At 38.8% G+C, this 71,887-nt stretch overlaps 5 protein-coding genes across 10 annotated transcripts in view; 3 read left to right on the top strand and 2 right to left on the bottom strand.

Moving 5' to 3' along the window:
- stx1b (syntaxin 1B) overlaps positions 1-1,732 on the top strand; it is a 71,944-nt gene extending 70,212 nt beyond the window's left edge. Inside the window, exon 10 of the mRNA XM_052136602.1 lies at positions 1-1,732. This exon is cut by the window's left edge and continues 4,281 nt beyond it. The gene's annotated coding sequence lies outside the window, so the exon portion shown is untranslated.
- Positions 1,733-15,535: 13,803 nt separating this feature from the next.
- si:dkey-89b17.4 (zinc finger protein 646) lies at positions 15,536-31,467 on the bottom strand. Of its 3 annotated transcripts, none has more exons than XM_052136560.1 (5): positions 31,049-31,386; positions 22,432-25,160; positions 20,908-22,050; positions 17,380-18,287; positions 15,536-16,498 (listed from the first exon to the last, which is right to left on the bottom strand). In XM_052136560.1, exons 2-5 carry the CDS (start codon positions 24,945-24,947, stop codon positions 16,488-16,490), a joined length of 4,578 nt encoding a protein of 1,525 aa, XP_051992520.1. In that variant the 5' UTR covers positions 24,948-25,160; positions 31,049-31,386; the 3' UTR covers positions 15,536-16,487. The 3 variants fall into 3 exon arrangements, with proteins under 3 accessions (XP_051992520.1, XP_051992519.1, XP_051992521.1); XM_052136561.1 differs by lacking the exon at positions 15,536-16,498 and adding an exon at positions 20,740-20,832 and having other exon boundaries at positions 18,150-18,289; positions 31,049-31,467; XM_052136559.1 differs by having other exon boundaries at positions 15,536-18,287; positions 31,049-31,377.
- A 1,033-nt stretch (positions 31,468-32,500) lies between these two features.
- gnb3b (guanine nucleotide binding protein (G protein), beta polypeptide 3b) lies at positions 32,501-49,077 on the top strand. 4 transcript variants are annotated; one of them, XM_052136590.1, is made up of 10 exons: positions 32,501-32,584; positions 37,979-38,158; positions 39,905-39,995; positions 40,249-40,394; positions 41,140-41,203; positions 41,660-41,816; positions 44,463-44,529; positions 46,065-46,266; positions 46,644-46,860; positions 48,312-49,077. In XM_052136590.1, exons 3-10 carry the CDS (start codon positions 39,939-39,941, stop codon positions 48,416-48,418), a joined length of 1,017 nt encoding a protein of 338 aa, XP_051992550.1. In that variant the 5' UTR covers positions 32,501-32,584; positions 37,979-38,158; positions 39,905-39,938; the 3' UTR covers positions 48,419-49,077. The 4 variants fall into 4 exon arrangements, with proteins under 4 accessions (XP_051992550.1, XP_051992549.1, XP_051992551.1 ...); XM_052136589.1 differs by lacking the exon at positions 32,501-32,584 and having other exon boundaries at positions 37,943-38,158; positions 39,902-39,995; XM_052136591.1 differs by lacking the exons at positions 32,501-32,584; positions 37,979-38,158 and adding an exon at positions 38,976-39,043 and having other exon boundaries at positions 39,902-39,995.
- A 2,923-nt stretch (positions 49,078-52,000) lies between these two features.
- LOC127650945 (triosephosphate isomerase A-like) lies at positions 52,001-54,335 on the top strand. Its single transcript, XM_052136610.1, has 3 exons — positions 52,001-52,176; positions 52,277-52,361; positions 52,518-54,335. The coding sequence occupies exons 1-3, from the start codon at positions 52,046-52,048 to the stop codon at positions 52,683-52,685; spliced, it is 384 nt and encodes a 127-aa protein (XP_051992570.1). The 5' UTR covers positions 52,001-52,045; the 3' UTR covers positions 52,686-54,335.
- Positions 54,336-54,778: 443 nt separating this feature from the next.
- LOC127650925 (gamma-enolase) lies at positions 54,779-69,887 on the bottom strand. The gene is made up of 12 exons (XM_052136581.1): positions 69,720-69,887; positions 67,419-67,504; positions 67,149-67,244; positions 66,929-66,987; positions 63,320-63,389; positions 62,330-62,463; positions 61,963-62,185; positions 61,615-61,812; positions 59,364-59,565; positions 57,861-57,969; positions 57,322-57,380; positions 54,779-56,759 (listed from the first exon to the last, which is right to left on the bottom strand). Exons 2-12 carry the CDS (start codon positions 67,501-67,503, stop codon positions 56,690-56,692), a joined length of 1,305 nt encoding a protein of 434 aa, XP_051992541.1. The 5' UTR covers position 67,504; positions 69,720-69,887; the 3' UTR covers positions 54,779-56,689.
- Between the last annotated feature and the right edge of the window lie 2,000 nt (positions 69,888-71,887).

The raw sequence follows: 71,887 nt of genomic DNA, 5'->3' as shown, positions 1-71,887 counted from the left end.
TTAGTGTTAGATTTAGGATGAGGAAATGGTTTGTAGAGATGGTGCTCAAACTGTGATGTCAGCAAAATGATCATCATCTGCATGGCCAATACAAAGGACGACCTACGATGATGTGATGAATATATTATTATAATTAGCTGGGGAAGACGCCGTAAACATTGGCTGACAGGATGAGGATGACATAATTGAATTATACCATTATCAAATGTGATGAATTATATGACTACGATGATTTAAAGAATCCCGAGAAGTTGTGTTATATTAGTAGTAATATTGAATGCTCGCGATTTTGTCAATCTGAACTGAATCTTTGTCTTGTAATTATTGTAAATATTTCAAAGAGAGAAAAAATGACTTGCATGTCCATGTATAAAACTACTAAAATAGTTCCTGTCAAAGTTGTGAGGTTGATTGATTTGTTTTCTCTTTGCCCTGGTCAGCTCTTTACTATTGACTGCTCGCTCATCTTAAAGCAACATCTTTCATTTTTGATGTCAATGGTGCTCTATTACGGAGAAAAGTGGAACAACTCTTTATCGTCAGATTCAATACAATATTGTGTTAACTCAGACAGCCGTTAGCGGTTCAACTCTGAGCAAAAGTGCTTCCCTCCATGTACGCCATCTATAGGTCTACAGGTCAAATGTACACTTCACCATCCGTAGCTTCCAGGCACTTTGAAAGTTTGACCACTTTTTCTTGCCTTTAACGCCGTTGCAGAGGACAGCCACATTGGGAATGTCAAATTTATATCAATTTATGTACAGGGAGCCTTATTTGTCGCTTAGAAAACTATTCGTATGTAAACTGTCCCATTGAATTGAATGCAAGAATGCAGAAATTAGCTGAATGAGGCCCATTGCGTGGTGTATGCTAGGACACCTTTGCAATTGGTGTCGGTTAGTGTTGTAGATACATTTTAGAGAGTGCATCGATTGTAGCATGATAATCTCGAAAGCTCTGATGTAGTTGCGTGTATTATCCTGGTCAGGGGATGATTCAATAAACTCTGGTCGTATACTAAGAATATCGCTCTGTCTTGAACGACTTGGTACATGAAGGTAGAATGAGACAACAATGAAAAATGCTCTATAAAGCAAGCAGAACAACACTCATCTGTGCAATACAAAGAAAAGGGCTTTCTCACACATGCATACAAAAGCAGTTGATGGATGCTGACTTGTGGGAAACTGCAGCCACTCACCCTGGTTCCAACCGTTGCTTTATGTGTCGCCAAATGTCTTCTTGCCCACTAGGATCTAAGTTGAAAGTGCAATCAGGGCAGAATCCACAATGCGATGGGCACCGAGGATGGGAAGGAAGAAATTAAATCGATTTCTGCAACTTTGACTGGAATTGCAACTTCTGTCTTTTATTTTCTGTGTGTGTATGTGTGTACTGTATTGTAAAAAAGGAAAAAGATACAAAGAAACAACCCAATTGTCCCTCTCTCCCCTCTCTCTTGTAATACTGTTTGCTGTTCTGTTTGATTAGTGTGGCGTACCAGTACCCCTCTCCTCTCCTAAACCCTTTGCTATCTTCCTCCCTTCTCTCACGATCTCTCTACCCTCTTTCTCCATGGATCTTTAAGATGAGAACTCTATGCAGATGCTGTCTTTTATAAGTGTGTCAAAATTTTAAGTTGAAATGAAAATGAAAAAAGAAAAATCCCAACAAACAGATATTATGAACTGAAACAAAAAATAAAGAAAAACGATTGTCCAGTGTACAATTGCTGTTGTCGTCTTCCCTACTTTTTCTCCTTTCTCATTTCAATTTATTGAAATGCTCAAATCAAGGGCAGAGATTTATGAGGGGTGGGGAATGTAAAGAAAAGTAAAGAAAACTAATGCATTTCATAATACTGTATGCACCTCAGCCAAATACATTTAAACTCAGTTTTTCACAATTCCTGACATTTAATCATAGAAAACATTTGGCTGTCTTGGGTCAGTTAGGATCACTATAGTTTATTTTAAGAATAATGTCAGAATAATAGTAGATAGAATGATTTATTTCCGCTTTTATTTCTTTCATCACATTCCCAGTGGGTCAGAAGTTTACATACACTGTTAGTATTTGGTAGCATTGTCTTTAAATTGTTTAAGTTGGGTCAAATGTTTTCGGTAGCCTTCCACAAGCTTCTCATGATAAGTTGCTGGAATTCTGTCCCATTCCTCCAGACTGAACTGGTGTAACTGAGTCAGGTTTGTGTCTCCTTGCTCACACACACTTTTTCAGTTCTGCCCACAAATGTTCTATCATGTTGAGGTCAGGGTTTTGTGATGGCCGCTGCAATACATTGTCTTTGTTGTCCATTAGCCATTTTACCACAACTTTGGAGGTATGCTTGGGGTCATCGTCCATTTGGAAGACCCATTTGCGACCAAGCTTTAACTTTCTGGCTGATGTCTTGAGATGTTTCTTCAATATTTCCACATAATTTTCCTTCCTCGTGATGCCATCTATTTTTAAGTGCACCAGTTCCTCCTGCAGCAAAGCACCCCCACAACATGATGCTGCCACCCTCATGCTTCACGGTTGGGATGGTGTTCTTCGGCTTGTTTTTCCTCCAAACATAATAATGGTTCTTATGGTCAAACATTTACATTTTTGTTTCATTAGACCAGAGGACATTTCTCCAAAAAGTAAGATCTTTGATCCCATGTGCACTTGCAAACTGTAGTTCCTTGCTGAGCAGCATTTCAGATTATGTTGATATATAACTAGTTTTACTGTGGATATAGATATTTGTCCAGCTGTTTCCTCCAGCATCTTCACAAGGTCCTTTGCTGTTGTTCTGGGATTGATTTGCACTTTTCACACCAAACTACGTTTATCTCTAGGAGACAGAATGAGTCGCCTTCCTGAGCGTTATGATGGCAGCACGGCCCCATGGTGTTTACACTTGCGTAATATTGTTTGTAGAGATGAACAAGGTATCTTGGAAGGATGAACCAGAGTTGTGGAGGTCCACAATTTGTTTTTTCTGAGGTCTTGGCTGATTATTTATGATTTTCCCATGATGTCAAGCAAAGAGGCTCTGAGTCTGAAGGTAGGCCTTAAAATGCATCCACAGGTACATCTCCAATTCAGTACACCTCATATCAGATGCTACTTGTCTAAAGGTTTGACATAATTTTCTGGAATTTTCCAAGCAATATTATTGTATATACATTATGTTATAATGATATAGTTAATGCCATATAGACATCTTTTATTATTCAGTTGGTTTCATGATGCACGTGTCCAGAGCATGACTTTCCATATCGCCCACATCCACACACAAAACTCCCACCTTAGCAAGAACTGCAAAGATCTGAACCCTGTTCGAATCAGGTCATATGTTAATATTTGTAACTCAAATGCTGTTTAGGAAAACTAATCCTGTCCAAATAGTACTAAAGATGTTTCTTCCACTATAATGCTCTGGACACACTTCCAATTAACTATTATCAGCCACATTCGTCCAGAGACCCCTGTGTGCCGAGCAGATAAAGTTATTCAGAAAGATAATGAGGTTTTGGTCCATTACATTTATTGATCGCTCCAGTAGATGCTTTGGGAGTTGTGCTTATCATTACTCTAAATTAATTATTTAATTTAGTCTTTCCAGTTGGCAAACTTGGCAGGTATGAAGGGCTGGTTTTCCAGTTGCTAAGCAACAGGATGTAAATTGTCATTTGAAATAATTCAGCCCCTGTGATAGGCTACAGTATACTGTATGCATATCGTTTATGCTGAGTTTTAAATATTCTTCTTTAACATGCATTTTGTTTTATCAAATAGACCAAACTATAGGTATGTAGTTTTTATAGGTGTAAAAAAAAAATCACCCTGAATGATGAAGGTATTTGCAATATATTTAAGTATTATTGTATTATTCCTACATTTTATTTATTGCTGTAACTGCCAGGAGTGAGCTTGCAACCTAAGAGTTAGAAGCCTAGATCCTAAACCATGTCACTTAAAGGGATAATCATCTGAATCACCTGAAACATGGACTTCACAGCTTCAAACCAGGTTCAAATTGAAAATAAAATGATATTCATGGGGACACAGAAATGCCTCGCCTGAATTTGCATTGGGAAGATGAAATTCTGCATTCTCTTGCTCTCAAACAAGTGCTGTGTTGCTTTGAAATCAAATAAATGAAAGATGTCTTTACTTGTAAATAGATCATTAGTGGATTCAGAGCATTGCCCAAATGGATAAGGTAAATACTTACCAAAAGTATCTCTCACCCTCTAGTGGACACTACAAGACCTCTTATGAACCTTTCGCTCATTCAGGGTTTCATACCCACTACTGAAAATCTGAGTAATTTCAATGCACACATCATGAACTCACATATAAATATTTCTTAGTAGCCAAAAAGATTTTAATGAATTGGATGAGTGATAAATGTAATAAAAATTTGAGAGAGAGAGAGAGAGTATATTTTAATAGAAATCTGTAGTAGCTGGTGAATTGTTTATCACACAACAACACACTGAACCACAAATCTAACAAAACATACTGAACAATTTGAAGACATTTAAGCGGTGTTGTATAAAGTATCCATTTGTCATACTATTAAGTATTAAAGTAACTGATATTAAATTAACTTAAGTATCAAAAGTAAATTGCATAAATTATGGAACAGTTCATTAAACCCATGGCAACTTATTTGATTGGTGGTCTCATCATTTACTCACCCTCATGCCGTCCCAGATGTGTATGACTTTCTTTCATCAGCAGAACGCAAACACAAGATTTTTAGAAGAGTATTTCAGCTCTATTGGTCAATTCAATGCAAGTGAATGGTGGCCAGAACTTTCAAGCAACAAAAAGCACATTAAGGGACACATTAAGAACATTATCCATTCTACGGCAGTGGTTAAATCCATGTCCTCTAAAGCGATTCAGTTGGTTTTGGGTGAGAACAAACCCAATTGTAACTCATTTTCACTATATGTCTAGTGCTTGACGTATGTCCAGAGCCCTAGATGGCACTATAGGAAGTGGAATCGAGCTTGAAATCCTGATTGCCAAGGAGATTGCTAATGTCAGGGTTCATAGTCGAAAAAGGAATTATAGTTTGGTCTATTCTCACCCAAAACAATTGGATCCGTTCAAAAGACATTGGTGAAACCACCGGAGTTTTATGTATTACTCTTATGCTGCAATTATGTGCTTTTTGGAGCTTCAAAAGTCTTGCCACTATTCACTTACATTGAATTGACCAACATAACATCGATATTCTTGTGAAAATCTGTCTTTTATTGTGTTCTGCAGAAAAAAAAATTCATATCATCTGGATCAAATGAGGGTGAGAAAATTATGAGAGAATTTTCATTTTTAAATGAACTATCCCTTTAATGGAATTCAATGGATGACATTCAGTGACATTCAAGTCACATCAGAATGATCATATTTATGGGATGAGTGTACATGAACACCTACAGCCAGGCACGGATTTAGGAAGCAGAGGCCCCTGGGCACAAAATCTTGGAGGCCCCTCCTCCTCCTCTCCTCTTTTTCTTTTTCCTTTCCTCCTTTTTCTTTAGTTAAAAACAAAAACACCAACTCCATTTCTTGTGATGTTAACTGTGACAGCAAAAGAGATCTATAAATATCTATAAAACAAAAGACAAAATGGAAACTATCACAGAACAAAATCAACAGAATTTATTGGAATAAAAGCAGATTAAAATCTATGAAAATACAGGCTAATAACATAACTAAGAATAACTATAGTCATGTCTGTACAGTCTGTTTTTTTTTACGGAGAAACAGATGATCAACGATATACTAGGTTGTAACGTGACAGAGGCTGGTAGCAGAGCAATCAATTCAGTGAATTACACTGCGCAAATCAAAAGTAATAGTACCCACCGGCACCGGACGAAGAAGGATTGACAGTCTCCACAGAATAAAATATTCATTTTATTTTATTTTTCGTGTTCGCATTTATGAGGAAAAAAAATGTTACGGACGTGACCGCTCTGAAAGCGGCACTAAAAGTAAAGAATGCTTTAAAACGTTTTCACAGAGACCTCAAACAGAAAGCACAAAGCCTTTCTTTAAAGTGAATTTCGTTTTGTATTCATTTAAATCCTAATTTTAATCAATGTTTCATCAACCAATTCCCTAGATCCGGGCATCTAATAATCAGGGTTTTTAATAAGGGGAAAAGGTAATAGATATGCCTACATTTTGAGGCGGTCAAACTGGTAATGCACGTCACCGCCGGGTCTCTGCCGCCTTCAGCACCTGCTTCGGTTTCGGTCTCAAGCGGAGTCGGAGACTGTGGTGGGGAGGCATTTGAATAGGTGTCTGTCACTCCAGGCGGGCTGGGGTTCTCTGTCTTGTCGTGCTGGTGCTGGTGCTGATGCTCAGGTTCATCTAAAATAGCAAAGCTGAATATTGTGCTAAACTCAGCATCACCGCCGGTGCCGCCAGGCTCTTTATTTTCGTCGAGCCGACTTTTGAAAAAAGTAGAGATGGCTGGAATATTACTCCTAATTAAAACCTCTCAGCTATCCTTCTCCTTTTTAGCTTTACGTTTTGTGGCTCCGCTGCTCCACCGTTTTTTATCCATTTTGTTTGTTTTTTTCGATGTCCTCAACTCTCTGTTTTTCACACTATCTTCTACCGCCTGTTTTGCCGCTATCAACAGTTTCCGCGGTAACCTGACTCGTCATCATCCGACACAGCCGAAAAACTGATCATGATACTTTTTGCGTGTAAATAAATTATTGTTAACACACATACGCACAATTACACACGCATTCATGAATTTTAATTTAATTTATTACTAATAAAAAAATTACAAAAAGGATGAGGCCACACAGTTAGTGGGGTCTTGGAGGCCCCCTAGAGGTCGGAGGCCCCCGGGCACCGGCCCAATCGGCCCGGTGGTAAATCCGGCCTTGCCTACAGCCCATAAAAATTGGAACAGTGAAGGAGGGAGTAGAGTCATATTAGTGACCAGAACAGAGACTTGTGGGGGTGGGCTCTTTTCATTTGGGCCAATAAGCAACCACCCAGTCAACACCCTGTCAACTGCAGAGCAATGTGCTGAAACACAGTTAAAACAACTTAACAACAGCATAGCAACGACATGACAACCACCTAGAATACCCTGTGAACTGCAGAGCAATGTGCTGAAACACAGTTAAAACAACTTAACAACAGCATAGCAACGACATGACAACCACCTAGAATACCCTGTGAACTGCAGAGCAATGTGCTGAAACACAGTTTAAACAACTTAACAACAGCATAGCAACTACATGACAACCACCTAGAATACCCTGTGAACTGCAGAGCAATGTGCTGAAACACAGTTTAAACAACTTAACAACAGCATAGCAACGACCTGACAACCACCTAGAACACCCTGTCAACTGCAGAGCAATGTGCTGAAACACAGTTTAAACAACTTAACAACAGCATAGCAACGACATGACAACCACCTAGAATACCCTGTGAACTGCAGAGCAATGTGCTGAAACACAGTTTAAACAACTTAACAACAGCATAGCAACTACATGACAACCACCTAGAATACCCTGTGAACTGCAGAGCAATGTGCTGAAACACAGTTTAAACAACTTAACAACAGCATAGCAACAACCTGACAACCACCTAGAACACCATGTCAACTGCAGAGCAATGTGCTGAAACACAGAAAACACCTTAGCAACAGCATAGTAACAACCTGTCAACCACATACTGTAGCAATGTGCCAAAACAAACAGCAGAGATCACCTTGACAACTGCATAGCATGCCCTAGCAACCATCCAGAAAACCCTAGTTACCTCACACTGTAGCATAAATGTGTTACAAAGCAAATGTAACACTTAAGCAACTGCCAGAAAACTAGTTTTGCTTAGGCAAAGACCATTCATCCATTTTCATAAAATATAAAAATAAATAATGTTGGACATTTTCATGAGCTCTGGTAATTATTCATACACATCATAACTTGTTTAAATGTAAAATGTAAATGCATGTGATTAACTTTTATATGAAGAGGTATCCTGGAAAAGCAGGGGACTGATCGCGCATAACTTTCATTATTTAAAAGCTTTCACTATGTTTAAGCCTAAATTTAATATTAATAAGTAAAAAAATTATTTAAACTTACATAAGCAGTTTTTTTTTGTCTTCCCCAGAGGAGATAGATGAACGAAACGCGCTTCGCTTGTGATTCTGATTCGTGATTCGCAAAATGAATCATTCAGACCGCTTTTTGGATCTTTTTGTTCAGTTCAAAGTAATCAAATTGAAAATATTTGACTCAAAATTTTCTTTCAACAAATCACACAACACTATCGTTGATCTGCCTGTATTTTTGCAGGTAGAGCTGTTATTTATTTTGCGGTGTTCTGTCACAAAAGTAACGAGGTTTTCTCATAGCCGCTGTCAAATTATTTAATGCGTACACTACTAGTGGCCACTGTCGCTGAATTACTGATTAGTAATGTTCATATTTTCACCTGATGATCTACTTAATGAGTTACCGATTAAACGTTCTGTTATGCCTCGCTTGTGTGCTCAGCTGAGATATGTTTTCCCCCATTTATTTTAATGCTTCATGTTTCAGTTATATGTTTCTTCTACCATTGATAGGGGACCTGGGTGGGCCTGGCCCATCCAATCATGAACTTGGACCACCTTGAGAACTACAACTACACCCACCCCTCCAACTGTTCGGCCCACCCAGAGGGTCCTATGGCCCACCTTACATCTTACAACTGGAGCCAGGCCTGATTGATAGTACAATATAAGTTAGCTAAATCGACAGTATTTGTGGCATACTTTTGACTCGTCCTATAAAGAAATACATAAAACTACAAGCACTTACAATGGAAGTGAATTGGGACAGTTTTTGGAGGGTTTACTGTCAGTCAGAAACATGAAGCTAACAACTTACATAAATGATTCTGTTCAAATTTGTGTGTTATTTAAAATGAAAAGTTAGTTATAATGTCGTTTTTACAGTCGTTTTAGGGTTTACAGTGTTGACATGGCAGCGATGTTGCAAAATGTAATATACTTTACACAGAAAATGTTAGTAAGCGATGTTATCACACTAAAATCATGTTAAACACACATATTGTTTATGTCTTGTGGCTATAATTTTAAAACTGAATATTTTAACGTTTAGCCTACGTATGGACCCCATTCACTTCCATGGTCCCACTGCCAGTGCTGTAGCCAAGGGTGGGCCGGGATGGGCCTGGGTCCACCCAAATTAGATCCAGCCCACCCAATATTATTATTATTATTAATAATATTAATTTTATAAATGTATAAATTCTGATTTCTGAAAGTGTGAAAGAACTGTTTGAATGTGCCACCTTTCTATTGTTAAGGAAACTTTGGTAACAAAAATAAATAAATAAAATGGGGCAAAATTTTGTCCCATCCATTTTTATTGATGTCCACCCAAAAGTAATTTCCTGGCTACGCTCTTGCTCACAGCAACCCAGATTTTTGCTTTAAAAAAGAGAAAGAAAGAAATGTGTCAAAATTATTTTTGAGGTTATCAACATTTTTGTCATTTTGTTATCAACGGAGGAGGCGAGAACCGGCTTGATAATATAAATAATAGTTTAATATAAAACTGAAGCAAAAGACAAACACACACATGACAGACATGTCAGTAAATCTCTCTCTCGTCGCACCACCGTCTGCCATCGGCCTTAATCCCTCTCGGAGGCTTGATTAGCCTGATAAGGGACCGGGTGTGTATAATCACAACCCGGCCCTACCCTCCGCCCTGCCACATTCCTCCCTCATTCTCTCAGGCTGGGGAGCCCCCGGCCTGAAGTACACCCCCCTTCCCTGGGGGAGGGAGTGCTTTAAGCCCGGTCTGCCGGCAGGTCATCCCAATCTACCTGGACGAGGGAGGGGACAAGGGGAGGGAAACAGAAATAATTCAAACGGGGGTAGTACCACTGTAAAAAACACTGTAAAATTGAAACGAGAGGGAAAAGGCCAACGCAGACTGGCAGTGAGAGAGAGAGAGAGAGAGAGAGAGAGATGAAAAAAACCTCGGCGACTCGTGGGGACACTCCTCCGCCCCTGGCAGCGGCCCTCCCGCTCCAGGCGGTCGGGGAGACACTTCCCTCCTCCCCGCATGGACGGCGGTCTTCCTTCGACCCCTCCGCGTTTCCGATGTCATTTCTGATGTGAATCTTAACAGTTCTTTTCCATTCATCAACAGCCATGGCCAAAAGTATTGGCAGTGACATAAATGTTGTGTTTTGCAAAGTTTGCTGCTTCAGTATTTGTAGATAATTTTTTCACATGTTTCTTTGGTATACTGGAAAACAATGTTAAGTATTTCATGAGTTTAAGGCTTTTATTGGCAAAAACATCCAATTGATGCAAAGAGTCAATATTTACAGTGTTGACCCTTGTTCTTCATAACCTCTGCAATTCGCTCTGGCATGCTGGATATCAGCTTCTGGGCCAAATCCTGACTGATGGCGATCCATTCTTGCCTTATTAGTGCTCGGAGTTGATCACAATTTGTGGGCTTCTGCTTGTCCACTCGCCATTATGAGGATTGCCACATGTTCTCTATGGGATTAAGATCTGGGGAGTTGCCTGGCCATTGATCCAGAATTTAAATGTAATGATCTCCGAGCCACTTCATTATCAATCTTGCCTTGTGACATTGTGCTCCATCATGCTGGAAAATGCACGGATCATCACCAAATTGCTCCTGGGTCGTTGGGAGAAGTTGCTCTTGCAGGACGTTTTGATACAATTCTTTATTCATGGCAGAGTTTTTGGGCAGAATTGTGAGAGTGCCCACTCCTTTGGATGAAAAGCAACCACACATGGATGGTCTCTGTTGGCATGACACAGGACTCATGGTAGTGTTCACCTTTTCTTCTCCAGACTATCAATTTTCCAGATGTCCCAAACAGTCAGAAGGGGGCTTCATCAGAGAAAATATCTTTGCACCAGTCTTATGCTGTCCAATCCTTGTACTTCCTGCAGAATTTCAGTCGGTCCTTGATGTTTTTCTTGGAGAGAAGTGGCTTCTTTGCTGCCCTTCTTGACACCAGGCCATTGTCCAAAAGTCTTCGCCTCACTGTGCGTGCAGATGCACTCACACCAACCTGCTGCCAATATTGAGGAAGCTCTGCACTGGTGGTGACACGATTCCTTTGCTGACTCCTCAGGAGGAGACGGTCCTGGCACTTGCTGGACACTCTGGGATGTCCTGAAGCCTTCTTCACAGCAATTGAACCTCTCTCCTTGTAGTTCTTGATGATCTGGTAAATGGTTCTTCCAGGTGCAATATTCTTTGCAGCAATTTCCTTGCATGTGAGGCCATTTTGATGCAAAGCGATGATGGCTGTATGTCTTTCTTTAGAGGTAACCATTGCTAACAAGAACACAATGATAGGAAAGGATTGAAATCCCTCCTTTTATAGCAGTCTGCTCTTATAATCCAATCAGAATGATAGAGTGATTTCACCTGACAAGCATCGTTCACATTTTCCCCGGTGCTGCTGATATTATTAGTGAAATGATGTTGGCTGGTCAACAGTGAAATTTGTGTTTTTGTGATAAAGTTCATTTTTTTGGCCAATGAAGCTTTTTGCAATTATTAAAAATGCATCTGATCACTCTCCACAATAATCTAGAAACAATGTGAATCAACACCACAACAATTGAAGCAGAACATTTTTGTGAAACATGAAAATGTATGTCACATATGTGATTATTCTTATGCTATGTGAATGTTAAGTGGCAGGACCTTCAAGAGCTAAACATGAAATGTTATAACTGTATAAAATATCAGTGAGGAATTTCCATTAATATCTCTTGCAATACTAAGAGTTCCAAGAATTAACATTGGTAGGGCACAATAAACATCCCATACATACCCCAGCTGTCAGATATGTTTTACAGTCAAGACATTCTGAGCTGGTAAAAGCATTAGGCATGTCCTACAATTCATAAAGACACCAGAATAAACAAAGACTCTGCCACTGAATCCAGCAGGTGGTTGTTGCCATTTTCAGAATATCAACCATGATCAGTGTTGGGGAGTAACGGAATACATGTAATGGAATTACGTATTTAAAATCCAAGTAACTGTATTCCACTACAGTTACAATTTGAATCATTGGTAATTAGAATACAGTTACATTCAAAAAGTATTTTGATTACTGAAGAGATTACTTTGCATTTTATTGTCATTTGTTTCATTTAAAATTTAGTCCTTTCAGATGGAAAACATTTATACATATAAATGATGCGATCCAAAGTGCATTTGAACAGCGGTGAAACACTTTTTTAAGATGCGTCACATTCATACAAGCAGACAGAGAAGTATGTTTGAAGTAAGTTTGGAGCAGAAGAAATAGAAATAAACCTTGTGTAAATTGTCAGCTTTACGCTAAACTAAAATGCTATTTCTAACCATTTTACATGCACATGTTACCAGACACGATCATCTTTATTATCAAGAAAATTCACGTTGGATCATAATTTAATTTGTTATTGTAAGACCTTTGATATTAGGGCAAAAATCATATTCTTGATAATAATGTTTGATTTGTTTTCCTGTAAAAATATCTAAAAATCCTTAAAACAAGTTCAATTTGATTGATCTTGTTTTAGAAACAACACTGCATGAGATATTTACTGCGAACTGCGATGCACCTCACTGATCTCTGCCTGCATCACCTCGCCAACAAAACCCTTCATCAGCCAACTAACAAGAAAAATTGCATCTATGTGAACTTCTATGAAGCACTCCGACGCTTCTGTGTGTGAATCACTCTGCTTGTGTTCGTGCCGTTCTAAACTAAAGTGTAAGGGCAGAGTAGATGTGTTAAGAGCTACTGTTTGTCATTATGTTAGCCAGCAAGTGGTGGCAAAAGATAATTTTTATGTGTAACATGAGCCAGTTAGGTGACGTGAAGTGAATCCGCATCAGCCAGTGTTTACATACAGCACTTGTGATCGCTTGTATTACTACTACACTACTAAAGCTATGAAATGGCTTTAAACGGCTTTAAACAAACAACTTCAGCATTACAGCTCATCACAGCTGAGAGACACAATATACTGATTAATTACACAAACTGAAGGTGCTTACCTCTTATCGAACTTAAACACTGTTTAAAAGGGAGGACGTTGAAGTTTCTATAGTGAAAGACTCTTGCTAACCTGCTACCACAAAATTGAGAGAAATACCCACTTGGACATTATTTTTCCACTGTGAAAGCTGATGTTCAAAAAGCTGACAGCATCTCTGATTGGGTGTGGCAACTGGTGATCACACACATCCATCCATCCATCCATCCTTATCCAATACCTTGTTAGAAACAGCACAAGCCATGATACTATTATTGGTGACATTTTTGAATTACTAATGAATGTTTGGACGCATCATTTGTATTGAACCAGCAACGGCAGATTCTGATCCGCCGCACAATAAAGTAGTTCCATGCACAAATGTATTTTTCCAAATGTAAAAAAATGTACTTGTTCACTGAACTGTTGTATATAAGCAATATCACACACACAATCATGCTATATGGCCCTAAATCAGCACTGCTGTGATTCGGCTTCAGGCACGAGGCCGCAGGAAATCACAGCAGTGCTGATTTAGGGCCATATAGCATGATTGTGTGTGACATTGCTTAAATTATATTATACATGTTGGCATGTGTATATCTAGTATATACATACATATATAAATATATTTTTTTATTATTATTATTTAAAGGGATAGTTCACCCAAACATTTTAATTCTCATTCTCATTTACTCACCCTCATCCCAATCAAGAAACATGGCCTTCTTTCTTTTGCAGAATACAAATGAATATTTTTAGAATATCTCAGCTCTGTAGGTCCATAAAATGCAAGTGAATGTTGGCCAGATCTTTGAAGTTCCAAAAAGCACTTAAAGGGAGCATAGGAGTAATCCATAAGACTCCAGTGGTTTAATCTATGTCATCAGAAGCCAAATGATAGATGTGGGTGAGAAAATAACTATATTTAAGCCCCTTTTCAGATGTGAAAGTGAAACTACACAGGCATCAAACGTGACTTACAGATGTGAAAGTGGAGATTTAGAGTATAAAAAGGATTAAAATATTGATCCATTTCTCACGTTGTTGATATTAATGGGGGCGCCACATCGAATCTCGCCTACGCCACCAACTAAGCCAGAACTGCCAGTCTGTGATTCTTTGCTCACTCCCTTTTAGTGTTTCAAAAATGGCTTTTTCTTTGCATTTCTTCCCATAAGGCACCCCTGAGTCTTCTCTTTACTGTTGTACATGAAACTGGTGTTGAGCGGGTAGAATTCAATGAAGCTGTCAGCGGAGGACATGTGAGGCGTCTATTTCTCAAACTAGAGACTCTGATGAACTTGAATTCAACTCTTGTTTAGTTGCACATCTGGTCTTCCACGTCTCTTTCTGTCCTTGTTAGAGCAGTTGTGCTTTGCCTTTGAAGTCTGTAGTTACATCTTTGTGTGAAATCTTTATTTTGGCAATTTCAAGCACTGTATATCCTTCATTCCTCAAAACAATGATTGACTGATGAGTTTATAGAGAAAGCAGTTTCTTTTTTGCCATTTTTGACCTAATATTGCCAGTCAATTGCATACTGTGACAACTCAAAAACAAACACAAAGACAATGTTAAGCTTCATTTAATGAACCAAATAGCCTTCAGCTGTGTTTGATACAAAGGCATGTGACTTTCTAGTACCAAATTAGCCCTTTATCATGATTACTCAAGGATAAAGTTTTGTTGTGATGGCTGCTGGAAATGGGGTCTGTCTAGATTTGATCAAAAATTACTTTTTTCAAAGAGTGATGGTGCTGTTTTTTACATCAGTAATGTCCTGACTATACTTTGTGATCAGTTGAATGACATCTTTGGTGAATTAAAGTACCAATTTCCTTCCAATCAGCCAGGTTCCCCTCGTGCCGCCTAAACAGCGCCAACCCACATCCCAGAATAGTATTCTGAGATGCCATTCTTCTCACCACAATTGTACAGGTGTGTTATCTGAGTTACCGTAGACTTTGTCAATTCCAACCGGTCTGGCCATTCTCTGTTGACCTCTCTCATCAACAAGGCATTTCCATACATAGAACAGCTGCTCACTGGATGTTTTTTGTTTTTGGCACCATTCGGAGTAAATTCTAGAGACTGTTGTGTGTGAAAATCCCAGGAGATCAGCAGTTACAGAAATACTCAAACCAGCCCGCCTCGCACCAACAATCATGCCACTGTTGAAATCACTGAGATCGCATTTTTCCAATGGTTGATGTGAACATTAACTGAAGCTCCTGACCTGTATCTGCATGATTTTATACACTGCTGTCACACGATTGGCTGATTAGATAATCGCATGGATGGTTGTTGGTGCCAGATGGGCTGGTTTGTATTTCTGCTGATCTCCTGGGATTTTTCACACAACCGTTTCAAGAATTTACTCCGAATGGTGCCAAAAACAAAAAACACCCAGTGAGGGGCAGTTCTGTGGACAGAAATGCCTTGTTGATGAGAGAGGTCAACTGCGAATGGCCAGACTGATTCGAACATGCTCTGATCATAATTGCATACAACTTAATTATCACTCAAATTACATTGACTTCCTAGCACCAGTGCTACCAGTTTATATTGGTACAAAACAAGCTAAAAATAGTAAAATGCACTTAAATAAAAAAAGATTAAAACAAAAACACTAATACATGGGTTACCATAAAGGTGTAACTGAGACGTTAGATTGCCTTGCTAACTGCTAAGATCATAAAATAATTTCTTAACGTGTAAGCTTACAGAGTGAAACAGGCATATCCAATTCTGAAATGAGCGTGGGGGGACTGTCACGACATCACGTGAGAAAGGCAATAATAAGACAGAGATATGTTTACACTCATTGTACTGCAATTAAAACACACATTATAACAGTTCCCTGTTTATTGCACAAGGGACAGAAATGTTCGTTTAAAAGCATAACAAATAATGGCAATGAAAAAGGATATACACTATAACAAGTGTTCTTTAGGAGTCCTGCCATTCCTGACTCCGTGTCCGATAGCCTCTGAAGAATGGAAGTGTCGAAACAAAAAGGGTTTGGAACAAGAGACATTAAAACTAGCATTTTCAGTTACAAGTGTTAATATAAATAAAATGCATACTACAGTCATCTTTTATAAAAGTTTTCCTGTAAATAATACAGTCAGAGGTACAATACAATACAAGTTAAAACCGAATGCCATTACAAGCCTATCAATATACATTGTGTCCCCCCGTTTGCTTTTTTCCCCATTTTTTTTATAGCACAACCTATCATTTCTATACACTAGCTAGTTGCAGTTTTAAAATATGGGTTTTGAGCAACATTGCAAAATGAAAAAGGGAACAAACAAATGATGCCACTAAGAATCGAACCCAATAAGCGCAATGCTGTCATCTGCTGAATAATAAGGTTTGAAGCTCACCTCCGTGCTGCAAGAAACACACAAGTTAGAAAAGTTAGAACGTCAAAAGAACGGGGGTAATACAAAATAAAAGAACGTTGACAGTTCTACACAACACAACGTGTTGCCTCCAATAACTGAAGACTTTTCAGATACGCTCTATACACTGTTAAACATAGTTACTTCTACTTGTTAAACATACAAGTTGCTTGACAATTGTCTCAGAAATCATTGGACAATCAACACATTTTCTTTGTATAGTCTAGGATTGGAAATTGTGAATGCCTTCAAGGCTGTTCCAAGGGGTAGCTGGACATGAAATGAATATATGACCTCAATACGGATGATTTTTCAGATGCTTTTGTTTTTTTTGTATTAATCTGGAAGCAGTCACTATACACTTGACCATTGCTAATATAACCAGCCCATTGTGAAATCCCCAAAACCATACCGATCTAACATGAATCCGGTGAAAATTGGCAGTTATTTCCCATATAAATGGAAATGCCTTATCTGAAAGTTAAGAATTAAAGCAGGACTCTAGCTATTGTGACACTCCTTTGTGCACTTCTTTAAAAGGCTGGTATCAGAAAATGAAGTAAGGTCACACGTGGTGTTTAGGATGAGGGGTAAGGGAGGGAAAAATGTGTTATGACCTAAACCTAACACTCATTAAATGATGTCAATTCCATTGTATAATCCAAAGTTTACATGCAGGGACAGTTCTCATAACCTAAGCAACAACAGGCAAAAAAAAAAGCCTCACAGCCACACCTCGAACACTAAAGTGAATAAAGATGAACATGGGTGGGGGAGGGGGGATTTGGCACCTCCAAAAACCTTGGCATGAACCAACATGACAAACCATTAGTTCTGCTTCCACTTATAGAAAAGGCCCAGAGGGCATACCCAAGAAGTTGGTGGTGTCCATGTTCAGACCACTAGGTGTCGAACTGTTCCAGTGGACCTTTTGATGGTGTCTTAAGTTGGACTTGCTGGAGAAGCGCTTGTCACACTGTTGACATGAGAAAGGCTTCTCTTTGGTGTGGATGCGTCGGTGGCAGATGAGCTGGGTGGAAACACGGAAAGCTTTGCAGCAGTCCGGGCACTGGTAACGTTTGGGTTCTGTGTGGATGCGTCTGTGGTTTTTGAGTGCCATAAGGTTTGAGAATTCCTTCTGACAGGAGTTGCAGAAATAGGTGCCCGTCTTGTGGCTGTTCTTGTGATTCAGAAGCGAGCTGGCGTGCCGGTAACCCCGTCCGCATTGATCGCAGACATGTGACTTGCACCCCGCCTCATTGCGACTATGCTGTAAATGCTGTTGTTGGTGCCCAGATGAGCTGCTGCCACTGGGACCGTGGTGCAATGTGCTATGCTTTGGGAGCCCATTAGGATCCATTCCTTGGGTCTGTACCAGCGTAAGGTCAAGCCCAGAGCTCCAACTCAAATCAGAGCGACTGGACGAAACCCCAGGCTGCGGTGAAATTTTCGGGGCACGGCCATGTTGCATTTCCAAGTGGAGACGGAAGCTAGCCTGGGTGGGTAAGCTCCGCTGGCACAGAGTGCAGGCAAACTCACGCTCCTTTTGGTGCACACGGCGGTGATTTTGTAGCTGGGAAGAGACACGGAAAGCCTTGCCGCACTCAGGGCAGTGGTGCCGCCGAGTCTCAGAATGAATGCGACGGTGGTTCTTGAGTGCGAGCAGGTTGGAGTAAGTCTTGAGGCACACAGCGCAGTGGTAGATGCCAACTGTGTGGGTGTTTTTGTGGTTAAGAAGTGAGCTGGCATGCCTATAGGAACGGCCACACTGGTCACATCTGTGAAGACAGAGACAGAGAGGGGAAAATGTCAATCTCACCTGCTCATTGTCCTTTTATCCCCTTATTAGTTAGTAGCCTAGATTAGTCTGAAAGAAACCTGACAATATGTAGTTAGCTTGGATCATAACATTGGAGCATTGACGGATACACAATTACAGGTATATGATCTTGAATCCAGCTGCCAAAACTCAAAATTATGTCCCAACTTGGACAACATAACTTGCATAACCTGCCACTTAAGGCAGTGTATAAACTGAATATGAATTGTTACTTAAGTGTCAAACAATTTTGTTTAGTCTTTAAATAAAGGCAGTGGCATTTTATTTTTTATAATGGTACTATATGATCTGCAGATGTACAAACTTGTAGTAGTCAACAAAACAAACCTGGTCATGAGAATTTCATGTGCAATTTCCTGTATATTACTGTTTATTTTCAAACTTATTTAACAGTTCAATGAAGCTGGGTGGGCGATATATTTTGGAATTCCATTTTGGAATGCCGCCTCTTTCGCGTTTGCACAAAATCGCCACCACATGGCAAGAAATGTGCACAGCATTCTATTCATGTTACACACAGTACGTATTCTGTCGGAGAAAAGGAGTAAAGCAGAGCATCTGCTGGTTCCTCAAACCCCAGTGAACAAGAAGATAAAGGGGAGATTGTGAAGGAAAAATGTGCGTCCTCCGAGAAGTAGAATTGGTTTGGCTTTCTAAAAAGCTCTACCAAGCAGAAAAGAGCGATTTGCAGGGTTTGCATATTGCGTATGTTGCTTTGTATAATGCTATAGTGTATATTGCAATATGTAAATATCCATGTGTGCGGCATGTGTGTATCTATCAGTGGTCATGGCTTCACGTGAGACTGAAAGAATTGAAGGCCACCTAAGCAAATTCATTGGCATATATCTCGTATCCTAAATGTGCTTTTCATCTGACAAGCGCGGATGTGTTTCATGTGATTGTCACGCACGCTATCTGTGAGTCTAGCAGGCTTCACATTATTTGTGCTCTGGAGACAGCAGAGTGGGATCACCCCAGCTACTCAATCCGGTTTCTCTCAGTCATGCGTGTTTTTAATCTACACATCATCACCCTTACTAAAATTCTGTTCGGATGATATTAGATACAAGGAAACAAATCGGCCCTGTTTGCCTTCAGATATTCTCTATAGAGATAACTTAAATCATAAATTACCTTATAAAGTGTTTTTTGGATACAGTATTTTTACTCGTGTATTATTTCGTATTTTGCATTGCTTTGAGGAGTTTCTTGAGGAAAGTTTATAATAATAACAATATTACCAGAGGCGGCGAAAGCGTCAAAAGAAATTCTGGTTGCCCTGCCAACAACGCTATCGAACACTGGTTGCCATAGAAAATGAATGACTTCCAGTCGATTTGACGCTCTCGACGCCTCTGGTCTGAATGCACCATTATACTACTACTACTACTAATAAAACAATATTATATTATACTGTATAATACTATAATACTGTATTACTATATACTATTATAATAATATTATACAACAGTAGACAGAAATGTGGCGTATTGTGAAATTTAGCATTATGTTAAGGTTGTTTTAAGACCAACTTGAGTGTTTTTTAACTTTGACTATGTTTTTCAAGTTCCGAATAAAGAAACAAATTTGTAGTTTTTATTCATAAAGTACTTAATTCACTGGCTGGAATATATAAAAATAGAGAATTACAATATGATTATTTAATATGTAAACCCATTTGTATTTATTTTTCGGATAAACTTTACTTTATCGTGATTTATATTGTTATTGTGATATAAATTTGTCATATCGCCCACGCCTAAATTAACCCTATAAAGATGCTAACATAACTGTACAGCACATGTTTTGGGATTTGAGCAAAATCCTGTAAAACAGCATCATAAAACATGTGTGGAAGGAACATTTCTTTCAGAATAGGTTAACTTTTCCCTTTATAAATATTTGGGGTGGTTATGAATTAAATGTGTTAGTATTGCAGTTTTGTGTTAGTATGTTTGTACATTAAAATGCTTATTCCTTGGTGTTACGGTCATGAGATATTTTTAGGCTGTACCATAATAACAAAAATATTTAATAAGCATGCATTTAATAAATGGATCAAAGTCCCATGACATGGTTTGCTCAGTGCTGTTGTGTCCAAACCAGTATTTATTCCTGGAGCCACTACAGTTGATGCTAGATGACTAATCTAGAAAATAAATGTTCAGCATGTGTGCTTATGAATGCTCAAATGGTAACAACAGTAAAACTATACCAGACATTATGGAATATTATCATCAATCAGACATTAACAAAGAGGGAATCAATTATTTGGTTGTCTTTAGTACAAAACAAACACATTCTACATCAAAATGTACCTATAATTACCATGAAAATCCTAACATCTAGAACATAATGCTAACCGAAAGCAAAGGGGGGTAACTTATCTGGTCTCCACTAATCATACTGTCCAAACTTCAGAAAAATCCGAATTCTGGCACACGTATGGTCCCGAGGAAGCCGGATTGGAGATCATATACCTGTAATAGACATGTAGAAACCTGTGATCTTTACTAGTTCACTTAAAAAATCACGAACAACAGACGTAAACTCACGTGAACCGGCACTCCTCTCCCTCTCTTGTGCTTGAGATGGCCTTCCTTACGCCCTCTCTGCCTACCTGGTTGTCCCCGCAGCGGTGCCTGGCCAGCCCAGATCGACCCTGGAAGCTCTTCCCGCAGGTGGGGCAGCCAAAACGGGTGTGGCCCTCCTCGTGGACTCTCTGGTGGTTCCGAAGGAAGCGTGCCAGCCGAAAAGCCTTGCCACAAGTTGAGCAGATATGGCGCTTCTTCTGCGTGTGGATGCGCATGTGGTTGCGCAGGGCCATGTAGTTGGAGTAGGGCTTGTCGCAATACGAGCAGCTGAAGTTGCCTATTTTGTGTGTATTTTTATGGTTAAGCAGACTGCTAGCATGCTTGTAAGAGCAGCCACAAAGGTCACAGCTGAAAGGGCGTTCTTCACGCTCCGGAGACCCCAGGTCACCTGTCTCCATGCTCATATTACAGCTGTTGAGGGAGGCCGAGGAAGATGGAAGCTGGGAACTGCAGTTATGCGAGGCCAAGTCTGTGGTAGTAGAAAAGATCTGCGAGCACCCATCACACTCATATTCAGCTGGAGGAGGAGCGCTCTGAACGCTGGGACCAGGAAGATCTTTGCAGAGCTGGTTGCTGGTGTGCGTTTCAAGCTGCCGCTGGTTTCTGAAGCCCCTACCACAATCAGAGCAACTATACTTCTTAAGAGCGAAATGCATGCGGAGGTGGTTCTTCATTGCTAGTCGATTAGGATAGGTGGAGTTGCACACGTTGCAGTGGTATTCACCGACCTTATGCAGATTCTTATGATTGGCCAGACTGCCAGCATGACGGTAAGTGCGTCCGCACTGTTCACAAGCAAAGGGGCGGCGGCCGCTGCCGTCATCAACTTGTTGAGCCCTGGCCCCTGCATATGGTTTCTTGTAACCTTGAGGTTGACCGTAATTGGTGTTCATGGGAGGGCTCTGCATTTTGGGCTCCCCCAGCCTCATAGTTTGGAGCTGCGATGGACCTCCCTCATAGCGGGCACCATTGGGATGAGACATGCTTTGAACACGTTGGTCTTGTTGATCTCCAGTCTTCGCTCTGTTCTCTTCGTGCAAGCGCAGATGATTTATCAACTGCTTCTGAATCTTAAAGGCTTTCCCACACTCCTCGCACTTGTGCCTACGAAGAGACAAAACACACAAAAACAAAGAGATAAGAAAGCAGTGTTAAAATGCACTTCCAAACCCACCCCAAAAGAAACAGACAGAGGGAGACTACGCAATGCTCAGATGAGGTACAGGTGTTATGAAATTCAGATTCAACTGCATGTATGTGGGTACATCTGTGTGGGTTATGCTTGTTGCCCTCGTCTTCTCTAATATAAAATAAATCATCAGTGCACACTGCTTTGAAACTCACAATTTCACTAAAATCTATCAATTCAGTGTTGATCTGGGTAATCACATGAGTGGGAAACTCATGATAATATATAAGCATTCAAAGTATGCAAAGATAACTAAACAGTTAGAGTAGAATAGGGCACATGCAATGCTGGCTAACCTCTTTAAGTCAAAATGAGTCCGCTGGTGGTTCTTGAGAGCCAGTAGGTTGTAGTAGCGTTTTTGGCAGACAAGGCAGCGGAAGACCCCAGTCTTGTGAGATTTCTTATGGTTGAGCAGGGAGCAGGGGTGCCTGTAACTCCTGCCGCACTGGTCGCACCTGTGGGGCCGATCATCAGAGCCAGGCATCTGCTGAGGGTCTACTGGGCCCCCGCCACCACTGGTACCAGCACCACCCGTCATCCCTTTAGCTCCGTTCAGGCCCTTGTTCAACCCCCCTGCTCTCGCCTTGCCTGGACACAGGTGAGTGATCAGCTGTTGGCGATCTGCAAAGAACATGCCACAGTCAACGCAAATGTGGTTCCTTCCATCCATTTTGCCATTAGAATTAGAGTTAGCGCCACCCAAGCCCTGTGCAGATCCATCTGGCCTTGCAGGTCCATGGGCCAGCTGGTGGTTTAGCAAGTCCTGCTTTCTGTTGAAGCTCTGGCCACAGGTGCTACAGATCAAAAGGCCGGCCGCAATACCCTCTTGCCGCCTCCTCCATTCTTGCTCACCAATGGGAGAAAGAGCAGACGATGGCCCCGCCCCTTGGTTAACCCCATGGCTTCGCAAGTGGCTACGAAGTGCCCTCAGGCTGGCATAATGGTTTCCGCACACTATGCACTGGTAAACCTCTCCATTGTCATCTTCGTCTTTGTTATCCATTCTCTTACTGTTGCTCTGGGAGTTAGCTTGTCCTCCTCCATAAGGCATCTGGTTGTGACCACGACGCTGTCGACTACTTTCTTTTAGGTTGGCGCTCCCTGCTGGCAAGGAGGCACCACCAGCACTATGGAAGCTCATGTTGCCCAGGTAACTATTGGACATAGCACCCTGGTTCACACCTTCTGCTTGACGATGATTTTGTGGAAGAGGCGAATGGCCAGAACTGCTTTGAGCTAAGGTGCCGTCAAATCGGTCATGGAATTCCAATGAATCCAGGCCACTGTTATGGCCACCGTCTGGGACAAAGTGGGCTGCATCACCAAGATTACCAGGGAGCGATATAGGGGTGGTTGCACCACTCTCCTGGTCCTGAGAATGTACAAAGCCTTGTTGAGAGTCAAGCCCTGTCATTGGCTCAGAGGAAAGCCAGTCTCCCTCTGTGCCCATCGACTGTGAATTTGGCCTAGTCTTGTGACTACGGAGGTGGCTGTGAAGGGCTGCTAAGTGTGAATACTGCTTACAACAAACGGTGCACTGATAATGACCTGTCTGATGGGAGCGTTTATGATTAACTAGACTTCCTGCATGTCGATAGCTTTTCCCGCACTCTTGGCACTTAAATCTACGTTCAGCATCATCAATGGCTGCAGACGCATTCTGAGATCTCGTCTCGCCATTGGATGACGAAACTGATGGTTGCGAATTTGAAGCCAGTCCATCTGAATTTAAAATAGCAGGGCTGTCATGCACATGTGCTGTGGTGTGTGGGTCATGGGTAAGATAATGCATTTTGAGGCTCTCTATGTCAGGATGTCCTGTTCCGCAATACGCACAGGTGAATATGGAATTGTTAACAGGAGGGCCAAGCATTGGGTCGTAACGCTTGTCTGGTAATAGAGGTAGCGGAAGAGGGTCACCTAGAGCAGGTGTATACGGATTGACAGTGGGGGAGCGAACAGTGCTAAGATTATGTGACACTATACTGGGGAAACTACGCGTAAGCCCTAAAGAAGATGATGCAGCATTATGTAACAAAATGTGTTCTTGAAAGTCATTCTTATTAGGCAAAGACACCTGACACAGGTGGCAAAAGCTGGGTGCCATGTCATCATTGTGGGGCCCTGGAGGGCGAGTGTCAGATGGTGCTTCAGGTACAAGGGCCCCCATGGACATACCAGGAAGTTTAAATTTTGAATGAGTACGCTCGTGAGCACTAAGGGCTGCAAGATTGTTGAACTGTTTGTAACAGACATTGCACTTATACGTGCCCTCTTGATGGGACTTCTTGTGGTTAACCAAGCTGCCATGGTGTCGGTACGTCCTGTCACATTGGTCACACTTAAAAGGTCTGTCCCATGCATCTTCAGATCCTGGAGATTTTTGCTTATCATGGTCATGGCCAGGCAGCATTCCACTGTTGCTTATGTGACTCCTGAAACTTGCGTCAGACAGATTTTGTGCTAGATTATAATCCCTGTCTTCTTCTGCATTATCATCGTTCTCCTCTTCAGCTTGGGCACTTGGAGACAGGGTGTGGATGCTGAGGTGGTTTTTTAGCGCCATTGCATTGGGCAACGTTCTGGTGCACACTGGGCATTGGAAGGAGCCCATCTCATGAGTTTTTTTGTGAGAAGACAAGCTAATGGCATGCTTAAAAATGCGTCCACACTGCTCACATTCAAATCTGCCATTCTCTTCTTGATGATAGTGTGCTTTCATGTGCTCCAGAAGGCTAGGTGTACTTGGGCAAATCATGTCGCATTCTTTGCAAGGGAAACCCTTGGCACGATTCATATCATGCATAGCCATGATGAGAAATTTGAAATGGAAGGGGAAATGTCCACATAAAGTGATCCTCGAACAAAGAAGAAAAGGGGGCAATGTGTGATGTTCAGCTCTCTGCTTCTGTAGAATCAGCCATTTTACCTGGGTGGCAGATATTCTCTCCAAACAGCCTTTCAATTCCACTCGGTCGCAGCAGTTCAGAGAGGGTCTGGACAGTTGCAGGGCACCAGATGAGAGCTAAAATGATACAAAAGGAAAGAACATTAATCCATAATCCAAGTAATCTACCAATTTATCTAGATTTTCCATTGTAATATAGGCACTGGTGAAAAGAAACCACTTTCTCCATTCCATATTTTATAATTGAGCATTTATTGCTTTTTCTAAACGAGTCAAAATCCAAACGTCATGTGTAGTAAGTAAAATATACATAATTTGGAATGCCCAATTCCTCAGTCCTCATGGTGGACCAGTTACTCACCTCAATCCGGGTGGCAGAGGACAAGTCTCAGTTGCCCCCGCTTCTGAGACCGTCAATCCACACATTTTATCATGTGGCTCGTTATGCGTGACACCGCGGGGACTCCCAGCATTGTGGAGACTCATGTTTCTCTCCACAATCCACACACAACTTACCACGCACCCCATTGAGAGCAAGAACCACTAATCGCAACCACGAGGAGCAACCGGCCCAATTTGGTTGCTTAGGAGACCTGACTGGAGTCACTGAGCACACCCTGGATTCGAACTCGTGACTCCAGGGGTGGTAGTCAGCGTCAATACTCGCCGAGCTACCCAGGACCCTAGTAAAACAGTTTTAAAAACATAAACATTAAGAGATTTTGACAAATGCCTTGTCTGTGTGATAGCCATGTGGCCACATTATGTAGTGCTAGCTTTCACACATTTGATATCACATTTAGGTCACACGACAGACACACAGGTTCAAAGTAGCTAAAAATTTGCCAGCTTTGTGTACCTGCACATCCCTCATTTGACGTCAACAGCACCCAGAACTGCTGATAACTCAGCTGTCTGTGTTTACAAAGCCACAAAAGCCAGCATAAGCAAAGCTTTACCTAAAAAGCTTTTTAAGTTGCTAATCCAAAAATTAAAACTGTCTCATCATTTACTCACCCTCATGCCATCCCAGATGTGTATGACTTTCTTTCTTCAGCAGAACACAAAAACAGATTTTTGGAAAAAATATCTAAGCTTTGTAGGTCCAAAGAATGCAAGTGAATGGTGATCAGACCTTTGTAGCTCAAAACATATCACATAAAGGAAACATAAAAGTAATCCACACGTCTCCAGTGGTTAAATCTATATCTTCTGAAGCGATATAACAGGTGTGAGTGAGAAACAAAACAAAATTGAAGTCCATTTTGTACTCTAAATCTCCATTTTCATTTGAACTTTCAGATGTAAAAGTGAAAGTGGAGATTTAATGTTTAAAAAATACTTAATTTTCGACAGTTTCTCCCCCAAACCTAATACATTGCTTCAGAAGTTATGGATTTGACAACTGGAGACATATGGATCACTGATCACTATTCACTACAGAGCTGAGATATTCTTCTAAAAATGTGTGTTCTGCATAAGAAATTAATTATACACATCTGGGATGGCATGAGGGTGAGTAAATGATGAGAATTTAAATGTTTTGGGTGAACTATCCCCTTAAGGAAGCCATTTTTTTTAAATTACTTGCAAGCAAGACATTTCAAAGCCAACAATGGAGACAAATGCAGCTGTAAGATATTCCTTAGCCAAAATGTACATGGATTTCTTCTCTGCAGGGGATACCATGGTTGATTTTATGAACTACTTCAACATGACCTATTTCTTGAATTTAAAGATTTTATTTTCCAATGTTCACATTGTGTTATTTAAAAAGGAATGTTTCATTAGTAAGCAATTTTATCACACTAAAATCATGTTAAAATGTATTATGTTTAAGTCTTTTGGCTACTTATTTTTGTCCCCAATTTCCTTCCATTGTAAGTGCTTCATTATACAATTTTTTCTAATGTAAACAATGCACGGATGAGTCAAAATAAATTATTGTGGCAATTAAAATTATGCTACAAAAGCTGTTGATTGAGCTTAAGTTATTGAACCCGCAACAGTACATTAACTACTGCACTTTCTCCTCTCCGATGTCAGTCACCAATAAAGGTCATCCCACAAAACTCTTTGCGTAAACAGCGAGACTTGTAATAATGGCCACAAAGGGGCCAAATATCACTTACAGTCAAATTAGATACACAGTGCACTAACTGAGAACATTACACAGGCGCCTCAGCCAACCACAGCACTGGCATGTATTGGAAGGTGCCACAAAAAAAAAAGCTATTTCTCAAAAAAAGCTTTTTAACACCAACTAATGCCTCAGAAAACATAATTTTGAAGCATAGTGGAGTAACATCATGCTGTGGGGGCTGCTTTACATCCACAGCGACTGGTAATGAAATTGAAGGCAAAATGGATGATAAAAAAAAAAGTTTCGAATTTAAAAGGTCAACACTTCATTAGCTAGTGCTTTACCTCAAGGGGCCAATGGAACTACACAGCAGAAAATAATTTATGAATGTAGAAAGTTTAATACTTAAAAACCACTGAAAATGATTTGCTGGCCCACGAAAAGAAACTTGTTATTAAATGATGAAGCAATGTGCCTGAGAAGGCAACTTTTGGCAGAATGTACTGTAGAAAGCCATTGAAGATGACAATGAATTCTAGAGCGTACCTGGAAATTGTGCAGGTCAGACCCTAATCGAACGCTAACCTGTGGGCTACATATCAGGACAACCATTAAAATCACACCAGTAAATGGTATGACTGAAGCCAAAGTCAAGACCAAAAACATCAATGACCTAAGGCTGAAGCACTTTCTTAAAAGAAGGGGTCAACATATTCCAAATAGGGATGTGCATTTTGATCTTTTCGACTGCTTGAGTATTTGACAGATATATTGGGGGAAAACTGATGAACAGATGCAGAAAACATCTGGCTAAGATCATTGCTACTAAAGGAGGCAACACCAGCATCCAAAGACTAAAACACAAAGTATCTCTTCAATAGTATGATCCACCCATCTACCATTTGTGTATTGCTGTTCATAACTACAGCCGTTTACCCATTAACAAATAATTTTGGCATGACAGAAATGCTTTTAATTCAAAGCCAAATGTGTGATGCAGTTTTAGCAGCACATCTGATATAGACTTTTAAGATTTTATTTCATTTTCACATTTAATGGTTTTGTGAACTAATGAACCCAGTCTTAAAACAGCCAATTACCCGAACACTAGTCCATTCAAAAGTTCATTTTCAACTCGTTTAAAGTGGTTTAAAATAAATGGCAGATGTGCTCTTCAAAACACTTTCTTTTGATTACAGGGGTCACCAAGTGCTGGTACTTCATGTAAAATCTCTCTACCACTGCCATGGGCTTCGCTGAAGTAAATGCAAATTGGCTACCATCAACTTAAAATGCTACACTTGAGACGGATATAGCCTACATAGCTAGGAGCTCAAACAAATTAAGTATCTTTAGCCACCACTGTGCAACATTAGTGCCCTAAGTTTTCCATTCACAATAAACCATAAATCACACAGTACCATTCAAGCAGACTTTCCTGAATAAAGTGCATGACCACAAATTTGCTTCAATTAGGCTTGACCCCACTGGGGAACAATTTTGTTTTCCACACAACTGGAAAGCCTGAAATAGTGTTCCTTACCATAGATCCACAATAGCCATCTGAAGGCTGAAACACTAGAAAGATGAACTGGATTATTTTCCCTCTCAAGTCTGCTGTATGCCATTATTTTGCTGTCAATACAATAACTTAAATCAAGCTAACTCAACAAAAACCCTGTGTTCAGAGTCAGACAAAGTGTGTCTGAAAGGGGCTGCAACTAATGGCCGGTTTATACTTCTGCCTTGAACCTAGAACGTAGGCTCAGAGTAGGTTTGCATTTATAGTACTACGTTGGTGCCTGCGTTGTTCTGCGAGTATGCAGCCAAAATGCTCTTGCATTGAGAGAAAATAACCTAATTTTCTGAAATAACTGTGCATTTGATAAATAAACAAAGGCAATGTAATTTGTGGAATCAATAAGTATTTTTTTAATTACTGTAGCATTAAAATAAACTAGTTTTTAATAGACTGTTGTTAAGCATAGACTGCATGCTTGCATTGGGTCGCTTAAATAATGAATGAATTAATAAATGTTGTGGCATGCACTTTGACGCTATGTGCTGAAAAAGAAAATTGAATGAATAAATAACTGCTTGCTTGGCCAACACACAACGGGTGTCATTTTAATACTCAGAATAATTACAATGCATATAGGCACTATTACCAACTTTTAACGGGCCAGATGGGCTGGTTTGAGTAGTTCTGTAACGGATGATCTCCTGGGATTTTCATGCACATCTCTAGAATTTACTCAGAATGGTGCCAAAAACAAAAAACATCCAGTGCGCGGCAGTTCTGTGGACACAAACATCTTGCTGATGAGAGAGGTCAATGGAGAACGGCCAGAATGGTTCGAAATGACAAAGTCTACAGTAACTCAGATAACCACTCTGTACAATTGTGGTGAGAAAAAAAATAGCATCTCAGAATACTATTCTGAGATGTGGGTTGGTGCTGATTTGGCTGGCACGAGGGGGACCTACACAATATTAGGCAGGTGGTTTTAATGTTGTGGCTGATCGGTGTATATACATCCCACTGTACTGAATGATCCCCATATTTATGCACCATGGTACTTATTTATTTTCTTTGGTACCTAACAGAATACCATTGAATTATCATGCATGTCCAGAACAAACTATACCAATACCATGATACTTGTTTGTCTGCAAAACCTCGAATATTTTTCCTTTTCAAACATCTGAATCCAAGTTCACTCTTTACATGGCATATACTGTATATGTATATTCAAAGAGTTTCTGCATATGATACGATATGCAGATTTTAGGATTGAAACTCTCTTTAGTTTGTAGACATTCAGGTATCTAATGACACTAAAATATGGTGGGCCCCGTGAGGTGTTAATACCACCAAAAACACTACAATATCGTCTACATTGTTTATTTGTAACACATATGCTAGGTGTATTATTGTTTTTACCTTCAGCAAAATATGAGTCCACAAAGCGGTGTTGCATGCATAAGCTTAAATGCTGAAATACATATAAATATACATAAAAAATGTATGCCTTGTATTTCGCTGTTCCCCAATGGCGCAGCTTACAAAGGAACAAACAGGGTGGGCCTAAAGCGTCTGCAGACCCCCACCCAAAAATATTGAATATTTATTATTAACGACGAGTACAACTAAGAGGGCTTTGCTTAAATTAAAGTATGCCTTAATAATGTCTCAATGTGACCTTAGCCTGCAGCTCCCACACCCGCTTTTCTGGTTGCTTTTATCCGGACAAAAGCAGATAGATGCCCGCCACTCCGTGCCCATTTCCATCCCCATACTCACCAAATTAGACGTGAAACCGACGATTAGTGTGCATGTATTATCATGTTGATTTTATATAATAAATTGTGTGCATTTTGTTGTGAGGCGGGGGTCTAAATGCACGTGCCAGCCAGCTTATGTTATTCACAGGATGCGCCTTGTGCAAATATTAGCTGGTGGGCTATAGCGGCCAGGTCCAGTGTGGGGATTATTTTTCGAAGCGCCAAAAGCGTTCGGTCGAATGCACGCGCTAAAATTCGGTCTACCTCGTGCGTTGAGACGATCGCGTGGAGCATATCCCGCGCTCGTGCGCAAAGGCATCGATTATTTTAATGTGGCAGTTCGTCTGACAGCGACAACCCCCGCAGCTAGCGCTAGAAAATAATAAAAACGCAGCTTTCTCACAGAAAATACGCACCTTTGATGGCTGGGGCTAAAATTAAGGAGTTATAGTTCTAATATATACCGGACTGTGTGTGGTTTAGCCGGTTAAAATCCATACTCGACAATATATATTTGTGAAATTGTCTCAGCTTAGCCTTAGCCTAGCGCTCGAGCGACACAAAGATCCGGAGGCTCTCGAGCTCTGAGTCAATGAATGTGGCCATTGTGTGCAATAAAAAAAAAAACACCACTTACCCGACTTACAGACGTGAACAATGATCAGGGATGGGGGTGTAAGCTCTTTCTGGGTTTATTGCACGTTCAGTCGTTCGCCATAATTGTTTTAACTATTTTATGTTTCCTTCAGCGGGTGGCTCCACCGTCGTTTTCTCGGTGTTTTTCAGCACACTTCCTGCTGCGGGCTGAATGGGGACGGTGAGCCGTGGACGTGCACCAGCGCGTCACGCTGCTGCGCTTACTCTCGGTGTGTGTTAGCGTTGGAAGTAAACATTGCCCAGTGCATCGTGACGCCAACTTTAAACCTCAAAGTCTACAAGCACACAACATAATTTAGATGTCCTTTAGTCAGAGATATGGAGCTTGCTCATTTGGTTGTCCTTGCATTGGAAATACCATCTACTAAACTATGGAACTACCATGGTAGCTCTGTGGCAATCAGGGCAAGGTGGGTGTATGGGAATTAATTAGTGACCAAAAAAGTTGAACAAATCAAAAATATCTTGTATTTTAGCTTCTTAGAATATAGCTACCATTGCTTTGATTACAGCTCTGCACAAAGGGCTTATGCTATAATCAACTTCACTATCTGCTCCATATTGTTATTGTCTACAAAACTGATTTCAAGAATCAAATTCGGTTACGTGTGTCTGGAAATTTAACTGGCATTGTATATGATCAATGTAGGCTACTATGGAAATGTAGCTTCTTTCCTCAGTTACTCACCCTCATGCCATCCCAAATGTGTATGACTTTCTTTATTCTACAGAACACAAACAAAGATTTCTAAAAGAATATCTCAGCTCCGTAGTTCCATACAATGCAAGTGAATGGTGACCAAGACTTTGAAGCTCCAAAAAGCACATAAACAAGGTATAAAATGAATCCACAGGACTCCGGTGGTTTAAACGATGTTTTCTGAAGCAATTCTGGATGAGAACTGACTCAAATTGAACTCCCTTTTCACTATAAATCATAACATCAGCAGCCTCCTTGGCGATCATCCTAGCGCATGCGTTAAGCACTAGGAAGTGTAATTAAGCTTGAAGATATGATCGAAGAGATTGCAATGTGAAAAAGGAGTTATAGGAGTATATTTTGGTCAGCTTTCACCCAAAACTGTTTTGATTGCTGGGGGCAATGTTGATAATGTTGCCGTCAGTCAGGGAGGGAGCAGGGCTCGAGGCAAATCTAGGGGGGCAATGCCTCCCCTAGCCCCTTCTTAGACCCGGCCATATTTTCCCAGCTTGTCAAACGTATGCGCATACAATTTCTTGAGTACAATGACAGGTGATGTGAGGTGGTGGCTGGCTCTTTTTATTGTTAGGCAGGCCTGTTGGTACAACCACCATATTTAGCATTACGATTTCTCCCATTCATATGTATAGGAATGACCCGTCTCATATGTATGATGTCTCTGGTGTAGTAGTGTCTCGTCCATGCAGGTACTGGGGGAACAGTCCAAAGGAGAGAGGTCAGTGGTTGAAAGACGTTTTCTACCTGTTAGGACCTCAAGGACATTGCATGTTTACTGGAAGAAAGACTTTATGACAGGTTGGCATTCAATCCACACACAAGTTGACTTGATTTATATGTAGATTATGTCTGATGTCTTTTTTTTCTCTGATGACCTATTTCACACATTTTCATTAACACAGTGTATTAAGGATTTTAATAAAACATACATTGCATTAGACATTTAGCTTGATTATATATAGATATATTAATAGGGGAAAGCCATGCAAACCACTCCATCTACTGTATATATATATAGGAGTTTGAAACAAAATACTGCCTTGTTTATGTTTATGGTGAAGAGAGAAAATGACAGAAAGAAAGCATGTTGTCACATCAATGGCTGAATATTCTCCAGTTCACCACCAGAGGTCTGTCTCCCCATCACATTCATGTTTCCATTCTGTCAGTTCAATAGTGGTGCTTGCTATGTACTTGCATCGAAGGACAGGCCCAGCCGTGTCTAGGGACTAGAATATTATAGAGAATATTATAGATTATAGAGGGGTGAGCACTTCTGACTTTGGCCACCAAAACACTGTAGCAAATGCATAGCAGCATGCTAAAACTATTCAGGACACATTAGCAACAGCATAGTGGCACAGTTAGTGCCCTGGCAACCACCAACAACACCCTAGGATCATGGTGGTTTCGTCAGATAATGTTAAAGTCTAGTGGTCATGTTGGTCTCTCATTAGTTACTTCCCGGCCTCCTACTCTAATAGAAATATTTAGCATTTTTTGCATTGCTTGACCAGCCTGTCTTAATGTCTTTTTGCTATATTTTTTTCTAATGTTGTCGAAGTATCCCCTGTATATGTTGGTTTGTCCGGAAAAACAAAGCATGGTATTACCATGGAACGTGTAAAAAAAAAAATGGTTTTACCATGGTATATATGTCCACAAAAAAAATGGTACTACCATGGTACATGTCCAAAAAACATGGTATTACTATGGTGCCTGTCCAAAAACACGGTATTGCCATGGTACATGTTAAAAAAGCATGGTATTTCCATGGTACATGTCCAAAAAACATGGTATTACTATGGTGCCTGTCCAAAAACACGGTATTGCCATGGTACATGTTAAACAAAACATGGTATTTCCATGGTACATGTCCAAAAAACATGGTATTACTATGGTGCCTGTCCAAAAACATGGTATTGCCATTGTACATGTTAAACAAAACATGGTACTTCTATGGGACATGAGCACACAAACATGGTTTTACCTAAGTACATATCCAAAAACATGGTAATGCCATGATACATGCACTAAACAACATGGTATTACCATGGTACCTTTCCAAAAACATGGTAATACAATGGTATATGTCCACAAAACATGGTTTTACCATGATAGATGCCCACAAAAACATGGTATTACCATGGTAAATGCCCATAAAAACATGGTATTGTCATTGTACATGTTAAACAAAACATGGTACTTCTATGGGACATTAGCATAAAAACATGGTATTACCATGGTTTATGTCCAAAACTATGGTATTGCCATGGTGCATGTCCAAAAAACATGGTTTTACCATGGTAAATGCCCATAAAAACATGGTAATAGCATGGTAAATGCCCATAAAAACATGGTATTACCATGGTTTATGTCCAAAAAACATGGTATTACTATGGTGCCTGTCCAAAAACATGGTATTGCCATTGTACATGTTAAACAAAACATGGTAATTCTATGGGACATGACCATAAAAACATGGTTTCACCATGGTAAATGCCCATAAAAACATGGTTTCACCATGGTAAATGCCCATAAAAACATGGTATTACCATGGTTTATGGCCAAAACTATGGTATTGCCATGGTGCATGTCCAAAAAACATGGTTTTACCATGGTAAATGCCCATAAAAACATGATATTACCATGGTAAATGCCCATAAAAACATGGTATTACTATGGTGCCTGTCCAAAAACATGGTATTGCCATTGTACATGTTAAACAAAACATGGTAATTCTATGGGACATGACCATAAAAACATGGTTTTACCATAGTAAATGCCCATAAAAACATGGCATATTATTTGTAAAACATGGTATTACCATGGTACATGTCCACAAATATGTGGTTATGTGGTTGTACCATTGTACGTGCTCACAAAAACATGGTATTACCGTGGGACTTGTCGAACAATCATGGTTTACTGTTACTTTGATACATGCTAAAATCATGGTTTTGCTTTGGAACTTACTCAAAAAAACGTGTTATTATGTCAGGTTGTCATGTATGTCATGTTCATGTCCAAACTCCAAACCTCAAATGTAAAGTTCTCCATCAGCTTCCTGTATTCTGACCCTTCTGAACCTTCATTTGCTGATAAATCCTACAATGGAGGAGTCATTGGAGACCGTTTGTAGGTCTAATAATTGGTAGAATCCTAATCGTTAAAGATCTGGACTAGACATTTGAAGGTTGGCAAACATCAAATGGGGTGTTTCGTGATAATTTCTGGGGTCTTCTGTCAGGTTTCTCCAAGTGGGCTGTAATAAATGTACTTTAAGTCACATTAGATGACAAATGTGTACTAAATTACTAACTAGTGTTATTCTGGAGGTCATGTAGAGGGGAAAAGAAGGGAAGATAGATCAGATCCCAAAGGTGCACTTGTGTTGTTCACTATCTCTGACACAATTTCCTTGAGTGTCACAAGCTCGTGCTTGTTAGCAAAGTAGCACATAATCAGTAAGCACAGGAAGGTCGCTAATTAAAGCTGGTAAATCTTTCTCAAGTGGCCTCAGTCAGGCTGCAGCCATGGTTATGAGGCCATTTGCCTCTGGTTATTGATGTGTAAAACTTGTCATAAACATTGAATGAATGTTACATGGTATGTATGTGTGTGCACGCATATGTGAAGTTATTTCAAGCCATGTTTTTCACTTCAAAGTTATTTAGAGCACAGTGTCTTTTTCCTTCAATTTATAGATGTAGGCTAACAGGCGAAGCTTCTTAACCTCTAAAAAGTCTCTTGCATGGAAGAATAATCTACAATTAGATTTTTCTGCATAGATTGTGAAGGTTGCCCATGCTAAAGTACCCCATATGATGCTAAAGGAGTGAGAATACTTAATTTTGTCCGCATTTCATTCTAGCCTTTCAGTGTATACTCATTTGACCTCTAGCCCATATGGATGTGTTCGCTATTAATGATGTTTTGGGTGGTTGCTAAAGTGTCCTGAGTAGCTTTGAGTGTGATGTTATATGATTGCTAAGGTGTTCAGGGTGGTTCTACACATCCTAAACTATTAAACAGAGGACACAGAACCCGAAATAAGTCACTTTGGCCTATACGGTTTGTTTTCAACTATTCCAAAAATGAAGTTGCTTCAACCGATTTTATGGTAAGGTTGCCTTGGTGCCATAGACTGGCAGCTACAGGGAGCACAGCTTGAGAAGATAAGCCCTTCTTGGCATCTTTACCTTGTAAATAAGGTCCATCAGCTATTCAGAGAATTTAGTGTAATTGTCAACTTTGGTTCAAGACATTCAGAATGTAAAACTATTGTGTCCTTCACTGGGATCAGTCAGAACATTGGAAGGGTTCAATTGGTCAAGGGTATAAAGATAACATAAACAGTCCAACCAATTCCAAAATTCTTCTTTCCTTTAGCAATGGATCTCAAAGTGGAATAATTGGTCTACTGTGAGTCAGTGCTTCTGATTAAAAGTTCAGGAATGAACTTCCCCTAAAAAAGCAAAAGTCATTATTCTTCTCTGCGCCCATCCTAAATCTATTTCTTTTAATTTTACTCTCAATATCATTGTGTATTGTAAGTTAAACCCCATTCGCGTAAAGTCAGAAGTTTATATTTACGTAAAAATGTACGTGAAAATGTATAAATGTATGAATCTGTCATTAAAAAATCCTATATTGATCAACCACTATTCTGAACATTGGGGTTGTCTCCTTTAATGTCTATTGCAATTTCTGCCCTGATGTAGGAGATGGAATATCCCACTGGCTCTCCGAATTTACATAATAAGCATACCAAGACATTTAAGTTTTGATTAAAATGCAATGTGATGTGTTAGATGCCTTACTCAAACCATTACTCAAAACAAAGACTGAGCGAAGACATACTGCCGTTAGCTAAGTGGTAGAACCAACACTGACAAACCCAACTTGGCAAAGGCTTTTTTCCAAAGCAAATTACAATGCATTCAAGCTATGCATTTTTCCAGTATGTGTCTTCCCTGACCCATGACCTTGCCCTTGCCAGCGCCATGCTCCACCAAGGTACATCGAATGACCACCATTGCCATGTAATTAAAACACCACCATCTAATTATTGGGACTTTCATCAGTCTCAACACTTTCATTACTCTGTTCCGCTTTGTGTCACCCATGACGTCTTCTCCATGGATTCACCTGCTCTAATTCCTTAACGGGATTGCAGATTCCCCGGATATCCACTTAAAACCTGATTAGTGAGCTCAGCTCATTAGCTCTGACAAACCAATTCAAACCCCCTTAACCCCAATGCCAAAGAACAGGCACCCTAGTATTCAGCATGCATCAAAACATACCTTTAGCTACGACACATGAAGTGATATGTGAACTTTGCCACTGAGATGAAACATTGAATGGATAGCCAGCTTAAAGTAATATGCATGCCAAGATGAAGTCAATTTGCAAGGATGCTTTAATATGAGATGTCCAAGGCCTTTCTCAAGCCATTACCCAAAACAAATACTAAGCTAAGGGATGGGATTGGATCGTCTAGCAAAAATTCTTCTGTTTTGCATTTCTCCAATTAAATAAAACAAAATATGACAAATTATGTTATCATCGTAACAATCTGGTATGTTCCCCTATTGCTTAAATGACAGCATGTACTCGAGCTGGCATGGACTTCACAAGTTGCAAATATTGTGGAAAAACCAGCATGATTTGAGAACCTTCAAAAGAGCTTCTTGTGTACTTTAATGGAAGCAAGGAAATCTGACCTTTTGTACGAGGAATTAGCATTGTCAATCGCAGAGTTGCTTTAATTTGATTGGTGACCGAGAAATGGTGCCAAATCTTAAATATTTCTTCTGCATTTTACATAACTTTGTTTGAATGTTTAAAACTAAAAGGTTCTGTTTATTTTCAAGTTTAAATGGGATTCTAAATTCCATATTTTCAATATGGATTCCACTGTACATTAGCTAGGTGGCTGACAACACTCCTGTCCTCAATCATATTTTTGTACATACCACACCTTATATATCACTTCCTCTGTCCTTTGCTTTCTGGACTCACTTTTGTCATTTGACCCCATAACCGGATTTTCTATTCCAATTGGTTTACCTATTCCCTGCTCTCTCTCTCGCTCTACCTTACCCATTCTCTGCCCATCTTTGGGCTTATCCTTACATCCCTGATCTCCTTCATCCCCTCCAATCCTCATCTGTTCCTCTCTTGCAGAAGTGGAAGAGAGAGTGTTTTCCACAGGCAAGTTGTACCCAGTCTGTTGGGGGAGCGTGTGAGAGGCACAGAGAGTTTGGAGAGTTGTCTTGTGGACTAAGCAATAAAGAGAGAGAAAAAAGGATTGTCTAGAGTGACATCAGAGTTATAGAGAAGAGAAGAAACTATTTGGTTAGAGAGGTGAGTTATTGTCAGAATTGTATTTCTGGATTATCATTTGTAGTTTTTAGTTTGCATGAAAATTGTGCATTGCATATGACAACGAAATCTAGACCTAAATGTTTGCTGTATTTATGCATTTCTGTGCATTCTGCATTCATAGTAAGTGAAACTGCATTTTACGGACATGGCCGCCTTTATAGTAGTGTACTTTTATCTACTAACTTGTAGTTCTTGTACCACAATACCATGCAAGGTTTCTCTGCAGCAACTTTTCTAAGAGTTTAAATGCTATGGAGATTTAAATGTTGGTTTTTGAATCCTGGGCCAACACAAAACCAGTGCTTTCAGGTGGGCATGTTGAGGGATTGGATACATTTTATACAGTTGTAGCAAAATATTACACTTATTATTTGATACATTCCTTCCGCCTTTATTTTCCAAACAGTTCATTTTGTTCCAAGTTGCAAAGTTTGTCTCTTTACCGAGTTACCCTGCTGCTCTTGGCTGTGTTATCAAACAGATCCTGAAAATCTTGCAATATTCAGGTCTCATTGTACATGTAGGTGTCAATGAATCTTGAACACTTTCTTACCAAAGAAGAGCTGCCACGCCTTTTTGTAGATTGCAACTGACATCCTCCAAGACACCCACAATATGTACACCCTTTCCCTGTGTTTTTGTCTTTGATCTTTCAACCCCAGGCCTGTAGAAAAGAGCAGGCGATAATCGGATGACAGGAGATTTGATAAGCTTCCCCTATCAGCTCCTGCAGGGACTTAAGACTTTTCTTCTAGCCCTCCTTTGCATATATAACAAAGCAGTTTTCATCAAATGATTAAATGGAGATCACATAGCCATCTCGCTACTATCATCTTCGCTACTCGAAGTACTACCAAGCCTTAGGTAGTAGCTACTTAACTGTGAATTAAGTTCATTAGGATCTCTGTAGCACGACAAGGCATATAATTCCTCGTCATCTCAACTAGCCACCCACCAAGAGGTTTGATGTCAGCCTAGAGGCAACATATTTATTTTTTATTTGATTAAATTGATGGATTGACCAATTGTGGGTGTTTTAAAATCTTAAACAAAGGCCATGTCCACACTAATCCGTTGTTTTCCAAAGTATGCGGTTATGGAAAGCGTGTTATTGTGGATGTGGCCTACATTATACATTTAGGAGCAATTTGAGACTTTATGTAGTCAAATACATGCTTCAGTAAGCGCCACTCAAGATTTAGGACACAGCATTGGTTGGTTCATAAAATACCGTACTGAAATACCCAAGCTACATTGCTAGTAAACAACATGATTAGCAGTTGCAAGCTAACATTATTGAACTGAATCTTTAGAACTTGGCTTTTATAATTCCTGACATCATTTTCTAAACGAACAATGTTGTTGTTGGTAGTTCAGTGCAAATTTGCATTTAATATTACAGTCTAACTGTTTGGCATTGATAACTTGAGATATCACAAAGTTCACACGCAATTAATGGACAGTGAATGGATTACAATGGGCAATGAGATTGGTTCAGTATCAAGTCAAAAGAAGGTTATTAAGTAATTGCATTAAAGGCCTTGACTATTCTCAAATCTGTCAAGATCAAGTCAAGTCATCCATCTTCAATATTATGACTTGTCTTGATTGCACATGTCTGATAGTCACACATACGGCCTAGTTCAGATTTGTTTCAGGTTGTCAGGGACTGAATAAATTGTATTCGATTGTACAACATTTTTCATGTTGCCTTTTTTCCAGCAGTTTGTGTTTGTAAGCAGCACAATCAACAGCTGCCATGGGTGAAATGGAACAGATGAAGAAGGAGGCCGAAGGTCTGAAGACACAGATCGAGGTAAGACTAGTGTAAAGTTTTTACATACAGTATATACAATGATAGACAATGATACAAATTTTAAAAATGCATTAGATGCAATATAGGTTTTTGTAGCTTATCTGGTAGAGCTTGGTAATGGCAACACCTTGGTCATTAGTTAGATTCCCAGGGAACATACATACTGAAAACATTTACACCTTGAATGCACTGGAAGACCACAGTAATATTACTTATAGTAAAAAACGAACTAAAATAAAATATTTGGTCTCAGGCGGCTCGCAAAGCAGTCCATGACACGGATATGGCTGCTGCTGCTGCTGGGGTGGCACCTGCCCCTCGGGTCCAACTCAAGACCAGGAAGACACTGAAGGGCCACCTGGCCAAAATCTACGCTATGCACTGGGCTACAGACAACAGGTAAGGATATCTTACCAGTTCTAAAATGAGCTGTGCTTGGTCATGCTGCACTGTAAATGCAATCAGTAGACTCTTTCTAGTGATTTTGCCAACAAAGGTCTCACCAATTGAGCATTACATTGCAAATATTAAGAATTAAAAACAATTGGTTGACAGAAATTGTAATACATGTATTTTGGTTTACCCATTGCCCTTTGTTGTCAAAACATGATCGGCTAAACCAGGTTAAGAGCTCTTATACAGAAGTCAAGCCCACCTTGTGCTCACCTTGAATTAGCTAATTCTTAGTTAGAGCAATTAACAGGGACAGTGGCCTGACTTAAGACACGCAAGTCTCAGATACTCAGCCATGTCTAGGATAAAATAAGATTTACCTGCACAGGCAGCAATTTAGAACAAGTTAGCTTGGGAGTAGCGCCGAGCTGCCTTCTAAAACATGTGACGACTATATGTTAATCATTTGATGTGCCCAAAGCACTATAATACATTGAGGCATCCATTAGAAACTCCAAATACCATGGATGACATTTTGGGACTGTCCAACAAACTGAAATACATTTAACAGGCGTATTGCACAACGGTTGCAATCAAATCCAAGAAAATGATATACATTGTTGTATAATGGTGCACACATGCAGCATAAAAGCATAAAAAGAAGAATGGAAACCGACTAAATGCCTCATGGACATTACACATTATCTTTCTATTGGAAAACCATCTTTTCCTCGCTCTTTCTCGTCTTTAGGCTATTGGTCAGTGCATCACAGGATGGAAAACTCCTTATCTGGGACTCTCACTCTGGTAACAAGGTGAGTCTATGACTCAGATTCACTTTCAAGGAAATACAAGAAACACTAATATGTTTAAGCTACTGTATATTATACGCTAACTAGCTAGCTGCTGTTTTGGACAATACATCAAACAATCGCCTACCAGGGGGATCAGAGGCAGCTGTGGCTCAGGTGGTAGAGTTGGTCGGCTGCCAATCACAGGGTTGGCGGTTCGATTCCTAGCCCACACGACTCCACATGTCGAAGTGTCCTTGGGCAAGACACTGAACGCCAAGTTGCTCCCAATGGCAGGCTAGTGCCTTGCATGGCAGCTCTGCCACCATTGGTGTATGAATGTGTGTATGAATGGGACACAGTGTTAAGCAATTTGGTAACCTCTAAGGTTAAAAAAAAGCACCATATAAGTCATCAAAAGGCCTCACACTTCCTGTTTACCCTTCAAGGAATAGCAATGATATTTCCCTCTTCCTTCAGATCAACGCTGTTCCTCTCAAGTCCTCATGGGTGATGACCTGCGCATACGCTCCTTCTGGAAACCTTGTGGCCAGTGGTGGTCTCGACAACATGTGTACTGTCTACAACTTGAAGACACCCGTAGTCAAGATTGTGAAAGAACTGGATGCTCATGAAGGTTATTATCTTAAATGAAGACTAGCTAAACGAAGAAAGCTAAAATAAAATAACTTTTCATGGCTCTGAAACACCAAGGTCAGATGAAAATAATCTTTATTTAGTTTTTGGTTTTTTTTTGTCTGGTCTGTAACACGGATACTAGACAGCGAGAATAGACAGCTATGACCTCATTGCATTAGGAACAGAATGGGAATAATTACTACCATCATGGACAGATGGATGACAGTCTTTTCACTCTTTACCCTGTCAATCTGTGATTTGTAGCTTGAATGTCAATAACGATAAAATAACCAGCTATATTGGTGATATAGCAAGGCCTTAATACAAAGTTCATATTCTTATTCTGCTATTAAAACTTTAATCAGCTAGTGACAGGGCCAGAGTGGCTAATTGGGAGGATTGGGGGAATTCCTGGTGGGCCGCTCATAAATTGTTCTGGTAGCGCCCGGTCCACAAGTGGATTCATAAACTTTCTGTCATGTGTGCCGCATAACAGTTGCCAACCGTCCGTATCATCCGGTAATTAAGAGATCAGAATTGCATTCCTCATTTAGCTGAATGGTTGATGAACGACATGCTTCAGGTAGCAGATCATCCCAAATTCAATACTGAATTTGAACTGTAGTCTCACAATCTCAATCTGTTAATCTCTGAAATCCTCATTCCTTGCAGTGCAGAACGATAACAATATTATTTACTTTCACAAAATAAATGAATACTTAAATGAAATGAACACAGATGCAACAGCACGACATGGTACAAAAATAATGGGACTTTACAGCTCTCAAAAAATTTGAAGAGTTCCTTCAATGTTGTATTACGCGCTCACGATCGATTCTCTTAAAGAGACAGTAACCATATTGGCTGTGTCCATTTACATTCCAAATAAAGAAAAGAGTATATATATATATATTTGTCTTTTTTCACTCATATGGAAATTTGGCACTTTTTTTGTAATGGCATGTAAAAATGTAAAGGCAATCACTCGACCTTCATTACATTTCTTAAACATTTAATTACTGCACATATTTTCACTGGATCTGTTGCTATGTTGCTAATTTCCAAAATACAAAGTGCTAAAATGTTAAATTGTGTGTCTGTACATTTTTAAATATATATGCAAAGTTACAATTCTATATTTGCATAGGTAGACTTTAAAACTTGACATTAAATTCCACTTAATTTTTACAACAGATGCAATGAAGTCAAGATTATTACAGTAAAAGGTATTACAGTAAACATTTTTAAATATAAATATAATATATATTTTTTTTCTAGACCATTTCTCTAGTCTGTCTTAATTCAGTATGCAGATAGGATTTATTTTTTCTTCTTTTTTATAAGTTCTTTACCTCCAGGCCCCTAAACTAACTTGTTTGAGTGCAACAATACTCTACTTCTTATGTCAGAAAGCTCAAATCAAAAGTGATTTAAACTTAAATGTTATGCCATGTGTGGTATAAAGACATTGAGAACGAATCATTTTGTAGTCATTGCATCTAATGTATATTTTTGCCATGTTCTTGTTTTAGCGGTATCATTTTATCACTTGAAACTTGAACTTGAAACAATTCTTACATAATTAACAAATTAGTTAGTGTTATAAACTGGTATCGAGAATTGCTAAATTTCATTAACAACTACAGAAATGTAGGTATTGCGACAATCAGGGCCGGCCCTAACAAGCAGATTTTCAAAATGGTCCCCCCTACCTACAATTACACTTATCTAAACACACCCAACATCAATAACTAAGCACGTTTAAATTTTATAAACAAGTCTATTTTAAAAAAATTTTAATAAAGTTTAAAAATGCTAAACTATCCATTGTAGTTAATCGGCACGTGTGTAGCTAAAAAACATATATATTTTTTTTAAATAAACCAGACACATATCACATGCACAAATTAATATCTTTACTGAAATTCTGTGCAAATTAATAAGAAATCATTTAATTACTAAATTAAGGTATGGTACAGAAGATGATATTTACACTTATTGTAAATAGTGGCATATGCTATTTGCACCCTGGTGTATAATAAAACAGTATACTGTATAATCTACCAACATACTCATTCTATGAACTATGGAGCTTTACATCGCTAGTAGTGGGATGAAACGCACCTGATGTGTCACATAATGGTAGGTCTTCACTGTTGTCTTCAAATGCAGAGATCGGCTTTAGAGAGAGCGGAAACGAATTAACGTGTCGCCGCCATGACCCTTGTTTTCCACCGGCCCATGAGATGCCGAGCCGCTGTTAAAAGCAAAAAAACACGCGTTGCAGACAAGGAAAGTTCTGCGTATGCCCGTCCACCCCCTTCTCCACACTGTCCAACGTTTTGTGAGCCCCCCGATCATGATGAGAACGCTACGATTACTTTCAGTCGTATCACACTCCGCTTAGACACTTTATTTACTTTATTAACAAAGAACTAACAAACAAAACAAAAAATAAAACTAAACCAAATTGGAGTGAAAACTTTCAAATTAATTAGAAATACAAACCAAATTCAAAATGAAAAACTATTACAACATTAATGCTCACACAGGTATATTTAACATTACTTTCTTGCATACTTACAAGGTGGACTCCTGAATGTTGTACTCTGTTATGTAATAGTGTATCTCTCTATTTTTGTAGGTTACTTGTCCTGTGCACGCTTCCTAAGTGACAATGAAATTCTCACTGCTTCTGGTGATACCACATGGTAAGTACTAACGCCACCCAGGACTGTTTCTGAGTAAATGGGGGCCCTAAGCGAAATCCTACTTGGATTTAGGGGCCTTTGATGCCCCTAAATATTTCAATATGGAACCTGAAAATAAAGCAGATAAGACAAATTTGGTTGATTGAATCATCTCCAGTGCTGCATATACTGTCAGCGAGCTAGCCCGTGACTAACTGAAATGAAGATAGCATTGAGTCTGTGAGCTAATCTTGGCTAACTACACTATGTCTATTGTCTACACTTTAGTTATATATCTAGCACAAATGTCTGAAAACATGTACCTTTACAAAAAACAGGACACAACTGCAAAACATTAGCCAACTATCCGTTGCAATATAATCATGACAATGAGCAAACACCATCTAGCCAGATAGCTGGCTTATATTCATTTCTTACCAGTGGTCTGGCTGCATTACTCGAATTGTAGGTGTGCTTCATGATGACAAACAACCTCTGAGAGTGTGTATGTGTGTGCGTGTCACATCTCGCTACAGCACTCTCCTTGCAGTAACATTCTCCCTTCCCTCTCGGGCCACAAGGGGGCCCCCTTTAACTGTCTAATTAGAGCCATAACAGCTGCAGAGTCTTAAGCGCCAGTTTTAGTGTATGAAAAGTAATAATATTAATCATCAAAAATAAAACAATGACTGTAATGGTATAAAGGATGTGCAAGGAGGACGTGGGAACCGGCCGAACACTCAAAGTCAATTTAATTGAAACAAAAAGACACAAATGCACACACGTGGCAGTTGCGTGTGGCTCTCTCTCTCCCCCAGTATGTCGCTAAAGTGGCCTTTTAAAGCCCGTCTCCATTGACCCTGAAACGAGACAAAGGTGTTTAATATCAGTCATCACCAGGTGATGGCCCTTACCGCTTCCTCTCTCCCCAGTGACAGACACGTGACCACGTCCTGCGCCACAATGATCTTGCTTTGCAGGGCCCCCTGGTGGCTCAGGGCCCTAAGGGGCCGCTTATACCACTTATAAATAGAAACAGCCCTGTTGCCACACTTAGCATGTGACATGTAGCATAGAGTGGTTTTCAACTGGTTGGTTGAGGCCCAAAAATGGGCCGCAGGTCTGTTCTGTGGGAAAACATATGCTAAATGCTAATAATAAAATGCAACTAATCATATAATCATGCATAGTCAAGTAAGCAAAACAAACAGACTTATTAATTTAAGGGAGAAGAAAACACTGCCTTTAATTTTGTTGTGGATGCCAAAGGCTGTGCGTCCATTAAAACTCTCTGGTTTTGGCGCAAATGCATCCGAAACTTGGTACTAGCTCGTCAAATTAGCCAGATGTCAATATGCAACGTTATGCATCCAATCAAACTTTTGGCACTCATTCATCTCTCATCTGACTGTAATATGGCTAATGCTAACATAGTATTTAGCCCAGTGTTTGTATTGTGTTAGGCTGGTAAATCACCCTTTTGCTGAATTCATCTGATGTTCTGGCTTCTTTCTTTCTCTCCTTGTTTATTTGTCTTTTCCCCTCCTTTCTTCCAGTGCTCTGTGGGATTTGGAGACTGGCAAGCAAAAGACAGTGTTCCTGAACCACATTGGTGACTGCATGTGTCTGGCTCTGTCTCCTGACATGAACGCATTCATTTCTGGTGCTTGTGACTCTCTGGCCAAGCTGTGGGACATCAGAGACGGCAAATGCAAGCAAACCTTCCAAGGTCACACCAGTGACATCAACGCCATTTCGGTGAGTTCATCAAATAAATCCATTTGATGTAATACCGAGAAAATGCAGAAGAGGGCATCACAATTTTTCTTGGGTTTCAGGGAGGCAATTTATGTTGCTCAGAGGTTGGTCTTTGTGGATAGCATAGCTCAGATCATTTATTCTTAGAATAATTTGATGCCTTTCGATTGAAGACTTTAGTATCTTCAGATAGTCTCTCAATTTGAGACCTTGTTGAGATCTTTTCTGAAACTTTAGAGGAGACGTGTGATAACAGGAGACTTAAGCAAAAGTCTTAATTTGCTTTCCATTTAGTCTCATTGCTGTCTAGGTGAAACATTCATTGATAAATATATTAAAGACATCTCTTTTATGATATGTTTATCATTTTCCTTCAGTTCATTCCCAGTGGTACTGCAGTTGTTACTGGCTCAGATGACTGCACATGCAAGATGTATGATATTCGCTCCGATCAGGAAGTGATCAGCTACCAGGATGCTCAGCTGAATAGCGGCGTTACATCACTGACTCTGTCCGTCTCTGGCCGTCTCATCTTTGCTGGCTATGACGACTTCAACTGCAATATCTGGGACTTGCTAAAGGGCGAGAAAGTGGGTGAGTTGAAAAAGCAGAGCACGAGAAGTGGGATGGAGTGGATCATTAATGTTGATTAATCAAGTTGAAACAGAGTCCCATTAAGGGTAGGCAACAACCCCATGCAGCTATAGACTATGTATGTAATGACTATTTATGTAAAAGGAATGTAAACATACAGCTCCTATCTACTTGAATGAGGAAAGATGGAAATATCCAAACATTTTTGTAAAAATTATAGTTGACTTGAAAGAGAAAACTTACTGTATAATCGGACAGTTCACATTAAAGTCCCCTATAACACCCCTTGTGGCAAAATTCGAGCTTGAGTAGCTTGTAGCGTCTGCATTCATGTACTTGCGTAGAGTATGTTTCGGCCTTAATTTGCCATGGGTTCCTTCATGAATGTCCATTTTTTAAGCTATTCTGTGCTTTTAAACATGAGTTAGTACTACATATAATGGTACTGTAATGGTTGTCCGATTTTCCAAGTGTCTACAGTACACTCACATCATTGTGGTAGTTATAGTCCTTCTTTTGCAGCTTGCTTGCAACATTTATTTTTTCTCCCCAATTTGGAATGCCCAATTCCCAATGCACCATTCCCAATTCCCAATGCGCCAATTCCCAACGAGTCAATTCAGGTGTCTCGCCTCATTCCAGGTGGCGGAGGATGAATCTCAGTTGCCTCCATGTCTGAGACTGTCAATATGTGCATCTTATCACGTGGCTTCTTGAGCGCATTACCGTGGAGACATAGCATAGCGCATGTGGAGGATTCACGCTATTCTCCGCGGCATCCACGCACGACTCGCCACGCACCCAACCGAGAACGAGAACCACATTATAGCAACCACGAGGAGGTTAACCCATGTGACTCTACCCTCCCTAGCAACTGGGCCAATTTTATTGCTTAGGAGACCTGGCTGGAGTCACTCAGCACACCCTGGATTCGAACTCACGTTTCCAGGGGTGGTAGTCAGCGTCTTTACTCGCTGAGCTACCCAGGTCCCCAACATGTATTCACATTTGAAGTCTTACTGTGTGAAATATATGTTTTAGAACACCTGTTAAAGTCTCTTCAAGTAATGTTAACCACAGACCTAAAACTACTAAAAAACCCATTGGAAATTCCCAAAATATCCCATTGCTTGAATGTGCTAATTATTTGTTGGGTTTAACAGCTCTATAAAATCTGACAACAATGGTGTCATACATTTTGCTCAAATCACGCAAAAGAAACTGTAATTTCCAGCTAATGTGCATGCATGTTCTGTGGTTAAAAACCAGCAGCAACATGCATGCACAAAAAACAGGGGATTTCTATTCAAAAGGCAATTCGTTAACTGTAATGTGAGACTTCCACTCCTACAGGCGTCATATTGAGCCTCGTGATTTCTCCTTTCAAGTCGACTTGTAAAAGTGCAAGTAGAAATTGGCCTATTCTTATTAATTCTCTTTCTATGTTTCAGGAGTGTTGTCTGGCCATGACAACAGGGTGAGCTGCACTGGAGTACCAGCGGACGGCATGTGTGTTTGCACTGGCTCATGGGACAGCTTCCTGAAGATCTGGAACTGAGCTGAACCTGGAGCAAAAAACAAGAGGGAATGAGAAAGAAAGAATTGGTAAAGATTGAGTCAGAGGAGATGGAATGAAATGGTGAAATTCCAAATGACAAAGAATCTCTTTATCTCACACATCCACCTGTATATGTGTGTGATTTCTGGAAGACTGGAATTTATTAGAGTATTAAAATTGAATATTTAACTTGTACAAAAATAAAGACTGCATTAATGATATCATAACATTAAATGACATAAAATAGTAACAAAGTCACACTGGAAAGCAGTGTAAATAATGAAACTAAATAATCAAGAATTTAAAATATAGTATTTTTTTTGACTCTTAAAACCCTCTATTAATAGATTTGGATGTATATTTGTCTTTTTTTAGATGCTATGATAAAATGCAGGGTAACTGTTCATTGGCTTTTTGCAACACCAACATTGTCTGACTGTCTGAGGTCTGATATTAAGGCTCTTTTCCAGACTTCCCTTTACCAAACTTCACAAAGCCCTCAATTTGACCAAATGATGTAATACCAAGATAAACAATGTCTTTGAGTCTGTATTTACATCTTTCATTGTTTTGTAGGACTTTTGCATACAAGAAAGTTCCTGTCGTGCATTGCAATGGCTACTTGATACCTTTCTAATAAACATAGTGTTCTGCATTAAACAAAATGTCATTGTGTGCTGTGGTTTTTACTAAGCTTGTCACTACAGTAAATTATGTTCAATACATCTTTTTTATTATTATTCTGCATCAATAGCATTTTTTGTGTATTAAGCCCCTAGTTTATGTTTATTATTTAATTAAACGATTCATTTTATCTGGGAAAAATGATACTGAATTAGAATAGTTGCATAAAAGTGCATTGCTTTAAAACAAAGGGACAAAGCGACTATAGCCGTCAAGTGAATAGTCGTAGTTATCCAGGTCATAATAAAATGTGTGGTCATGAAATGTCCTTGCATTCATAATGGTCTAAATTTACTTCCAGAGCCTCAAATCACAGGATTTTTAGTTCTATTGTGAAGACACATTTTTTAATTAATGCTGTTCAGTTTATTGTCACCTACTGTGATCTCAGTCACCTTGAGAAAGTAGATCAGGCTGGTGTTTAGACTTACTCTAATCCACTTTCAGTGGAGCTTTTCTTAGAGAAACCTCAGACAGGACCTGAAGAAGACAAGACTAGTAATTAACTAATGTTCCCATTCACTATAAAGAGGTGCAAGGCTGAGATTACCCTGCTTTGACAGCGGATGCTTTATATAATATAAGCTAAATAAAGCTGCTTTGGAACAATACGTATTGTAATATAATGAGGAATTGAATAAACAACATAATACAAACATTCATGGAGAATTCCACAGGAAATGGTTTCACATATATTGATAAAACACCTAACGTTATGTAATGCATTCATTTATGTTAATTCTATGTATTGGATTTCATATCAGGGGAAGGTTTAATGCTGTATATTATGGGCAAATAATATAAAAATATACAAACAAATAATACAAATATTATTTAATTAATGAAACATATTACAATATATTTAGTTATGTATATAGATACAGCTATTTAATTATTTGAGTAATGTACAGAATATTTATATAGATATATTAATTTCATTATTATTATTTATTTAATGATTTACAGTCACATGCACGAGCCCAGCTATGCAGAACCCCATAGCAAGACGACCTAGTTCGTTTCATCTCATTAATATTAATCAGGTTGTGATGACGTTCAAGGAAAATGTCCGCTTAATCATTGAATATTAAATAGATTGTTTTGGCGTTCCATGAAAACGGTCCAATAGCGAAAGCTCATGTCTTGAAAATTAATTCGATTTGCCGACGTCCATCGCTGAAAAAGGCCTGGCTTATGAATATTAAGTTACAAGCCTTCGCCATAGCAAGTTTCGTAATTTCGTAATTTTGATTCTTCGGGCGAATCTGGAAAAAGAACGGCGATAAAGAGACTTTGAGCGAACTAATAATGACCTTGAACACAGCTAGTCTGAACGAAAATAGTTCAGTTGGTAATGTGATGGTTTGTTTCTTTGTTTGTTTGTATATTTGTTGAACATATTAAAGCATGAAGTATTTTAGTTTTTCAATATAACCCTTGTCTAGTGCAATGTGATATAATATTCGAGAAATAATCGTAAGAGCTCAATTGAGTCTCGATACATCACGTGACACTTAATATAAATATATATATATATATATATATATATATATATATATATATATATATATATATATATATATATATATATATTGTATTTATTTTTTATTAAACTTCAAACAAACAAACAAAGTCAATGTACAGTCAAAACTGCAATAAAAAAAAATACAGTAAAATACAGCGGGGAAGGCTAAACATTATGTAAATATATTGAAGGACTCACATAGAAACCATTTTAACTGCTTTCTTATTATGTGAATGAAAAATAGTCTTGATATATATTTAAATTTCTTTTTCAAGAACCAAAAATAAAAGTTGGTATTTACTGTTTACTTACATTTATGTATATGAAATTTAGCAACAATTAAAATTACATTTATAATATAGTATTCTTTCCTTTTATTTGAGGGGATATTAGTAAAACCATATATAACGTTTTGTAAACACAAAGAAAAAGTGGGGTCAATGTTATCAATGATAAATCTAGTCAAATATTTCCAAAAATGTCCTTACATGAGCACGACGCCAACGTGACACTTAAAATGGACGCAAGCTCGTGGTCATGAATGACGTCACTGATTGACGTTTCTACAATAAGAAACGTGGATATGAAAACCGTTTTTTGTATCTTATATATTTTTGTATACTTGACCCTGGCCTTTTTATTTTTATTTTATTATTATTATTATTTATTTAATTTTATTTGTTCAAGTTTTGTAACTGTTGTTCAAGCAATAAAAAAAAAAAAAAAAACGTGGATATGAAACACAATGAGAACATGGAGAATATTGATCTTCAGTTGGATTTACTTTTATTATTGCATGTCATCACAGTAATTATTATTATTATTTTGTTGCCAGAAGAAAGCAAGATATTGCATACGTCTGTACATTTGTTTTGCAAACCTGATTTGTCTTATCCATGTGCATAAATTACATAAAACATCGTTTGTGAGGCTAACTAATGATTATATAAATAATTATAATCAATATATGTGATTATATAATGCAATGACAAACATATGCAAATGTATTATAATTATGAATAATTAAAATCAATATTTATGATTATATTAAAAGTTACACATTTCAATTTCATAACAAAATTCTAAATATAAAAATGTATAATTACAATATAAATGATTATTTAACAATTAAAGTCTAATATTTGGACTTTGCTGGGAGCAAATATCTAATAAATTCAGAGGTAGGTAAAAATCACTTAAATGTAATAGTTCACCCAAAAATGAAAATTATGTCATAATTTACTCACGATCATGTTGTTCCAAACCTGTATGGCTTTTTCTTCCGTGGAACACAAAACTGGATGCTCGGAGGAATGAGGGTGAGTAAATAATGACAGAATTTTCATTTTCCGGTGAAGTGAAAAGCAGCCGTGCTGGCTTTCATCATCATATATGATCATAACAGAAGCTTTGTCTTGATGTTAGAGGTGGTGTGTGGAGCACCGTCCATCTATCTTGATCATGCTAGATCTAAACTGGACCGAAGGATTAGTGTGGCCGCCCAGAACTGCTATAAGGTACCCATAGGAGCCTTCACTGGGGAAATCAGGTATTTTAGATGTCCTTAATAATATCTTGTTATAGTTTCTAAGAAGAAAGATTTTTTTTTGATGAAATTAATTCTCTCCTTTTCTCATTCTCTGCTCAAGTCCAGCAACGATTAAAGACTGCGGAGTCGAACGGGTGATTCTGGGGCATTCCGAAAGACGTCGTGATTTTGGCGGGAGTGACGAGGTTCCAAATGCATTTTACTTTAATATAATCTAAGATTCTAAACCTTTTATGTCTTTGCTTCTTCTGCATTCCACTTGGTGTATTGGGCAGAAGCCCTCGTCTGCATTCAGTTGTGTCCTGTCTCCCTCTCTCTCTCTCATGTGATGTACTTTGCAGCTGATTGGTCAGAAGGTGGCTCAATGCCTAGAGAACGATTTGGGTGTGATCGCCTGCGTTGCGGAGAAACTGGAGGAGAGAGTGGCGGAAACCACTGAGGAGGTGGTGTTTGCACAGGCCAAAGTCATTGCAGGTCATTTACAAAAACACAAGCTACATTTCAAGTAAAATTTGTAGAGTATTCTCCGTGCCCACCCCAATCTGTCAATGGATCACCAGCTTTCTGACAGAAAGGCAGCAGCTAGTGAGACTCCATTGTGAAGAAGGCCTAGCAGAGATTGTAATTCCTTCACCAGCTGAGGAAGTTCAACCTGCCACAGGCGCTGCTGATTCAGTTCTACTCAGCAGTCATTGAGTCTGTCCTGTGTACATCTATAACTGTCTGGTTTGGATCAGCTACGAAATCAGACAGAAGGAAACTACAACAGACAGTCAGGACTGCTGAGAGGATGTTTGGTGCCCCCCTGCCCACCCTTGAAGACCTGTACATCTCCAGAGTGAGGAAACGTGCAGGTAGAAACACTCTGGACTCCACATCCCCTGCCCACACCCTGTTTGAACTGTTGCCCTCAGGGTGGCACTACAGAGCACCAGGACATCCAGGCACAAGAACAGTTTCGACCCTCAGGCCATTTTCCACATGAACAATTAAACTGCCTCAGGACTCTTTAATTCAATAACTACATTCCCCTACATTGCACATACATTACCATTTGTGATATTATTTGTGTCTATTTATACTCTTACCTTGTTTTATATTCTGTGTCTCACTGTAATGCATTTGTTTCATATCCTGAGCTGATGCCAATACACAATTTGTCTCATTTCAGCTGTGGCTCAGGTGGTACAGGTATAGCTGGTCGGCCACTAATCGCAGGGTTGGTGGTTCGAATCCTGGCCCACGACTCCACATGCCGATGTGTCCTTGGGCAAGACACTGAACCCCAAGTTGCTCGCAATGGCAGGATAGCATCTTGCATGGCAGCTCTGCCACCATTGGTGTATGAATGTGAATGTGTGTGTGAATGGGTGAATGAGTCACAGTGTAAATTTTGTGAACCAGGAAACAAATTGTCCCATGTTGACTAATGTATATCAAATTGGTGCATTTATAAAACAAAATATGTTGGTACCTCTATCAGAGAGGATGTGTCAGTATGTTGTTATAGTAGTTTCAGCTGTTCATGTTTGTACGTGTTTACGGTTTGCCCGAAACTCACGAAAACGTGGCATATTTCACCCAAAAACCAAAAGATTGAAGTCTGGAAACTGATAGCATTTCAAGAGTTGTACTTGCTGTATTAGGTTTGATAAACCAGGAACAAAGTTTTAAGGACTGGATAATTTTTTTTTCTTTTGTTCTTTTTCTTTTTGACAGAGAAGAAATATACTCAATAAAAATTCACCACAGCTTATTATAAAAATAGTTCAATTAGCCACACACTTACACATGACTTACATATCCGGTCTGTAAAAGATTGACATTAATTCTTCCAAACTGACGAGTCTAGTTCTTTCTTCTCCCCCTGCTTTTTATTTAGTAATGTTTAAATGGGCCATATTTTTTTATATCAAAACATTAGGTCATAATATCAAACTAGTCTTTTTCCTAATGCAAATAACATGGTTACAAATACACCAAAAACTTTCATATTTAAGGGTCATTGACAAATACAAATTTGAAATCTTTTAAAAATCTAGTTTAAAACACTTTGTCAAGTTTGTAAAAATGGAGACTTTGTGTCCATGTTGGTTTTTATAGGTTTAAAGGGTTTCTGAAAACCATTTAGAGCAACCCCCCCCGCCCAAATAAATAAATACAAATGACTTGATGACTTTAAAAATATCAGTTGGTGTAACCATCAAACAAAGGCATTAAAATTATTTGCAACTTGAACAATGTCAAATTCTCTTCATGGTAAAATGTATATTTATTGTTACGAAAATGATTATTAAACTGTTTTAATGTACCATTTCTTTTTCTTCTTTTGATTTTGGGGTGAAATATGACCAGCATATATTTATGGAGATTCACCAATAATATGTGCATATTTAATTTCAGTCAGTTTGACAGAATTGATTTCACTGACTTGCATTTCATCCAGGTTTTTTGTGGTAAGTGACCAAAACGAAACACTCGTTTAATATTGAGCTCCTGTCCTCTAAATGTCAAAGAAAAAAAAAGAAACAAAATAAACATTAAAACGTCACTCGCTGTCTTTAAAGAACTGAAGAACACACTTTGAGACTGGACATTGACGAAAGTAATGACAGCTTTATTTTCATAACATTATTCAATGACAGACTCGACAGTTATTTTTTTCTCTGCATCTTGCACTTGCATTTTCCACCACAATAATGGAGAAAACGTTTCAGGTAAGAGGGAACAAGCCAAGCCATAACCACAAGAAGGGAAAAGAAGTGATGAAGAGAGTGAGACAGATGAAAATGACGTGAAAGGAAGAAATACAGAATACAATGTCCATGGTGGCAGAGAATAAGGAGTCGTGTGCGTTGGGAGGGTGAAACTTTGCTACACAAACGTGAATGAATGAGTGTGTGTTTGTCTATTCGTGTAAGAATGTCTGTCTAATGTTTGAGTGTGATCTGTCACTGTGAATTTATTTATATCTCTTCAGTTGTGCTTGAAGCCTGAAGACTAAATTGATATTTTTGCACCCACTATTACTGTCTCACACTTCAGTCTCTTTTTCTTTCATCATTGGATTTAGATTTTTAAATATGAAATGACTCATTTCTGCACCCCTAGTGGCAGCAAACAGAACTGCAGAAATAATGATTGTATCCAAATGTGTTTTCTAAAACCCTGTTAATGTCTCTTCTGCCCCGGCCCTGTCTGCAATTAACTGGACAAACGGCTAGTCCCGCCCCCAACCTCACACCATTGGTTGAGCGACAAGTTGACGCTCAAACAAATACACCAATGTTTTAAAAGTGACACAAAATGGCTACGTATGTCTTATTTATACAGTAGTTGTCTATGCACATCAAATTAGGATAGAGGTATTTAAACATCAAAAATAACGCACTTCACTTTTAAAATGGACATCCAGGGTGAAAGAAAATTAGATTTTCATATTTTAATGGTCATTGCATGAGAAAGTCAGGCAGATATATGAAAGTGGGGGCTTTGCACAATAGGTTTAGCTTATATTTAGCTCTTAGAACTGATATGGGAATTCATGTTTAATCCTTCAGATTTCATTCTCGTTCTTTAACAATATTTTTTATTTAAATGGCCAATAAGCCAGTGACTACATGTACGATAAGGACCTATTTTGGATCCTCAAGCAAATGATTAAATATGCAGAAATGTGTGAACATGATGAAATGTCAGTGTGTCTGGTGTCCCTAAAAGCATCTAAAGTAAATGAGTAAAATGCCGGGCCCTCATATAGCCAACAAGACCGTCTGTGTTACTAACTACAACATCATTTTCCATCTTACAGTCACACTGATGCATCTCATCGCATATGTGCATAAGTATTAATGAAATGTAAAACTATGCAACTGTTTCACACTTCAGGCCCCAAATCAAAATATCTGCATATTTGTCTTCCTTCCATTCTCCATAATCTAAATATTTGTCCCTGAATCTCATGCAATGAACCATAAAAACTACATACATTATTTTGAAGTGTGGCAAGTCAACTTTGTAAATGTAAATGTATGTACACGTACTTCGCACTCTAAATTGAAGCTTAAACTGGATTCTAAGACGTTTACACCTTATTCAAATACATCTCTCTGGCTTTTATTCCATCTGAGTGAAATCCCTCTTTAAAAACATCAAGGCCTCGTGGCCTTGTCTCCTAAATTCTTCGTATCCATGTTATCTTACGCATGCATGTTCACCCTGTGGACATGGTTTGCCCGTCAAGTAATTCAGTATCTCCTTGTGCATAATGTCAGCCTGTCCAGTATTCACTGTGCATAATATTTGGTCTTTTAAAGCCTGTCCTAGTCCAGGTCAGTTTACATATATCTTTTGAGTGTTTGAGTAAGTCATTATTTGTATGTCAGTGCAAATAGTGCCATTTTTATGCATTCTGGGTAATCTAAGTTGGGGATAGTCAGTCAGATAAGTGCAGTATGTACTCTGTTTGTCAGTTGTTGTTTTTTTGTGTGATTTCGGTGCAAGGATGTCAGTCTCACAGAGCGCTAGGGTTTCTGAAATTGTGCCCGGCAAATCGAGCCTGATCGCCCAGTTCCTCTTCAATCCTGTGATGCAGAAATGAGACAGATTGGCAGAGATGGAGATTGGTTAATAACTGCGCACAGAAGGGAGGTAGACAGAGAGCAAGTCTGCAGTCAGCGATGCTAATCGTGTCTAATTATTGGTTCCTTAAAATGGGACTTTTTCAGAACAACAGCTATTGTGCAAGCAGAATGCACTTACGGTGTAAATGTAGGGTTAAAAAACAGAAATATTAAAGTTATTTATACTGTAAAGCACCTTTATGCATTTTTCTGTATTAACATGTGAGTTATTTGAGCTGTAAAGTTGTCTAAAATGTGTGTCTTTTAACATTAATTTCGATGCAGTGTCTTGCCCCATAGATTTATACGGTAAGGGCTTTATAGTAAGCCCAATTTATGTTTGTTTTTACAAACTGATGGACAATTGAGCTTAACTGGTACTTCAGAACATTCCTTTAAATTAGGCTATACGTTTTTGCTGCTTTAGAGGTCAGATTTACAAGCAAAGTCAGTGCCACTTTGTGACTGTGGATTTATTTGTTTTTTAATGCATTGTTAAAGAATAGAATGTTTGATTGCTTGCCTCATAAGTTGGTTGTATTTTGCGAGGCGCTCAGATCTACAAGGAGCTCCCGTCTTTATCTGAAAAAAAATTCATAATTAGAGACAGAGGAGCAGAGAGAGTGAACGTTTGACCAATTAATCAATAAATTCACAACTTTAGGCAATGTGTGTGTGTGTGTGTGTGAGCGTGTATTTATCACTTTGTGGGGACCAAATGTCCCCATAAGGATAGTAAAACCCGAAATTATTGACCTTGTGGGGACATTTTGTCGGTCCCCATGAGGAAAACAGCTTATAAATCATACTAAATTATGTTTTTTGAAAATGTAAAAATGCAGAAAGTTTTCTGTGAGGGTTAGGTTTAGGGGTAGGGTTAGGTTTAGGGGATACAATATAAAGTTTGTACAGTATAAAAACCATTATGTCTATGGAAAGTCCCCATAAAACATGGAAACACAACATGTGTGTGTGTGTGTGTGTGTGTGTGTGTGTGTGTGTGTGTGTGTGTGTGTGTGTGTGTGTGTGTGTGTGTGTGTGTGAGTGTTTGTGTATGTGTACCTGTCCAGTGCAGAGTCCCACCACTAGATCAGCGATGAAAGTGTCCTCAGTCTCCCCTGAGCGATGGCTCACCATTACTCCCCATCCGTTGGCCTGGGCGAGCTTACATCTATGAAATACATAGTTCAAAATGGGGAGATAAGAAGCTGGATATAATAAAATGCTTTTAGAGATTCAATTTTCATAAAAAACACTTGATGATGCACCTTAGTTGGGGTAGACGCTGTATTTTTTTGCAACATTTGATGCAAATGATAACAACGCTGTGAGTGATAATAGTATAGTCCATTAAAAGGTAAAGTTCACCTATTATTATCCCCCTCATGCCATTCCAGATGTGTGTGACTTTCTTTCTTCTGCAGAACACAAATGAGATTTTTAGAAGAATATCTCAGCTCTGTAGGTCCATACAATGCAAGTCAATGGTGGTCAGAATTTTAAAGCTCCAAAAAGAACATAAAGGCAGCATAAAAGTAATACAAATGACTCCAGAGGTTTAATCCAAGTGTTCTGAAGCAATATGATAGGTGTGAGTGAGAAAATAGATGGATGTTTAGTCCTTTTTTACGATAAATTCTCCTCCCTGCCCAGTAGGTGGAGATATGCAGATCATTCGACAAAAACAAATTAGGAAGAACGTGAAAGTGAAAGTGGAGATTTAAAGTATAAAAGGACTTAAATATGGATCTGTTTCTCACCCACACCTATCATATCACTTCTGAAGATGGAAATAACCACTGTAGTCTTATGGATAACTTTTATGCTGCCAATATGTTCTTTTGGGAGCTACAAAGGCCTGATCAGCATTCACTTGCATTGTATGGACCTACAGAGCTGAGATATTCTTCTAAAAATCTTCATTTGTATTATGAAGAAGAAAGAAAGTTATACACATCTGGGATGGCATGAGGGCAAGTAAATGATGAGAGAATTGACATTTTCAATAAATTATCCCTATAACTCTTTTGTGTACCTTGGTGTAGATAATTTAGTTAGAGGTATTTAGTTAAAGGGAGTTATTAATTGTGATTTATTTATTGCATTTTCAGTAAGTTGAATTATAATGATTATATAAACAATATAATAATCTACCTTATTTTAAATCATTCTAAGAGATCATGAGGCCCCCCTGAAAGTGTGCTGAGGCCCCCTAGTGGGTCCCGACTCCCTGGTTGAGAGACACTGACCTACACCACTAGGTGTCAGCAAACATAAACATACATGTTACTGAGTGCACCTTTAACACGTTTTTCCAGTTGGCAAAAAACATGGATTGCGAAATAGATTGATAGACTAATTTTTAAATTACTGACCGCATCATCGGCGCATATGCCTGACACTGACTGTGCTAAAAGATCATCACCAAGCAGTCAAATAGTGTGGCTCGCAGTCAATAGAGTACACAAGGCTGAGTGCTCGAGGCAAGATGGAAAGGCACGTGGAAAATTACAAAATAGTTGAGTTGACATGTCTAGGCCTCTATGATTTATGGCTTTTACTCACGCCTGGATGGCCTCTGTAACGGTGCCAATTTGGTTGACTTTCAGGAGCAGACAGTTACAGGCACGATCTTCAGCAGCTTTTTCTATCCTCTTTGGGTTTGTCACGGTCAGGTCGTCTCCCACAATCTGGACCCCGATTGAACCTGTCATGTTAGTCCAGGCGGGCCAGTCATCCTGATCGAATGGATCCTCAATGGAGACCACTATTCAATTAAGGGCAAGACATAAACGAAAAGATGACAGAATTGTTAAAACACGATTTTTAAAATGTTTTAAAATTGCATTTATTTTTTTGCTAGGTCACATTGTATTAGTGTCAGAAATTAACTTTTTCATTAGAGACAAATTCCCCATGAATTACATTTTTTGTGGTGTTTTTTTTACCTTTAAAGGGACAGTTCACCCAAAAATTTTAATTCTTTTAATCACCTTCATGCCATCCCAGATGTTTATGACTTTCTTCCTTCAGCAGAACACAAATTAAGATTTTTAGAAGAATATTTCAGCTCTGTAGGTCCTTACAATTCAAGTGAATGGTGACCAGTCCTTTGAAGCTCCAAAAAATCACATAAAGGAAACATAAAAGTAATCCACACCACTCTAGTGGTTAAATCCATATTTTCTGAAGCAATATAAAAGGTGTGGGTGGGTGAGAAACAAATCAAATTAATTTTTTTACTTTAAATTTGCACTTTCACATCTGAAAGTGAACGTTAAAGTGGAGATTTAGAGTAAAAAAGAATTCAAATAATTTTCTGTTTCTCACCCACACCTTTTATATTGCTTCAGAAGATATAGATTTAAAAATTGGGGTCAGATGGATTTCTTTCATGTTTCCTTTATGTGATTTTTGGGGCTACAAATGTCTGGTCACCATTCACTTAAATTTTATGGACCTACAGTGCTGAGATATTTTTCAAAACATCTTTGTTTTTGTTCTGCTGAAGAAAGAAAGTTATACACATCTGGGATGGCATGAGGGTGAGTAAATGATGAGAGAATTTTCATTTTTGGGTGAACTATCCCTTTAACCATTTTTTACCATTTAAAACAATCTGTCTCTGTCGTTTATGTCAAATATTCAATGCACTTCAAATACTTCAAGATTGAGAATGTATTACTTCTTATTCTAAGAATTAAATCTTGTTTTATGCCATAATATGTAAAACTAGAACTTAAACATATTATTAAAAACTATATAAGATACTACAATTAAAAAGCAGAAAAATCCAAAAAAACATTTTTGTAGGCATTTTTTTCTGGAATCCTCTAAATTTCAGACCCTGCATGGCTTGTTCTAGGTTAAATGCAACTTGTTCCATCTTTTGGCATGTTGTTGATTTCCACAAATCTATTTTGATTTGTCCCTCAGATTGTAAAAACAGGTGAAAATGCTTTCAGAAATGCACATGCTGTACAATGGAAGTCTATGATGCTAGGCATTCCAGCAGCATGACCACATGGGAAATCGACATGGTGCTTCCGAAAGTTCATGTACCCTGAAATCAACCCCCTTTAGCCCAATGTCTGACAAGCACCTTGCTCAAACGTTTTTGCGCCAATTCAAGAGTGTGTGTCAATTAAATCACATTTCAAACTATAGCGCTAATGCTAGCACACAATCAACCTCCAAGACACTGGTTTCAGTCCCATGGGAGCCAGGAAGATATCGCGCTCATGTAAACAAATGTAGGGGCGATTCAGAGGATGCATTTTCACTCTAAAATTTCATTTGTACTCCACTGACGGTAAGGTTAAGGGTTTGGGTTAGAGGATATAGTTAATAAAATATGCATTAGTATTGGCTGTATTACGTCATTTTCAACTACAAACACAACTCGATTTTAGTGCCACACTGTGGTCAATTCCAGCTTCGGTCACTGGGGGCAGCGATTTGAATTTCAGTAAGCACAGACCGAATTAGACAGCAAAACTTTCAACCTACTTTTTCTGAATTCACAGTGCTGCATTCAGTCTGATTTCAGAGGGTATAAAAGTGGAAATGTGAAGCTTATATTTTTGTTCCAGCACTTATATACATTCTTATGTACAAAATGTGTTTAATTTGAGCTGTAATCATCCGTTTGTGGTGGGACTACTTTTCTGGCTGCATGAACAATAAAGTTTTACCAACATAATACTCGTGGACGGAGTTTACTCCATTTAAAAGAGTGTTTTTCAGATAGTTGCTTTTCCAACCACTAAAATGCTTAATCATTTCATATTCTAAAGTCCTCCTAAGTTCAGCTTACCTGGATAGTCATTGACAAATGTCTGGTAGATCTCTAAAAGCTCATCGCTTGTAATGTGTCTGTTGGGGTCTGGGGGCGACTTGAAGTCCAGGTCATACTTCCCATCGCGGTAGAACTCAGAGGCGGCCACATCCATTCCGATCACAACTTTATCTGTGAAACCGGCCTTGTCTATGGCAGTTTTGATCAACTCCAGTGCTTTTGGCGAGGAATAGAGAAGCCATCACAACGTAGATGTGGATAAATTAGTTATGATACAAGTGCATTACAAACAAGGTGATAAAGCTTTTACAGGGGGATTATCTTACACTGTCTGAAACCGTTATCCCACATACAGAATATACACACCTTCACTGTTCTCCAAGATGTTTGGAGCAAAACCTCCCTCATCACCAACGTTGGTGGCATCTTGGCCGTACTTCTCCTTGATGACACCTTTCAGGGTCTGGTAGAGTTCTGCACCAACACGCAGTGCATCACGGAACGACTCCGCCCCTACAGGAAGTACCATGAATTCCTGCATGGCAAGCTTGTTCCCAGCATGAGAGCCTCCGTTTATTACATTAAACGCCTGAGTAGATAGACAAATGGATGGGCAGATATACTAAGCAATTATATTTCACGTAGATAATTAATAGAATATACAAACAGCTGAAAATGTTTATGCTTTTTAATAAATTCATCCAGCTGAAAATTGAATGATGAATTATCTTACAGGAACTGGCAGCACTAGTTCTGTGTTTCCTGCCAGATCAGCAATGTGACGGTACAGGGGTACCCCTTTCTCTGCCGCACCAGCCTTGCAGATGGCCAGAGACACTCCCAGGATGGCATTGGCACCAAATTGAGCTGTAGACAAAATTAATGGGTCAAATAACTGTATAACTCTCTGTATTTTTGAGTTTTGCATGCTAGTTTCATTCTGAACAACTAAAATTGGGCTATTGAAAAAATTGTAACAAGAGTTGGAATGATTCATAATTATGCTTTAAATGCTATATGATTTAAAAACAATCTGATTTCTCATAAAAACAACAAATTTGAACTTAAAAGTTACACCATGATAAACGTTATAAAAGTCAACAGTGAAACAGATAGTATATCGTGAAATGAGAGGTGGTTGGAGGGACAACCACCTAAAAAATAGGAGGGACTGGTGACGTCAGCCGAAAAAGGAAATTAATTTCAAGATTGCAAACATATTTTTTTTCTTTGGAATCACATGCACAGATATATTGTTCTCAAGAAGACCAGAAATGTGTTTTAATACAGGGGTTTGGAAACAGGGGGCCTTAAGGTGTCCCCTAAAAAAATAAGGGGGAACATTTTTTAAACAATTTAAAATACATACATATACATATATACATATATCATTTCAAATAATGTAAAAAAAATATATATATATATATATATATATATATATATATATATATATATATATATATACATATACATATACATACATATTACATATTATATTACATATAAAATAGAAATAATTAATTTTGCTTTTGCATAATGGTACTATAAAAGCCAGTTATTTTAATTTAGCAAACAACATGTCTTTATAATATCGCAAGGGGTTCGTCGTACTTTTGGGGTCTTTTGCATCACAAAGTTTACAGATTTAATTATTTTCTCTTTTATTATCTTTCTTAGGGGTTTATTTCTGATCAATATTTGAATATGTAAGAGAGAAACTCACATTTGTTCTCTGTGCCGTCCAATTCTATCATCATGTTGTCCAGTTTCTCCTGTTCCACCACACTAATCTCCTAAAGAGAAAACTGCCCAGGTTAATAACATACCACCACTTGATTGTTGCTTGATGAATATGTCGTCTAAATATTAACCTTGCTGCTGTGAAATTAACCTGGTTAAGTTCAAATGATCATCAAATGAAAAAGTATTATGCATATACAAATACAAATCTTAATGCTAATCAGCCTGTATAAATCTGTGTCTTTAGCCTCCAAATTTTAGACATGGGAGTTTTCACCATGACGGTAATTCTTTGTAATTAAAAAAGGGTGAATGGAAATGAAAAAGGAAAAAATGCAATGTGTAGATCAGAATGAAAATCAAGACCTGGATAATAGGAGATTTTGTGTCTCTGGCTTTTGTAGATGTGTACCAGTGGGACCTGCTATAAAATCTCCTGTTATAAATAAACGGGTGTAAAATATGAAAAGAACAATGATAAATAAAAAGTGCAGGAGTGGGATCTGATTCTGATCCAATCCGATCGGAATCTGATCTGTAAAACAAACAAACAAACAAATAACAAATAATTAAATTAACAAATGCTTAAGTAAACCGTGCTGCAATTAAAGGAACGTTCCAGGTTCAATATAAGTTCAAGCTCAATCGATGGCATAATAAAACAATTATTTCAACGTATCCCTTCTTTTCTTTAAAAAAGCAAAAGTCAAAGTTACAGTGAGGCACTTACAGTGGAAGTGAATTAGGCCAATTATTGAGGGTTTAAAGGCAAAAATGTGTCCGTCCATCCATCTCCCATAGCCGCTTGTCCTATGTAGGGTCACGGGTACTGCCAGAGCCAATCCGAGCTGGTTTCTGTTAAAACTCTTGGATCTTTGGACTGTACTGTATTTGTTTAAATCATTGTTTTCATGGTCTTTTTAGGGTTTCAGGGTTTATGAGGTTACATCGTCATGGCAACAGCTGTAAAACTGTATGTAACTTTAACATAACACAGAAAAGATAAATAAGCAAATATAATGTTAACACTCATATTGTTTACATTTTGTGCCTCAACGTAACCCAGATTTAGCTTTTTTATTTAAGAAAAGAAGGACGAGTTGTAATCGTTTTTTGTGGTTATCAACGTTATGCAACAAATGCTGTCGATTGAACTTACATTTACCTTTATGCATTTGGCAGACGCTTTTATCCAAAGCGACTTACAGAGCCCTTATTACAGGGACAATCCCCCCGGAGCAACCTGGAGTTAAGTGCCTTGCTCAAGGACACAATGGTGGTGGCTCTGGAGGTCGAACCAGCAACCTTCTGATTACCAGTCATGTGCTTTAGCCCACTACGCCACCACCACTGAACTTAACTTGTATTGAACCCGGAATATTCCTACAGGTGTAAAGATTGAAATTAAAAATTATTGGGAAGGTGATGACATACATCTGGAGAAGAAACTCGAAACAAAACAAACCAAAAAAAACAGGTAGGAGGTCAAAAATGACATAAATCATCATAGTTACTTGAATAGAGCTTGATATAACAAACTCAATCTGTTATCAGCAAGGACAGTATAAATGTATTCCTGTCAAAACAATCATTATTTCAGTAGTAATGCACAGCACACCACAGATAGTGCCCATAGAGCTTAACTTGTATTTAACCCAGAATACTCCTTTAAGTAACCAGGTTTCTAGTGGAGTTGCATAATGTTAACAAAAGAGTATAACCACAGAAATTATACCACAAAAATTATTTTCTAAAAGTAGAAAATAAGTATATCATTAATACATTTAGTTTGCATATATGATCCTATCCTATATCTTCATAATAATGGTACTGTACGTAATAAAGTACATAGTGTATACAGTATATATTATGTATGTATTTTGGAAATAATTGATAGAATATTTGAACTACTTTCAGGAAATGAAAATGTTAAGTTAGAATTCTTCACATTAATGGCATTTAACTTTTTTGACCCTCCTATGTTATTAAAAAATGGCACCTTCCTTTGGTATTCATGGTCATTTTAGATCAGAAGGTTTAGATGTGTAACCCTTTTTTTTGGGGATGATGGTGATGATGATGATGGCACGATACCATTGTATCTTCCCTGAAGTAAGAACAATACATTTGTGCATTTCTTTGGGTATTTTATACTATTTTAGCTTATTTACATGTAGGTTTCTAAATTTTAGCATTAATTTGCATATACAAATAAGCACATTTTTGGGAAAAAATAATTTAAATACAAAAATCAAAACCTACTCTTCTATAAGTTGAAACATGAAGAAAATATAAGAATGTGACATATATTGGAGGCCCATTGCTGACATCTGGTGAACAAAATATAAATAACATGACAGGAAAACCATGTCATGCCACTAACTGCCAGTAGATGTGTAGTCTGATGACTTGTAACCTAATTTTATATTTTATAACAGGATATGTATTTGGATATATATTTAAACATTATTAAACTATTATTTTTTGAAGTTTAGCATTTTAAAATGTATTTTAAGTGTCAGTTTTGCAGTTAATGTCATTATGCTTGCAATCAAACCTGACCATGGTGTTACATAGAGAAGACCGAGAACAAGCATTTTTCTACTAATCATTTATTTCAAACATAAAACATAATGACTCAAAGTAAATGCATAATAATATCAAGAAAATGAACATCAAGAAATAAAAATTAACTGCAAAATACTGCTAATTCAATTAGAGTACAAACCAGAAGAATCAGAGTAAACATTTTGCAATTTCAAACTTTCAATAGTATTTTTTATTTTTTTGCAAATGCATGTGTGTGTGTGTGTGTGTGTGTGTGTGTGTGTGTGTGTGTGTGTGTGTGTGTGTTATCGTCTCACCCCTTCATTACTGAGTATTTGTGTTTAGAATTGTGACTGATTTATGTATTTATTTTTGGCAAAAGTAAAAAAGCTCTGTGTTATACTGTATCTCTGTGTCTCACCAGTTCATTGTGTGTGTGTGTGTGTGTGTGTGTGTGTGTGTGTGTGTGTGTGTGTGTGTGTGTGTGTGTGTGTGTGTGTGTGTGTGTATGTTTTGCACCGAGGGTTTTTTAGAGTCTCACCCTGTAATTTCTGTCTGTTTTTTACCTGCATTGTGGCTGATTTATTGATTGTTTTTTGGTCTTTCCCATTCATTTTCAATGGTTGGTCAATTATGATCATGAATACCAAAGGTGATGCTTTTTACTTACAACCTCTTAGACTTATCGAATCAAGCCCAATTGTATTTATTTATTCTAATTATTATTATTTTTTTGTATGTTCTGATGGCAAATGGATGAAAAGTCACCAAGTCTTGTACTGCTCAGATAAATATATATTTTTGTATTATATTCAAAAAATAAATTTAGGTCAGAAATGACCGAATACCATAGGAGGTTTAAATCAAACCCGCAAAGAATTTACGTTTGTCTTCAAATATCACTGAATCCCATGTACTGCGTTAAACACATTAAATATCTCCCAGATGTAAGCAAATAAACACCTATTGCAATCTATTCTCATTGTTATGCTGGTTGAAAGGTACTTATCTGATTATTTGTTAATACAAAAAATTTTTTACTTACAGATGCAATGACGGCTGGCCCAAGAGTGTCATTAATGTGACCAACAGCCTTCAGTACACCTTAAAGCAGTAGAACAAAGACAAGAATGAAAGAACAGGTCAAGACACATAAAATGAAATATAAAAGACAAACCTATTGCAAACAATCAATTGTGTTCATGCTCCAGTGTATTATAAAGTGATGGAGGGAACGTTCTGACTGAACACCTTTGAATTCTCACCTTTTCCCTTGTAACGGCTTTTGTCTCCATCTCTGAGTTCCAGAGCTTCATAGATACCTGTAGATGCTCCACTGGGCACAGCAGCCCTGAACAGACCTGTAATATAATGTATCATTAATCTTCCAGAAATGTCAACCTATCAACATTGCTGTTAACACAAATATCTCTGTCTTAAGAGCATTCTGCTATTAAAATGGCTTTCTGCTTGGTTGAATCTTCCTAAAGCAATCTAGCCAGAGACTGTTGTAAAGAGGCGCTCTTTCGATTCACCTTTGTCAGTTCTCAGGTCCACCTCTACTGTCGGGTTTCCCCGAGAGTCCAGGATTTCCCTGGCAATGATGCTCACAATGGACATCCTTAGAAGGAAAAAGAGAGAGTAAGAGAATCTCTTTGGTCTGTAAGTATTCATTGTTACACAGTGTAGAAACTGTGTGCCAGTGTTTTACAGCTCACAGGTCATGGCGCCATTTTAACTGACTTTGCATTAGTAAAAGTGAAATCAGAACATTTTGAACTTGGTTTTACACTGGTGGTTAGGTATAGGGTTGGGGGTTGGGTTAGGCCATATGGATAATAAAATATGCATTCCTGTTGACATGTTTACAACTAAATATACAACTCGCTTTTGGTACCACTCTGAAGACATCTCACATTTCGAACTGGAGCTCACTAATTTAATTGAAGCTCAATAGACATTATTTGCAGCAGAATGTTGATCACACACACACACACACAAAGTATTCTGACTTGTCCCTTGTTTATTGAAACAAAGCAAAAAATGCGGTTAGAGTATGGCACTTACAATGGAAGTGAATGGGTCCAGTCCATAAATATTAAAATCACACTGTTTCAAATGCATAGCCACAAGACGTAAACATACATGTTAACTTGATTTTAGAGTGATATAATCAGGGATTTACCTGCGTTACAGCTAAACCGGATTCCAACGTTTTCTGGCATTGCGTCATCGTGGCAACAAAGTTGTAATATTGGATGTAACTTAACACAGATTTGGCTTGTAAGCAATTTTATTACACAAAAATCATGTTAACACAAATATAGTTTACGTCTTGTGGCTATACATTTGAAATGTTTATGGACTGGCCCCTTTCACTTAAATTGCAAGTGCATTACTGAAACAACGAGTTTTACTTTTTAATAAACAAAGGTTGAGTTTAAGCAATATATTTTGGCTATCAACATTATGCTTCAAATGCTGTCAATTGAGCTTAACTTGATTTAAATCCAGAACATTCCTTTAACAATTGCAATTTAGCTTCTGAATTTGCGACAACACATCAGGAGTACCAATCAATCGGAGGAGCCTTTGAAAGTAGGACACAATTTCTGGAACATTCAGTACTATCCTCCATACCAATACTGGAAAAGCTTTGAGACTAAAACGCTATGTTGTCAGACACCTCATAACCAATTAAAACCCAGAAAATGTAAATTGCATTCTAAATATGCTGCGACCAAATGGGCACACTTGTCACCTTCCTAATGCAATGCACATCTCACGGCCCTGCATAGCCCAGCAGCATTCAGACCAAGTAGGGGGGGCTTAATTTATAACAATAATGCTGGCATGAAAGCCCGCAGGTGTGGCAGTCTGACCAGCCCAGTGTGGCTCTGATTCAAATCATGATCGTGCATCTAAATCCGGACTATGCTAATTTACGTCGTGCCAGTGAGGTACTGCAGCACCGTGCGGTCAGCAGAAATACAGAGAATGAAAATGGAGAGAATCAGGGGAGGGGTTGGGTGGATAGCGCAGAAAGTGGCGTGATGGGGCAAGGAAAAGATACATAATTTAACATTCCTCTGGCGAAACGAGGAGAAGCTTTCTGAAATGGAGGCAGGGAGGTTGCGAGCGAGTAGCAGGAATGGTTGCAGTCTAATACAAGGTGATGTTCACTGGAAATGACAACAGATTGGACACACACCGATATGCACACATATATAGGCACATATAGTAGCACAGACACACTGTGCAGGATCCATCTGCCCAACCTTTTAGAGCAAGAAAACACTGTTCCCCAAAATGTACATTAAACATCAATTTCCGCAAAGCATCCGTATATAATGTCACAGGCACTGACTCTTCACATAACAGCATCTCCAGAGACATGCCCTACACCGTGGTCCAAAACAGCAGCAATGACTTGATATAATCGTCCACTTAAATCTGAATTATGTTGGGGGAAAAAGCCTGAAAATTAGACCAAATTCTCAATAAAATTACTGCAATTTGACAGTTCTCATTAAAGCTTTCAAATTGTATGCTGGTTATCAAGATTGATTACTAATTTGACAGTAAAAGCATGCACACAATTGAGGTTAACAGTTTATTGCAAGGTACTCAAAACCAATAAACCCAACACCAAATATCCCCAAACAGACTAACCCATGTACAACTGCAGTCTACATACTGTAGCATTATTTGTAGTTGTGCCAAGACATCTTAATGAACTCTCTAAATCTGCATTTATGGTGCAATGGCAGGCAAAACCACTAGAAACTGCGAAATGGAAGAAAAGATACAGAAGAAAGGGTTTATGCAAAGATTACCTGTCGTCAGTGCGTGTAGCCTTGCAAGAGGCAAGCTCGAAAGTGTTGAACTGCGGAAGAGAGAGAGAGCAAAATAGAGGGAGAGGGACAGAAGCAGAGGGAAAACAGAGCGAGGGTGGGTGGAAACGACAATGAGAGGGAGATGAGAGGAGAAACAGAGGGGGAGGGGATGAAAGGATGAGTCAGAGGAAGATGCTTAGAATTAGAGAGGAGAGAGAGAGAGGAGGATGAGTAGGTCAAGACGACTGATTAATAAGAGGGAACGGAGGACTCAGGAAGAGGAGGGGAGACAACAAACACAGGGTGCTGCAATGTTCCTCTGTGGTTTGCTGGTAAAAATAGATGGAGGAATTGGTCAGATGTCGGAGCAAGATCAAAATCCTGCACAGTGTTAGACGGGAATGCAAAGCCTATTATCAAAAAGGATGAAAATGTTATAGCACACTACTCAACTGCTCATCTATACATATTTTTGTATATTTGTTGGGCAAACAGGAAATAGGAAATGATTATATACAGTACATTTAGAATACATTGATATAAATAAGAATGTACACATTTGCAAAGCTTAATAAATAGCTATAAATACTAATATATATACTTATAAATCTGAATATATATTAGTATAAATCAGAATATATGATTTTCTACATGAAAAACACAGTAGTATGCATCTTGGAATTAGAAATAATAATGCTCTGTTCATGCCTTAACTCATTGCTACAACCTGCAGTGCTGTGAAGAAGTATTTGCCCCCATCCCTATTGATGTATATTTCATACTAAATTGTTTCAAATCTAACATAAAACAAAGGCAATCTGAGTAAACACAAAATACAGTTTTTAAATGATAATGTTATTTATTGATGCAAAAACTTTAACCAACACCAACTGGGCATGTGTGAAAAAGTATTTGCCCCCTTAGTTATTAAATCCCTGAATCTATTAAATGGCATTCACAATGGGCTTCAGCTGGACTAGACACACACACACACACACACAGGCCTGATTACTGCCGGCCCTGTTCAATCAAATCAACACATAACTTTTTCAGCAGCATGAAGTTGGCTAAAAGGTCTTACCCAGTAGCTCACTATGCAAAGGTCAAAAGAAATTCCAAAAAATTATGAGGGGAAAAAGGTGATTGAAATACATCAGTCTGGGAAGTGTTACAATGCTATTTCAAAGGCTCTGGGACTCCGAAGAATCACAGTGAGAGCCAGAATCTCCAAATGAAGACAAATTGGCACAGTAGTGAACCTTCCCTGAAGTGGCCGGCCTTCCAAAATTTCTCCAAGAGCACACTGACGACTCTTCCAGGAAGTCACAAAAAAGCCAAGGACAACATCCAAGGAACTGCAGGCCACTCTCGCGTCAATGAAGGTCACCGTTCGTGACTGCACTATCAGAAAGACACTGGCCAAAAATGCAATCCATGGAAGTGTGGCGAGACAAAAACCACTGCAAACCCAGAAGAACATAAAGGCTCCTCTGAACTTTGCCAAAACACACTGTAATGATCCTCAAACCTTTTGGGATAATATTCTGTGGACTGTTGAGACGAAAGTGGAACTGTTTGGAAGACGTGTCCCGTTACGTTTGGCGTAAATCAAACACAGAATTCCACAAAGAGAACATCATACCTACGGTCAAGCATGATGGTGGTAGTGTGATGATGTGGGGATGCTTTGCTGCTTCAGGGTGACTTGCAATAATTAAGGGAAACATGAATTCTGGTCTAAGAAAATCCTAAAGGAGAACGTCCTGTCATCAGTCCGTGAGTTGAAGCTCAAGCGCCACTGGATTATGCAAGACGATGATCCAAAGCACAGGAGTAAGTCCACCTCTGAATGGCTCAATAGAAGCCAGATTAAAGTTTTGGAGTGGCCTAGTCAAATTCCTGACGTGAACCCGATTGAGATGCTGTAGCAGGACCTTAAACGGGCAGTTCATGCTCAAATCCTCCAATGTGGCTGAACTAAAGCAGTTCTGTAAAGAAGAGTGGACCAAAACTCCACCACAGTGTTGTGAAAGACTGATCTCCAGTTATCGGAAGCGTTTGGTTGCTGTTGTTGCTGTTAAGGGTGGCACAACATGCTATTAAGTTTAAGGGGGCAGTTAGTTTTTCACATGGGTGATAACATTTTTGCAGGAATAAAAAATATTTAT

This window comes from Xyrauchen texanus, chromosome 10 (assembly GCF_025860055.1).
Source record: "Xyrauchen texanus isolate HMW12.3.18 chromosome 10, RBS_HiC_50CHRs, whole genome shotgun sequence".
In the NCBI taxonomy this organism is placed as follows: Eukaryota; Metazoa; Chordata; class Actinopteri; order Cypriniformes; family Catostomidae; genus Xyrauchen; species Xyrauchen texanus.
This window is presented reverse-complemented; position numbering and strand designations above follow the sequence as displayed.

Excerpts from the sequence above, each read along its gene's own strand:
- si:dkey-89b17.4 (XM_052136559.1), bottom strand. The coding sequence starts at position 24,947 with ATGGCTATGCATGATATGAATCGTGCCAAGGGTTTCCCTTGCAAAGAA. Across the intron at positions 22,051-22,431 it reads ACTCATTTTGACTTAAAGAG|GCACAAGTGCGAGGAGTGTG; the intron begins GTTAGCCAGCAT and ends GTCTCTTCGTAG. Across the intron at positions 18,288-20,907 it reads GGAGAGGAGTGCCGGTTCAC|ATGTGACCAGTGTGGCCGTT; the intron begins GTGAGTTTACGT and ends CTGTCTTCACAG.
- gnb3b (XM_052136590.1), top strand. The coding sequence starts at position 39,939 with ATGGGTGAAATGGAACAGATGAAGAAGGAGGCCGAAGGTCTGAAGACA. Across the intron at positions 46,267-46,643 it reads GTGACATCAACGCCATTTCG|TTCATTCCCAGTGGTACTGC; the intron begins GTGAGTTCATCA and ends ATTTTCCTTCAG. Across the intron at positions 46,861-48,311 it reads GCTAAAGGGCGAGAAAGTGG|GAGTGTTGTCTGGCCATGAC; the intron begins GTGAGTTGAAAA and ends TCTATGTTTCAG.
- LOC127650945 (XM_052136610.1), top strand. The coding sequence starts at position 52,046 with ATGTTAGAGGTGGTGTGTGGAGCACCGTCCATCTATCTTGATCATGCT. Across the intron at positions 52,177-52,276 it reads GCCTTCACTGGGGAAATCAG|TCCAGCAACGATTAAAGACT; the intron begins GTATTTTAGATG and ends TCTCTGCTCAAG. Across the intron at positions 52,362-52,517 it reads ATTTTGGCGGGAGTGACGAG|CTGATTGGTCAGAAGGTGGC; the intron begins GTTCCAAATGCA and ends TGTACTTTGCAG.
- LOC127650925 (XM_052136581.1), bottom strand. The coding sequence starts at position 67,503 with ATGTCCATTGTGAGCATCATTGCCAGGGAAATCCTGGACTCTCGGGGA. Across the intron at positions 62,464-63,319 it reads GGACGGCACAGAGAACAAAT|CTCAATTTGGTGCCAATGCC; the intron begins GTGAGTTTCTCT and ends TTTTGTCTACAG. Across the intron at positions 59,566-61,614 it reads ATTTGTCAATGACTATCCAG|TGGTCTCCATTGAGGATCCA; the intron begins GTAAGCTGAACT and ends TTAATTGAATAG.